A 72,089-nucleotide genomic window follows, 5' to 3' on the forward strand; every position below is an offset into this window, starting at 1 on the left:
CGTGGATGCGGAGAAAAGGGAACACTTCTGCACTGCTGGTGGGAATGCAAATTAATACATTCCTTTTGGAGGGATATATGGAGAACACTCAGAGATCTAAAAATAGATCTGCCATTCAATCCTGTAATTCCTCTGCTGGGCATATACCCAGAAGACCAAAAATCACAACATAACAAAGATATTTGTACCAGAATGTTTATTGCAGCCCAATTCATAATTGCTAAGTCATGGAAAAAGCCGAAGTGCCCATCGATCCACGAATGGATTAATAAATTGTGGTATATGTATACCATGGAATACTATGCAGCCTTAAAGAAAGATGGAGACTTTACCTCTTTCATGTTTACATGGATGGAGCTGGAACATATTCTTCTTAGTAAAGTATCCCAAGAATGGAAGAAAAAATATCCAATGTACACAGCCCTACTATGAAACTAATTTGGGACTCTCACATGAAAGCTATAACCCAGCTACAACTTAACAATAGGGGGAAGTGGGAAAGGGGGGGGTGGGTAGAGGGAGGGGAATCGGTGGGATCACACCTGTGGTGCATATTACAGGGGTATTTGCGAAACTTGGTAAATGTAGAATATAAATGTTTTGGCACAGTAACTGAGATAACGCCGGAAAGGCTATGTTAACCACTGGGATAAAAATGTGTCAAATGGTTTATGAAGTGAGTGTATGATGCCCCATAATCATATCATTGTATACACTTATGATTTAATAAAAAAATTAAAAAAAAAAAAAAAAAAAGAATCTGAAACCATACTAGTGAAAGAACTTGTTTTTGTTACATTAAAATCCACTGGTCTGTTGTGTACCAATGTACAATTTAAAAAAAAAAAAAAAAAAAAAAAGAAACAAAATCTGACCTTCAGGAAGCTTATATTGTATTCAATAAAATTTGTAGGAGGCCAATTTGCAAGAGGTTCCTAGAGTGGGCCCGGCAGACCAAACCAATATGTAGTCAGTCATTCATGCTAAATGAAACTGATTAGCCTAAGCGCATACTCACATAACAAATAGCTGAGTTTCAGTCAGTGGTTGGCTATCAGCTGATTCAAGTGAGACAAACTGCTGTGCTGTAACTAATTAAATTGGTCTTTTTTGCCCCACTTTCATGTTCTGTCCATTAATGCTGCCTGACCATATAGCTAGTGCATAGATGCTCCGGCTGCTCTGATTCTGAGGACAGCCAGACTAGCTTCACAAGTCTCTCTCTTTTTTTCCCCGAAATAAATAATGATAAATTTAAACTTGCTTAATGTTTTCCCTTTCTAACCATTCTAATAGGAGGAGACAAGCAAGAGACAAATGCATTAAGGAGATCAGATACACTACACACATCATTCAGTCTTGGGAACTGTCTGTGTGGTATCCTGTGGAGGCAGGCTCTGCCAGGTGGTATCTGGCTCAGTCCTCCCAGAATCAGAAGAGTCACTTTCCTCTCTAGCAAAATGAGGGGTCCTCAGCAGCTCAGTGAAAGAGTCAGCTGGCATGTGCTGCCCCTGCTGCCACTGCAGCCCTCTATCCTCAGAAACTTATCTAAGATCCCATGGAGTGTGAGAACCACCCTACCTTTGAGGAGTGCCCAGGTCTTACTTTCTGTATGACAGAAGGAGGATCCTCTGCTAATGAGGAGGCCACCCTTAAGATGTCTCCACTTCCCCAAGACTACTTGGCTTTTAAACAGTTTTGGAGCGTCCAGAAACCCATTCTTGAGAGGTGGGCACTGCAACAGAACTCATTGCTTTGCTTCTGCAGCCTCAGACATCCAAGCTACTGTATGTCCAGTATTCAGCCTGGAGAAAGGATTCCTGAACCTGTTATCTTGTAAATTCTATATTTGTCTGGATAAATATCCACAAACAATGACAGTGTGATGGGGTATACTGATCTAGACCGTAGTCTGATTTCAAAGCTAGAGGTAGGTGCTAATGTAGAGAATGTCCATCTATAATCTGACTAAAGAATATATAAGACAAATGTACAATAAGCATTTGAATGCTCGTATCTGTGCACGAATGTCAAAGGTAGTTTAAACTCCATGGAAACGATCTGTTCTCCTAAATCTTGGTTTCTCCTTAATATCCTTTTGTAACCTCAGCAAAAAGGGCTCCTATCTGCTATGGATATAATCACACATTTCAAATGAATAAAGTAAAAATTAATGAGTTTTCTTTTTCTTTAAAGGGCTATACAAAAGCTTCAAACAGTCCTCCCTCGTTAAATCATTCCATCAGGAATTTCAAGCACATAACTTTCATCCCACTGGGTTCATCTCCCAGAGTAAAACACTCGTTTATAAAACAGCATTTATTATTTTCTTCTCTCACTGAAAAATGTGTATAATTAAAGCACAAAGAAATAACTTAAAATCCCTCAGAAATTCCTAGCTAGAAATACAAAGATCAATAATTTGAAGTCTTTTCTTTCAGTCTTACATATGGCACAGCACTTTTAGACAACTAACAATTTTTGCTAAGAACCTGAACTACTTCAGATCAGGTCAGAGTTCCATAATTAGTGGCCAGAACAAAGACAGAGGACACTCTCTAGCTACTGAATTGGCAAGATCAGGAATGAATAGGACCATAAAGATTTCTTGTCTTTCATTAATGCTTAAAGCCGAGATTTTATTTATAAGGAGATTCTGAATTCCAGGCCAGTCTTACAGACTGCCCTTGATAGAGGTAGCCTGTGTCATATTAATGAAGAAAGAAGTTCTATGTTCCAGAAAGTCTTTTCTCCTCCCACCCACTCCTAGCTGAAGGGGGAAACAGATATGAGCAGCTCAGGAGCAGAACTGAAGTGAGCCCTGAAAACACTCTTCCTTTGGGGACAGCTGGCCTAAAGTCAGGAGAGGGGCAGTTCCGGCTCAACCAGAGGTGACTGCATATCAGAGGCCATGCTCAGAGGCAAAGCCACAGCCTTTGGCAGGCTAGACTATTATCTATACCAGCAATACTCGAATGTGAGCAGCATCAGAACCCTACGTAAAGATTTTAAAAATATACATTGCTCAGTCCCACCCCAGGATTTCTCAAATTCTCAGGGCCTGACAATTTGCATTTTAACAAAACACTGGAAGATGCCAATACTGGGAGTCCCAGGACTGACTCTGAGAACCACTGGTCTTTCCTAACGCTTGCATCATTTAACAAACAGGTTCAGAACTCAGGCTCCCGAGTCAGACCTGGTTTTTATTTTTAGCTGCATCAGTTTATAACTATGTGAACTTGGGCCAGTAACTTAATTAATCTGAGCCTCTATTTCCTCACAAATAGAATAGAAATAATTACAAGGTTGTTCCAGAAATGGATCATATAATGCATAAGTGCTAAACACACTGACTGCTTCCTAATAAACACTGAATACATTATTACATTCTTTCTATTCCAGTCCCACATCAACACCCTTCTGGAATCTTTCTGCACCTGCTAGTATTGATCTCCTGGTCCTCTAAAATGTTGGTGCACTCTCTTTTATTCTGCAACCTGCCCTGTGGTTAGGAAACTCCATCTCCCTACTCCCAGCTCCACTGGCTTGTAGCCTCCAACCAGTCTAGTCCTCTGCTACCACCTTGTGGCCTTCACTCACCTAACACCTTGCAGACTAACCTTGCCAAGGTGGCGCTTCTGCAGCTGTTGCCTACTGAGCATAAGCAAAGGAGCCAGATGCAGCGTCCACTCAGGCGGCCTAGTGGGCATGAGGACCATGGGGGAAAATTCCCAAGCAGGACAAAACAAATCCTGAGGTCTATAAAAGAAAAGAGCTGTAGCACGATCAGAGGACCAGGAGAGCTACCTGGCTGCTAATCTTGTTAGGAGTCTGGAAACTCCTGCTCACCTTGCGCATAGCCTGGCCAGCTCCTTTGGGTACAGCACCCTGATACGCCTGCGCATAGACACTCCTGAGAACTCCTGGGACCTCAGAGCTTAGCCCTTCAGATACACCTGTCTCCTGAGGCAGCCAAAGTCATGTCAGGGACAAAACTACTATTAGGACCCCAAGGTCCCCTATTGAAACCACCAGCCCCATTTCTAACAGACTGCTCATTGTAGCCAGTGTTTGGGACAGAAAGCTCACGCTTTAGCAGGAAAAGCAGCAGGCCACAGAGACCTGGACGATGAAATGAATACCTGAGTTGCTCTTGTCTTTTATTTCCACTACTCCCTTTCCCTAGCCTAAATAGTTTGCTGGGGAGGGCCTGGGCCACAGCTCAACTGGGGGTGTGGATGAACATCATGCTATTTTTTTCAACTACTATATCCCTCCCCCCAGGAGAGCAGCAAACCATATGAATGCATCCATGATGCCTACTCTCATCCCTCACTCACAAGGCCCAGAGCAGGTCAGCAATGAGCATCCCTCTAAGGAATGAAATACCATCTGCCCCCTCTGGCAAGCACCTGACGTCTTCACAAGGGTGCACTTGGAGATCCCCACCCTCTCCACTAGGCTTGAGGTAGGAATCAGGAGGTAAAGGATGAAACTGATTGCCCGGCACAGCAACCATCGACCAGGAACCCTGGGCTGAGAACAGGGGGTGTTTTCTGGCTTCTCTCTTTAGAATGTGGATTATTTTGGTGCCTTTTCACCCTCATTTTGGAGCCCCTAACATTATAGGACAGGTGCATTCAACATCTCCTCCCCAGACAGTGCACTCACACAGCCCCCGAAAGGAATGAAAGGCAAAGCTTTCTGACTCTTCCCCAGCAGCTGCCACATGTCCTGCTTCTGTAGCTCATTTAAGACTTGCTTCTCCACGGCTCCATCTCTATGTTAGGATGCAGGAAAAGGTTAGGTCACCAGGGACACATCCCCTCCCCTATCTGGAAAAAGAAAGATAAGGAAGGAATAAAACAAAAGAGCAGGGCAAAATTTAGGCATGAGCAGAGAAATTCAGAGTCTACATGGTGAATCTGGGTGCCCAGAATTAGCCATCAACAATTATCTGCCCTGAATCCGTCATAAGCCCTGAAGATTGACTTCTTTAAATTAAGACATTCAGTACTGCCCCCTTTATAAAGCATGATTTATAAAAAGAATTCATTCATTCACATGAGTTTTAAATCTTGCAATAATCCTCATGCGTTAGTAGAACAAACATCACTTATTCGCCAATAAGAAGATGGAAGCTTCCAGATATTAAATGGCTTGTCCAAAAATCACAGAACATTAGTCTCTCTCCTAGGGAAAGCACTTATATCCAAAATTACAAATTTGTAAGGCATCTAGCTACTTCACCGGCTTCAACCACTTATAAGCAAGGCCTTCAAGGAATGAGAAGTAAGGGAGCAGGTGAACTTGGTGAGAGGAGGGAGTTCCAAGACCAGACTCCACACTTATAAGAGGCCTGGGCAGAGCGTGAGTTCTGGGCGCTGGGGCAGAGGTGAACGGAAGCTTCATAGATTTACTGTCAACCAGCACAAGGCAGGCTCACTTACTTCATGATTATTTCCTTCCTCATATAGATCCAAACCTGCCCTGATCCACTATGGGGAAATCTCTTCCCAGTGCCAAAACTATCTGGAGTGGGAGGGATCCTAAACTAGTTTTAATCCTTTTTTTTTTTTTTTTTGTATTGCTCTAACTTGCCTTAGTAGCAAAGAAACTTTGCTTTGTGAACTTGGGGGGCTTCAAAGCAGCTTTGTTTTCATGCCTGGTATTGATCTGGATGTCTCTTGACATCTCTCCACACCTTGCCTGATTAATACAGCAAGTCTAACAGGCCCCTCACTCACTGACAGGGAGAGGGAGGTACAGAGAAATTCAAAGCCTTGTCTGAGATAACAAGGTCTCTTCCGAGCAGAGTGAGGAGCTGAATGCCAAATCTCCAACCAGAGCTGTGTGTCTCTTCCAAAAGCAGAGTTTTTCTAGCTTTGAAAAGGGAGACTGATGAAGGGACCACAGGATTTTTGTGTTCTGTGCTTCCTAATTGACAGAACGTTTTGGAAAAAAGCCTCCCTGGAAGTCTGGACCCGCTGTCAAAAATCCAGCCTGGCCCTGCCCTTCACACACCAGATTTCCTGCCTCTTCCCCTCTCCAGCCTCAGCATCCACATCTGTCCAACAAGGGGCTGGGTGGAAGATTTCAAAAGTCATCCTTAGCTGTTTTTTCTCTCTGGTGCTACAATTAGTTGAATCCCTCTCTTCTTTCACACCTGCCTTTGACAGTGTTCAGGTCTCTAGACATTAAGCCCAGACATATCTGCAGGAGAAAAAAGGAGAGATTGCCAGAAGGCTTAGACAAAAATGCCTCGTGCCCTTGATAAATATTTATCAGCCAAAATGGTATAAACGTATTCCACCCATGAGTCTGATGTTTTCACAATTTGGTACTCAACCACGGCTTTTGAGGGGTAGATTCGGACATCTGACAGGCAGAGCTCAGAAGAAACGTGAGCTCCCGGGTACTCTGTTTGGCCATGGGAAATGGGAATTATGGTGCATTATGTGATGAATCAGAGGAAATTTTTACTTCATATCAGAAACATTTGTAGCAGTCTCAGAGACACCAAGTGACAGAAGAAAGAAGAATAAAAATAAAAAGAATTGTTGTCAGCCGGTTTCCCCTTGTTTCACCTAGAAAAGCAGCTGCCTGTGCCCTGTGACAGTGGTCGTTTAGCAGGATTTGCCAAGCATGTTTACTGAAGACCAGACCCCTGACCTTGACTCCAGCCCCTCAAAACCCTGGATCTTAGTGCCAGGCTGCTTCTCCCCCTCACTGAGATCTCAAGAGGAAAGGGAGGTGACTATAGCCCTCTGGGCTGCCTCTCTGGGGCGTAAGATATGCTTACCCTGGGATTTCAAGATTGGGAATGGAAAGGGCAAGCCTGTGGGAGCAAAGAGGGCCTAGGGCAGAGGATACAACAATGAATCCCTGGACGGTTACCAGGGTTTTAAAACCAACCAAAGCAAAGCGCTTATTTTACTTTTTATTTTGGGGCTAAATAATGTTTATATTTTTGGATATAAGTAATTTGTCTAGGAGAGAGACTAAAGCTCTATGATTTTTGGACAAGTCATTTAGGATTTTATTTTATTTTTAATTGACAACTAATAACTATATCTAGTTTTTATAGGGTACAATGTGATGGTATACATACACCACACATGCGCACACACACGTGGAATGGTTAAATCAAACTAATTAGCATATCATCTCACATACTTATCATATCTTTCTTTGTGGTACAAGAAAGGTACTTTACCTCAATTTATCATCCATAAAATAGACAAAAATATCTATCACACAGGACTAAGGTGCTTCCTGGCCTTTCCTCACACCCCAAGCAGTGCCTGGCACAGAGAAATAATGTGATAAATATTTACTGAATAAACTTGACCTTTTGTCACAAGCAGTCCTGAGTCCACAGGTAAAATCTCAAGTTATCCTCCCCTCAAGGATCATTCTCATCACTGAGAGACGAATCTGGAGAACTCCCATTGGGATGTTACTGAGGTCTCCAGCTCCCATCTCCTCCTCCCCTCTTTTATAGGTCTCGGCTCTCCCAGCAGAGCCCTGTGTTCTCTAAAACAGAAGACAGATGAAAACACCCATGGGCGACAAGGAGGGCACTGCTGCCCAACTGTGAGAATGACCTCCTCTTCCATCTGAGGGGTAGAACTTGTCTATGTGGTATAAATGTGCCACATCTCACATCTATCACATGATAAACCTGTGCCTTCAAATGCCAGTTTTTATGTAAAGGACAAAAATGAAAAAGAGAAAAGTCCTAACCTCCTCTTTTGTCCAAAGCCTCAGAAATCAGCACATTTTGCCTCTTCCCATTTGATTATAATTGATTTTAAGTCACCACTTAGCAGGGAAAACAGGGCATCACAAACAAACCTTGAACTATCTTTAGCCCTTATCTGGAACTGGGAATGAACTTTATTTCATCCTTACACTCAGCAGTGTGCAGGTACAAGCAAGATCTCCGCTTCAAAGGGACTGAAGGAAAGGCAGGGTGATTCATCAGAAAGCCTTGCACTGCAACAACCAAGCAGGGCTGGATTCAGTAACATACAGGAGGACACAGACGCTGGCTCTCTGGACACATTATCAAGCTTCCTATCTTCCTTAGTTGTCATATGGTTGCTATTAACAAAAAAATAATCATTCTGGCTGCTGCTGTGGCTCACCTCTGTAATCACTCTGAGAGGCAAAGGTGGAGATTCCTTGAGCTCAGTTCCAGACCAGCAGAGCAAGTAGTAGAGACCCTGTCTCTACTAAAAACAGACAAACAATTAGCCGGGCATTGTGGTGGGCACCTGTGTAGTCCCAGCTACTCAGGAGGCTGAGGCTGGCGAATAGCTGGAACCCAGGAGTCTGAGGTTGTTGTGAGCTAGGCTGACACCATAGCACTCTAGCCTCAGCAACAGAGTGAGACTCAGTCTCAAAAAATAATAATAATTAATAATTCTGTTAATTTCTTTTCATTTCAATTTGCCTATTTTCCTGGTCACTAAAGCTATGGACAATCCTGCCCTTTGCCTTCCTTGCCTAGAAAACTTCTATTGCTCCTTCATCCCCTTTGAAGCCTTCCCTGACTCTGATTTCACTATGTTCCAATCGAGTAAGGTAGCACAGACCAATAGAATATAACACTAGCCACACATGTAATTTTAAATTTTCTAATAGCTACATTTTAAAAAGCACATAAAGAATCAAAGTGAACATAATTTTCCTAAGACATTTTATTTCACTTACAACCAGAATAGTATCACTTTAATACATAACCAATAATTTTTTAAATGTTAACATTTTTGCATTTACTGATTCATTCTGGGTCTTTGGAGAATAGTGTGTGTTACTCTTGGAGCACCTCTCAGCTCATACCAGCCACATTCCCAGCTCTTAGTAGCCACTTGTGGCTGCTGAATGGGACGGTGCCACCCTAATATAATGCTTAGCACATTTTGGTGTAATTGTGTGCTTTCACAGCATCTGCCCTGTTGAGAGGAACTCCTCAAGAACAAGACCACTAACAGCCACCAATTCACAACAGCTACATAATCACTCCTCGTAGAATGATAGACCAGATTAATTCATAAATCAGTGTCACCATGGACCACTGACAGAAATAGAGGAGAGAAGGAGAGAAGGGAAAATGATGTGTCTGGAGTTAGGCATTTTGAGTTAGAAGCACCATGAGACTCTTAAGTTATCGTGCTCAGAAATAAGTTACAGGCAGAGAAGGGGGCTCAGGAAAAGGGCAAGATGAAAAATACAAGTTAGGAAGGTTATGGTTTGGGAACATTTTGCATTAAAAATGCTGTAAACCATTTCTAAGGAAAACTCCACCATGCAGAGTCACTAACCACTTACCTCCTGTGGTTAGTTACTTGAGGCAGGTCTCAGACAAGAACAATATGTAGGAGAGATTCATATGCTGCATCCTTCTGTGAAGCGGGATTCTCTCCCTCTGCATAGAAGTTCTCTCTTGCTCTCACTCCACTCCCAGGAAAGGTCAATAAGCTCAGAGAGAAAAAGTAGTCTCTGGCCAGTTCCCTCCCCTTAGGGCAGTGCTTCTCAAACTTTAATGTGCGGCTCTTGTTGAGATGCAAGTTCTAACTGAGTGGAGTCTGGGGAGGAGGCTAAGATTCTACTTCTAAGAAGTTTCAGGAGATGCTCACACTGCTGGCTGGTGGGCCACATTGGGGAGTAGCAAGGTATTATGGTTTAGAGACTTAAGTAAAGCTTTACCCAATTGGGGTGTTAGTTTCTCAAAGAGAATCCCGAAAAGTGAGCACTTCAGCCCACAGGAATATAAGGAATGATGGACTTTCAGTGATCAGATGGAATTGATAAAACATAAAAGATCTCCTGAAGCCTATAAACAATACCACAGAAGCATTTCTGTTCATAGGTAAGGCCATCTAATTAGAAAATGGCACTTGTGGTATATTACAAATCATGCTGTAATTGATGTTGAATTTGAATTCTACCTATATACTTACTAGCTATGTGATTTTATGATTTTTCACTTCAATTCTGTGAACCTAAGTTTCTTATCTACAAAATAAGTATAATATCACAGAGGTTCTTTGAGTATCAAATGAAATAGCACATCTGTCATTACCTGGTATGGTGCCTGACATATATTTGAGGCTGAACAAATGGTTATTAAATCTCAACCAAAATATTTTCCAGTTAGCTCTATAAAGATAGAATTGGAATAAATGTAGTAAGGTGTTAAAATTTTTTTTAAGCTGAGATATGTCTGCTTTGAGGTTGATTAAGGCTCAGAGTTAGGATATTTTTCTCAGACTAAACCTATCCCCCCATATAAAATCAATGCAAATACATTCCAAGCAAATGCCTTCAGGGAGCAGGCATAATTTCATCTTTACCTATTTTTATATTTCTTTACTGTTGCCATGAGAGCATTTAAATAACCTCCATGGAGTTGAAAGTGATGCACGTAATTGCCATAAGTAATTTAAGGGCTATTAAAACTAACAAACCTCTCCCGTGGAATACCTTGTTAAGTAGTGATCAGCAGAAAACATGTAAAGATCGTGTACACTGCAAATTCAAGCTCCTTTTCCAGTTGAGCTGAAGTGAAAATGTAATTACATTACACATAAGAAGGGTGCAGATATTAAAGCCATTTCTGTTCCAATCTTGGGTTGTCTCAAGCTGCAGATGGCCTGGTATCCTGATGAAATCTGCTTTCTCAGAAAAGGCAGCCTCATCCCTGATGAAATTTCCCATCATCTGAACTGGCTGTTAATTTTTCCATGCATACTTCTTAAGATATACATCGGAGCATTTTTTCTCTCAAAGCCCCAGGGATCTGGGTTGCAGCCTTGGCTCAGTCAATCACTAGCTGTGTGACCTTGAGCAATTATTTTCACCTCTTTAGGCATGAACTACTGCAACTGTAAAATGAAAAGAATTTATCGTGTGCCCTTGGAGGTCTCTTCCAGCTCTAAAACCCTTTGATCCTAAACAACTTCTATACTTAGAAGTCTCTTTTCTGACTATTTTAACTATCAAAAATGTAACCATGAATCAAAAGTAGGGCACAAATAAAGGAAATAAAAGAGCCACAAAAAGCATGAGTTAATATTAGAAAGTCCATGCATTATAAGCCTCCCAGAATTTTGTAGGCCCATATTCAAAATTGAGTTATTCTTTCATACCGTGGCCTGATAAAAATGATTTTCTTATTCATTAGTCCCACAACACATTAGAAGAGGCAAATTAGACCAAAAAAAAAAGTCAAGAATATTGACAGTAATAAGTGAAAAAGCCCAAAGGAAAAACAGATGTAAAACTTCAAGAGGAAAGGAACTTTGTTTGGTTCACTGCTGTTTACCTAGTGCCAGGCACATAGTAAATGCACAATAAATGTTGAATGAATGAAAGTAATAAATGTTGAATGAAAGTATTACGTACAGGAAGCAGGTACTATTTTTTAAGTATAGTGATCAGGGCAAGCATCCTAAAGATTGTTTCACATGTTGCAATTAATATCCACGTGGGTGGCCAGTACTCAGTAAGAAAAATTTAAATTATGCTCAATAAGTTCTCATTAAGATGGCAGATGATTACTTCTGTTTAAACATGGTAGATTGAACATATTTTTATCTCTGATCCCTCCAAATACTCTACTAAAAATGAGAGGAAAGTGGCATGTACGTAGATGTGTACCTGTATGGGTGTGTACCTGTATGGGTGTGTCATCTTCACAATGAATAAGAGAAAAGGATCCACCATGGGTAAGAAACGTCAGCCACAATTTGTAGATAAGAAAACATCAAATACAGCTATCAGAATGATAAAGCTGAATAGCCACACCCTGTAGAATACATCCAGTGAGAAGCCAGCCAGGGCAGGCCTCAGACACCCAAATAGACTCGGAAATCAGAGGCAACCTCGCAAGAAGTGTGAGAAGGTATGCTTCAGGAGGATTTGTTTAAAGTCTGATAAGAGAGTTGTTAAATTCTCAAGTTTCTTCTCCCAACTTAGTAGTAAAACTGGAGATTTATTTCATAAAGAAAAGGATTCGGGGAAGGCCTAGTCCCAGCATCACAGCAGATGGTAGGGAGAGCACACATCTAAAATCAGGGCATGGATGAAAGTAAAACAGCGAGGCTCTGGGTACCCTTGTGTCTCCGGACTAAGATTACTGGCATATCCCTCTCAGGGTATCTTTTCTTACCACAACCCTCCCAAGCAGGAAACTGAAGGATTCTTATCTGGGGAAATGGAATAGACACAAAGAATATACCTGTAGAAAACAACTCTCAGGGTTCTCCCACAAACACCTACATCACCATCTGGCCACATTATAATTGACAAGCTCTGCTTGTCCTCACAGAGTGACCAATCAGCTTTAATATAATATCCTCAGGCACAAACAGACAAAAAATACTAAAAGTGAGCCTTTAATAAGAAAAAGCAAGACCAAAACCAATTAACAAAAGAAATGGAAAAATGAAAAAAAAAAAAAAAAAACGTGAGAGGGAAGATGATTTTCAATAGTTGTAACTGATACTTTTAGAGAAATTAAAAAATATTTATCCTTGGCAAAAGAACAGAATGTCATATTTCTTAAGGAATTGAAAACTCCTGAAATGCGCAAATATGATACTTAGAATAAAAGATTCAACAGAAAAATATTCAACAGAAAGTTTGGAATGTAAAGCCAAGAGACTTTCTCAGAACAAAAAGTTTAAAATATGAAACAATAGTAGATGAGAAAAAATTTGAGTATCAGTCAATCCAAGACATCTAGCCACTATGTAACAGGGTTCCAAGCAAAGAGAATAGAGTAAAATAAAGAGAACAAAATTATCATAATATTGATACACAAAAAATTTCTCATAATTGAGAATATGAGTTTTCAGACTGAAGGAGTCTATTGAATGTACAGCAAAATGAATAAAGCGATTGCCCACACCACGTTTTTAGAGCACCAGAGACAAAGAAAAGATATTAAAATTTTCAAGTCACAAATAACTAGTTTGTATTAAAAAGGATTGGAAATATGAATGTTATCAGAGTTCTCAACAACACACTCACAGCTGGGAGTCAAGGAAGCAAAAGTTAAAAATTTAGAATGAAAATTTGTATCCCAGAATTCTACATTCTGCAAAATTATCAATGAAGCATCAAGAGAGAATAATACATATTAAGACATTCAGGGTCCCAAGTAATATTTCTCATCCATGATTTCTCCAGAAGCTACTGATGGAGGTGTTCTACTGAAGTCAGTATATAAATCAAGGAAGAGAAAGCCATGGGAGGCAGGAAACAGATACATCTTGAGAGAGAAACGCAGAGGGAAGGGCCCGGGGACGGCTATACATTGTGGCCAGAGCACACAGTCTGGCCAGATGGGAGTAAGAGGACAGAGAACTGCTAGATCAACATCTCCATGCATGATGAGAAGCTGATGCATTTTTCTGTGTAGGGAATATAAACTAGTCATTGGGAGTTGGGAGTTTGGAAGTAATCAGTCATAGGAACATAGACAAATAAGCAAGTGGGGAACATCAAGGTAATTATTAACTCCAGAAAGCAAAATATTTTGAACAAGAAAGGAAATGTAAGCACAAAATGGTAGGTGGAAAATTAGGCAAACATTTTCATAGTTTTAACCAAAATACATGATATATTTTTATTTGAAAAAAACGGGAAAGGAAACAAGGATGTTGGATTATATACCAGAACCTCCATAGTCTACCATCTCCCGACATTGATCACCTCCTTAAGTTGACCTAATTATCATAGACCAGACATGCACCACATGTATGTATTAGTACAGCAGGCCTAGTTCCTTATGTTGACCACCTCTATATGTTGAGAAGTTTGTTGAAGTCCCTTGAATGGTCAGCTTACAGAGGTTCTACTGTATATGGATGCTAAATCAACATCTTCATAACAAGAAGCCAATGTAGCCAGGAGTGGTGGCTCATACCTATAATCCCAGCACCTTGGGAGGTCAAGACCAGTGGATTTCTTGAGTTCAGGAGTTCAAGACCAGCCTGACCAAGAGCAAGACTAATAAAAAATAGGCCAGTATTATGGTGGGTGCCTATAGTCCTGGCTACTTGGGAGGCTGAGGGAAGAAGATTGCTTGAGTCCAAGAGTTTGAGGTTACAAAGTGAAACTCTATCTGAAAAAGAAAAAAAAGCCAATATAAAGTGAAAAATGATGAAATTTCATAAATCAAGAGCTAGCATTCAGTTCAAAAGAGTTTAGAGAGGAATGGAGCAGGAGACTGCTGTTTCTGGTTTTTGGTTTTGATTATAGTTTTTCTTTAACAACCTTCTAATTTTGTTTGATTTTGGTAAGAATATTACTTTGATAACAATTTTAAATAACTTTAAAAATGAATCAGATTTGATAAAAAAGACTGACCCACGCAAGTGGTTATACTGGAAGTTCTCACTTAAAGAGTCATCAAATTCGTGTGAAGATTAAGAAAAACTGATCATTTCACAAAGCCTGAGCCATCACAAAGTCCTAGGGATCATTTCCAAGGAGATGGGGCAAGGTGCAGTGAAAGTAGTCTGAAGTCTGTGCTTCTTGACATCAGGTAAGGAGAATACAAATCTTTAATTCAAGGGTTCAAAAATATCCAGAATATTAAAGTGGGGCTATATTTTCAGAAAAATGGCCACATTCTGCTAGACAAAGTCAGCCCCTCACATCAGTCTGTGAAGTCTCTAATAGTGTAACAGCAGGCGCTCACAAAAAAAAAAAAAAGAAAGAAAAGAAAAGCTGGTGGGATTACACCTGCAGTGCATCTTACAAGGGTATATGTGAAACTTAGTAAATGTAGAGTGTAGATGTCTTAACACAATAACTAAGAAAATGCCAGGAAGGCTATGTTAACCAGTGTGATGAAAATGTGTCAAACGGTCTATAAAACCAGTGTATGGTGCCCCATGATCTCATTAATGTACACAGCTATGATTTAATAGAAAAAAAAAAAAAAAGAAGAAAGAAAATGCCAGGAAGGTATGCTAACCAGTGTGATGAAAATGGGTCAAATGATCTATAAAACCAGTGTATGGTGCCCCATGATCACATTAATGTACCCAGCTATGATTTAATTAAAAAAAAAAAGCTAATAACATCTGCTACCCATTCCCATAATGACACGAGGCTGCAAAGCCACAGCTCAGTGATGGGGTGATAGTGAAGGGACCTAGGGGCTTAAATCCAGCCGCATTTCAATAAGCTACTGGAGCCGCATACTTCAGATTCCGGTTTCCACAGTAGGGACAGGGCTGCCCATGCACACCTGATCCACATTTTCATGGCCACGAGCCTGGGCAGGGTTGAGTCTGCAGATGGCAGACAACACTGGCAACAGAGAAAATGGGTCTGGCATAGGAAGACACCTACAGAAGAAAAATATCTAACACAAGCCAGAAAGATTCCCTTCAAAATGGTTAAGTTTTATGTTAAGCTTTGGTGCTCAAAGCTTCCATTACATGAAATATTCACTTATGTAGAACAGCTCATTCCCCAGTAATATGAGATTAATGAGGCAGCACTGTGCATAAAAACTACCCAACTGGCTCAGATCTATGGTCTGTCCTGTCCAGTATTTTGCCTTTTAGAGGGCATAAAAGAATATGAAATTTGAGATAGAAGTATCTGGATTTAAGGCCTGGTTCTACCATTTTGAATTTTGTGACTTTGGGCAAGTTATTTATCTGCTCCTCCCAGCCTTAATTAAGGAAAAGTGTAAAATAGTTCCAATAATACTTTGTTGTTGATGTGAAAGTCAATGAAATACTAACTTTAAATGTACCTTTTAAACTGTAATGCTGTCTAAATATATGAATTAATCTAGTTGAATTATGTGGGAAAGCTTGACTTTCTCATGAGTCCTAAAGATGGTTAACTTCTTTTAAGAAATTCAGTTATTGACTTTTCTATGAATGTATGTTTAAAAATTCCTGCATTTGTCAAGAATTTTGAGTCTCTGGCTTTCTAATGAAATATTAGTATATTCAACTTCAAAAGAAAATAAATAGGGAAGTTCACAGAATTTTTTATTGAGCCAAGTAAGTCATATAACTTAATGACTTTCTGTACTTTCTCACCCCTTCACCCTGTATCTAAATCCATACCCCACACCCCTGAACCCAGGCCCTCCATGTTCAGCTATGCTCTTAGCAAAGACCTCCTGGACTGGGGTATTATGAATGGAATGGAGGCTTAATGGGGGATATAAGGAATAGTTGGACTAAGTTACATAGCCACTCTTTTGTATACATTCAGTGAAATACTTCTAGAAGGCCTGATGAAGTTCAGGCTACCTGCAATGTCTATAGGAGGAAGTCTGCCCCAGAGGACCAAACCAGTAGATTTGGCAGCTGGCTGAGCAGTGTGTAGTTGAGGCTCAGCACAGAAGGAGGAGTCTGAAGATATGGGATAAAAAGAAGAGGCACTCAGCAAAACTTTGGCTAAAAGTCCCACCTAAATTTTCATTTTTGTACCTTTCTGAGGACTCCAGGATAGAATGGAAAAGGCACTATGGATGATTGGGAGCTGAGTAAAGTACACGTCCTGAATCTGCCTTTGCCAACCGTGAGACATTAGACAAAATACTTTTCCTCCTTGGACCTCTGTTTGTACAAATGAGAAGTTTGGACTAGTGCACAGATTTTCAAATACACTTTGTAGGATCTATATTTCCCAGTGACACTTTGGATCACATCCAGAAAGGAAGAAAGAATAGTAAGGGCATGGGGCAAAGGGTATCTCAGTTTCTCCCCTAGAACAGATCTACCACTCTCTCCTTTTATCTATATCACATTAAGATTTTTTTTGTTTTTGAGATAGAGTCTCTCTCTGTTGCCCTGGGTATAATACAGTGTCATCATCATAGCTCATAGCAACCTCCAACTCCTGGGCTCCAGCAATCCTCCTGCCTCAGCCTCCTGAATAACTGGGACTGCAGGTGCCCACCACAACCCCCAGCTAACTTTTCTATTTTTAGTAGAGACAGGGTTTTGCTCTTGCTCAGGCTGGTTTCCAACTACTAAGCTCAAGTGATCCTCTCACCTTGGCCTCCCAGATTGCTATGATTACAGACATGAGTCACCGTGCCCAGCCCACATTAAGATTTTTGAAGGCAGGGGCGGCGCCTGTGGCTCAGTCGGTAAGGCGCCGGCCCCATATACCGAGGGTGACGGGTTCAAACCCGGCCCCGGCCAAACTGCAACCAAAAAATAGCCGGGCATTGTGGCGGGCGCATGTAGTCCCAGCTACTCGGGAGGCTGAGGCAAGTTGGAGGTTGCTGTGAGCTGTGTGAGGCCACGGTACTCTACCGAGGGCCATAAAGTGAGACTCTGTCTCTACAAAAAAAAATAATAATAAATTAAAAAATAAATTAAAAAAAAAAAGATTTTTGAAGGCAGCACTCCCTGCATTAGAAAACATTTGAAAACCACTGGATCATATGTCCCCAGTCTCTCTTCCAATCAAATAGTTCTCTGATACGCTAACACTCTCTGGCACCAGAAACATGAAATAAATTCTGGTCTTGGAAGTATAAACTTCAGAGATGTGTCAAAACTATAATAACATGCCTTTGGTAGCCATGCTGGCTGGAGCCATGCCATACATCTCCAAAATAATAAATCTGCACTCATTAAGCACTTGTTGCATAAACCATCACAATGTGCTCATAAAAGTAGGAAAAGACACCATCTGCCCACCCAGAGCTTACACTATTGAGGAGGCAAGACTGAAACACGAAGAGCAATTTCAGCTCAAACACCCCACCCCTCCTCCCCCCCAAAAAGTGTATAATTAGGAGACAATAGAATACACAAACTCTGAATGTGTTTTCAGGAGGGTAAAACATAGGAAGAGATGGTCAATCAGTGAGAAAAACCTTCATGGAGAAGTAAAGTTGACCTTGGCTGTAAATAAACATCTCAAGTCCAAGAACTAAACATTAAAAGACTCAAAAAACTAAAGACTAAAAAATACTGAAGGCTTCAAACTGCAAAGCTTAACTTTAGAAATAATGTTAACTATTCTTGCTGATTTGAAAAACATTCACTTTTAAGACAGAACGGTTTCTTTCTCCCTTAACCCCCAACTTCCTATAAATTTTATTACTAGAAAAGTTAAAGGGATCTATGGTAAAGAAACATAAGCTTTATTAGACCAATTATTCAATGATTCCTGGAAGTTATGCTGCACATTAGTAAAAGGAATATATGTCTTATGTATTTTCATGCCAAGGAATCTAAAGGATTTGATTTGGGGACAAGATAGATTATGATTTCATACAGAACATTTATCCACACCAAAAACAGTGCACAAGTGTTTACTTCACCCACAAGCACTATGTATTGGAAAAGGGTTACACTATCAAGGAGGTGAGATTGAAATACCCAAAACAATTTGAGCATAACACAAAAACAGCTGAAGAGTTGAAGCCATAGGTATATTGGGCTTGGATGAGATTGTGGTCCCCAAAGATGTTGGTAGACAAAAGTTAAGTCCATGGAGTAAAACTGGGGATGGGGTTGCCATCTCCCCCCTGTTACTTAGAGGGACAAGAAGACTGTGAACAGCACTGGGGCTGTGGCTGCAACATGCTGCTGCCTGGGAAGCCAAGAAGAAGCAGGGGCAGCCACCTGTGAACTCAGGAGTCAGATGTAGACCTGCAACATCCTTAGAGGAAAGCTCGAAGCTATCAGTATAAGGCTGGATCTGACCTGCGGGGCCCTTTGAGAAGAAGGGAGGAAGCTATAAGGATGAGTGAAACAAGAGGAAAGTCACACATAAACATCTATACCCTCCCACACCTCAGCTCAAAAACTGAAATCGCACAGCAGGTGAGCAAAACTAAAGCCAGAAAAGATAACCAACAAACTAAATAAATGACAGAATTCCCTTTGACAAGACTGTAAATAACAATGTGTTCTTCTGTAAAAGATGACTTTAAAATAGTATATATCTTCAACGACATAAAGGACTGACTAATATCCATATACCAAAAACAAAATAAATTATGCAAAAAAGCACTTACAAATCAGGGACAGATGAAGATTTTTTTTAAGAACCAATAAGAGATACTAAAATTTAAACCATAATCACTGAAGCTAAGTAATCTTAATAGGAAAAAACAATTAAGTAAATGAGAAGAAATTATTAAGGAACTTGGGAAATATCAGTGTGGAAAATAGATTCTTTAAAAATAAGAATTAGAAGTCATCTAGCTGGGAGAATAGACTACCAGCTACCAGTTACTCACATGGGCCTCAAAAGGTGCTGCAGAAGCAGAGACTAGAAAGAGGTAGAGGGAAGGAGGAGGTAAAGAGCCAGTGGTGGCTTAAAGAGGCCTCTCTGCCCCTCTAAAAACTCTACTAAGTGACCATGCATGACCATGAATTTTTAAGGGTGTAACCCCACAAGATAATGGAAAGACCAACTATATCCATACAATATATACATATGTGCAAACATACACATAAAAGCTGAGAGCAAATAGAAATGTGGAAACCAACTTAACAGACCTAAGAACCCTGAAACCTGGCAGTGGGGAAAGGAAGAGACAAACTCTGAAGAGCCCCAAAAGGCTCGGGAATTGGTAGTACCAGATAGTTCTGAAAGAGGAGGAAAAGGTGGTGCTGAAAGCAGGAAGAGTGTTTGGAAGTCAGTTTAATATGCAGTCAATGATTCCACAAAAGGAAGGGGAGTGGCTGATGTTCTGGAGAGGTTTGACCATCAGGACCAGGGGCTTCTTCAATTACTTGCAGCCATTGGAGCAGAGAGAGGTGTTGGCAAAGGGAGGCCCAACTTCAAAGATGCCACAGGTCTGCTTTTATATATTAGGGTACCATGTAAAATATTGTTTGAAGAAAGGTACTGTCATTGAGGAAAAATATCTCCCTAAGCTATGATCTTACACCATCATAGACAGACGGTATTGAGCAGACGTTCTAAATGGCACTGAAAAATCTTACTAATTAAAAAAATATGCAAAGGTTCTGGCCTTAACATAAAACATCATTAAGGAATCAAAGGAAGAGTATGAGTCTGGGAATGCCAGCCAAAAGCCTAAAGATGAGAATTCCCTATTTTTGTTTTAAAATCAAATACAAGAGTTAATTTTGGAGACAAACCTACCTAGATGTATTCTTTCTACAACCCATGTTCTGGCTCATTCTGTTGCCTAATGATCCTATTCTGAGTGCTTTTAACACAGATGGGGAAGTTTGAAAATGCCTACAAGGAAGGAGAGGATTTCAAGTTTCATTGTAAGCCTACCCTGGGTTTGTTACACGTCATTCACAGTAGTTAATTGCACGAATCAAAGCCAAAGTTTACGCCCAATGTTGTCATTTCCTAGACATGTAAAACTGGGCAATTGTACCTCTCAAGATCTTGGTTTCCTGAATATAAAAAGATGAAAATAGCAATACTTACATCAAAGTTAGGATTAAAGTTAATTAGCAGAAGTTGGATTTAATAAGACAATAAGTGGTAAAAGGGTTTAACATAGTGTCTAGGATGAAGTAAACACCAGTTATCCTTACTAGTGTTCAAAGAGGTACAAACTTTAGCAGGAAAACAAAATTATTAGAATTAAAGAGCATAATGCTTAGGGTTACTGATGGAATAGCAAGAAAAGAGTTGAACATTTAAGACAAAGTTGATTTTTATCTATACTTTAAATGAAAATTGCCTCAATGTTCAGATGTTCAATTTTGTCTTTTTAAAAAAATCTATAAACCTGTACCTTACTGCTAAGTCAACATGGTTTAATCTGCACTAGCTATTTGATTTTTGTCTGAACTCAATTCTTCTGTAAGGGTGGTTCTTTTCATGTGAACAGACAGCTGGAGGTCAGAGCTTGATATTCAGGAGAGGGTTAAATCCCTTTTCTTTTTTTTTTTTCTTTTCTTTTTTTTGGCCAAGATCAGCTCTTTGCAGAGACAATGTGGCCCCTTCACTCATCAGTAAGACATGCTAACCTCTACCACGGTTACAGCTCCATCTCCAAAATGTTGTTTGCCCTGCTCCTGCCATCATCACAGGGCCCCCAGGGAATTGAAGAGTCTTAACTCCCATCCTTATGGAGTTTCTTCAAGAACCCCATGCCTGCCAATATCCTTTCCCTCCCTGGTATTATGTAAACAATTTCCATGAAGACTGAAGCCAGACCTAACTATAGAGAGTAGATAAAAGACTAGCATAAAAAAAATGAGCATAAAAAAGATGAAGTTGCTCCCTTTCATTAAGGACCAGAACTGGTCAAACAGTGGTTCTTGCAGTGTGATGCCTAGAACAGCAGCAGCAGTACCTCCTGGCAGCTTGATAGAGGTTCAAACTCTTGGGCCCCACCCTAGATCTACCCTCTCCACACTCTCAGGGTGGAGCCCAGCAATCTGATTTGCTCTTTTTGGGTTTTTTGTTTTATTTTGTTTTGATTTGATTTTTAATTGACAAAAATTGCACATGTTTATGGTTTATAACACGATGTTTTGAAATATGTCTACATTGTGGAATAGCTAAATTGAGCTAATTAACATATTGTATTGCCTCACATATTTATCATATTTGTTATGAGAACACTAAAGATCTACTATCATGGTGATTTTCAAATATATAACACGTTATTATTAACTACAGTCACCATGTTTTATTCCTCCTGTCTAACTGAAATTCTTTTTTTTTTTTTTTTTTAATTGTTGGGGATTCATTGAGGGTACAATAAGCCAGGTTACACTGATTGCAATTGTTAGGTAAAGTCCCTCTTGCAATCTAACTGAAATTCTTTGACAAACAGCTCTTACTCTGTCCCTCCACCTTCTAACTCCAGTAACTGCCACTCTACTCCTGTTCACCTTTTTTAGATTTCACAAAAAAGTGAGAACATGTAGTATTTTTCTTTCTGTGCCTGGTTTATTTCTCTTAACATAATGTCCTCTAGGGTCATCCATTTATTGCAAATGACATGATTTCCCTTTTTAAGGTTAAATAGTATTCCATTGTGTATGTATACCACATTTTCTGCATTCATTCTATCATTGTTGGATAATTCATCTGATTCCAAATGTTGGCTACTGTGAATAATGCCTTTGTGAATGTGGAAGTGCAACTGTCTCTTCAATATACTGGTTTTATTTCCTTTGGCTACCAGGATTGCTGGATCATATGGTAGTTCTATTTTTTAATTTTTAAAGAATCTCAATACTGTCTTCATAATGGCTACACTAAATTCACATTCACATTCCACAGTATGACAAGGGTTCCTTTTCTCCACATTCTTCTCAACACTTGTTATCTTTCACATTTATTATCAATTGATTTTTGACAGATACCAAGAACACACAACAGGAAAAGGACAATCTCTTGAATAAATGGTGTTGGGAAAACTGAATATCCACATACAGAAAAATGAAATTAGACCCTACCTCACACCATATACAAAAATAAACCCAAAACAGATTATAGACTTTAAAACTACTAGAAAAAAACAAAGGGGAAAAAATCTATAACTTTGGTGGCAGCAAAGATCTTTTGGCAACAACCCCAAAAGCATAGGCAAAAAGCTTGAAAATAAACGAATGGTATTATGGCAAACTGAAAGGCTTCTGAAAAGGCAATAATCAACAGAGTAATCTATCCTACAGAATGAAAGAAAATATTGTCAAACTATATGTCTGACAAAGGGGCTAATATCCGAAATGTATAAAGAACTCAAACAACTTAATAGCAGGAAAACAAATTACTCAAAATTAAAATTAAAACATAACAAAGGATACAAATAGACATTTCTCAAAAGAAAACATACAAATAGGTTTTATATACCAGAAAGTATGTCAAAAATGTTCAACAATACTAATTATCAGAGAAATCTAAATTAGAAACTATGGTAAGATATCATCTCACTCTTGTTAGAATGGTTGTTATCAAAATTGCTGAAAATAGATTTTAAGTATTCTTATCACAAAAAATGATAAGTATGTGAAGGGATGGATATGTTAATTAGCTTGATTTAATCATTCCACAATGTTAATGTGTGTCATAATATCATATTTGACCCCATAAACATATAATTGTTATTTGTCAATTAAAATAAAAAAATTTTTTAAAGCAATGTGTTTGGGGGGGTTTGTTTTGTTTTTTGAGACAGAGTCTCACTTGGTCACCCTAGGTAAAGTGTTGTGGCATCATAGCTCACATCAACCTCAAAATCCTGGGCTTAAGCGATTCGCTTGCCTCAGCCTCTCAAGTAGCTGGGACTGCAGGTGCCCACCACAACGCCTGGCTATTTTTAGAGATGTGGTCTCACTCTGGCTCAGGCTGGTCTTGAACCTTTGAGCTTAGGCAATCCACCGGTCTTGGCCTTTCAAGTGCTGGGATTACAGGCGTGAGCCACCACACCCAGTGCGATCTGTGTTTTAACAAGCCCTCTAGGGGACTTCAATGTATGCTTCTGCTTGACAGCCACTTAAATAAAACTGGGGAGGAGGAAGTGGGATTCGTAAATTCTCACTTAATGGGCACAATGTAAGGGTATATAACACACCACAGAGGAAGGGCTCAGGTACAACTTGAAGTTTACCTAACAAATGCAAACGATGCAACTTAATCATTTGTATCCTCATATTAATCTGAAATTCAAAAAAAGAAAGAAAGAAAAAGAATTTTTTTTAAGTACAAAAAAAAAGGGTTCGTGGGACTTTGAAATGGAAATCTCCCACAGCCACTCAGAATGTGGAACTAGTGTAAAGGAAGAAACTTGAGAACTAGAGATTCATGTTGATTGGAAATTTTCAAGATAGAGTAATAACTCAGAAATATATGTGAGTTTTCTCTAAAGATAGAAGAAAAGAAGATGAAAAAAATCCCCAGGGATATCTCCAGGTTGAGAAAGAAAGAATAGAAACTAATAAGAAAGCTGGAAGAAAAAAAAAAAAGACATAAAAAAGCTGTTGTGAAAGAAAGAAACCCAAGAAGAAAGGCCTTCAGGAAGAGCACAAGGTTACAACAGGAAGCTGGAAGTGATAACACAAGTTTTTTAAAAATCCATTCTATTTGGATAGGAAGAATTTGGGGTGTCCCATAAGGATCAGAATTAATAGAACAATGGAATGGGAGACTCCAAATTTCTAGGGCCATAAAGAGAAAGAAAACTGTCAGTGTGAGCCACAAGATTAAAGTTTTTAGATGTAGAAAGAAAAAAAGAAAAAAAAATGTGTAGGTGGATTGAATGTCAGGCCCAGAATTTCACAATTTTCAAATGTGTAAACGTCTGAATGGAGAACCAGAGGAAGTAGGAGAGACAGTCACACAGAGGATGTGGTGAGTTGCAATGAATGGGGTCCATGCTGCAGGCTGCACTAGACACCAGGTATTTCCTTCATCTGAGATGGGGAAGTGTGAGAGAATCAAAGGAGGGAAATTGCTGATGAGAGATAAAGTCCATGCACTAAGAATGCACAGTTGATGACTGTATTTGCCACAGGCCAAGCCAAAATCAGAAAAATAATATCTTCCCGTATTCAGATGGACTGCTTTATCTGATAGGTCTTTACCAGGGTATCTCCAGAGATTTATCTCTGTGAACCGCTTTTCTTTTCTCAATTGGAAGACTATATACCTGGTTTTGAAAATTGATCATTCCTGTGGCAGATACTGCAATTGGTCACCCAACTTCCAATTTTCCTGTCTTCTTTATTAAATAGCCCACATATTGTCAGAGTGGCAATAACCCACACAAATTCTTGCTTTCCCAACCTCCCTTACCTTTCTAGCCACAGAGACATAGAGACAAGGGATTCATTCCTTAGCTACAAAATGAGGACTTTCCGTGGGAGCCCATATTGGGGTTGGGAACTACAGATCACTACCATGTATGAATTCCATAGAAAGAGTGTCATAATGAGGTGGTGCTCCCTGACTGAACTGACCCAGACGTGCACCTCTCTGTGGACAGCTCTGAGCAGAATCTTGCCAATTACCCAAACTCCCTTCTTCCTTCTTGCTTCTGCAGGAACCATTCTGTGACCAGAAGTGAAAGACCAAGAGAAACAAACATGAGTTTCTCTATCCTAACTACTTCCAGAATGGATGAAATCACAAGGTTCTCAGGAGTTCCAGGAGATGAGCTGTTCTCAAAAGGAGCTTTGTTCTGGAAATATTTCAGACCATAATGGATGAGTGATTCTTTAATACCTTATTTTTCAGCTCTATGAAATTCTCACCCTTGCCATGTGGGTAAACTCTTTGACATCTGAGGAGTTTTTGTACATAAAGATGAATATTCATTGCAATTATTTAATGCCCAATTTGTTAATTGCATACCTTTATTAAAAAATTAACATCTTTTGGAGTAGTAAGCAAGCGCTAGTCTAAATATTCACACAGTACTTTCATAACTAATAAATAAGGGCTTAGAATCTAATAAGTTAGATATCTCCAAAATTATTAATTTGCTTAAAAATGTACTCAACAAGTTGTCCTAAATAATTTGATTAAAATTATTGTCCTAATGCTTCATATTTTCTGAGATATCAAACAAAATATGAAAAACAAAACAATGCTCTAAATAATTATTATACTTTCACTTCAAACAGGTTACAAAAGTACTCAAACCCAGATGAATTTTAATTTTACCATATATTCTTATTCTTATTTTTCCTAGGATTTTTTATGTATTACCAAGGTTTCTCAAGACCCAAGTTGTTTTAGCAGTCACAAGGGGAAAGAATGCCATCTCAGATCAGCTGAAATGACAGGTGGTAGAAATTTGCAACTAGTAAATCTTGGTTGGCCAAGAGTCCTGATTGTGTAGACCACTGTGGTTTAAACCAAAGCCTTGGATCATTGGACTAAGCCCTTTTTTATAATAAAGTTTTACTGGTTACATCATGGGACTTTTAGGTGTCTGTCTTTCCAAATAGGCTTGAAGCTTTGGAAATAAATTGCTTTCCCAGACATATGTTATTTAACCTTGAAACAGCTGACATTTCTTTTTTTTTTTTATTGTTGGGGATTCATTGAGGGTACAATAAACCAGGTTACACTGATTGCATTTGTTAGGTAAAGTCCCTCTTACAATCCTGTCTTGCCCCCAAAAGGTGCGACACACACCAAGCCCACCCCCATCCCTCCTTACCTCTCTCTATCTTCCTTTCCCCACACCTCCCTCCTTCTTTCTCTCTTTACTCTCCCCTTCCCCCACCCCCACTGTGTCATTAATTGTCCTCATATCAAAATTGAGTGCATAGGATTCGTGCTTCTCCATTCTTGTGATGCTTTAGTAAGTATAATGTGTTCCAATTCCATCCAGGTTAATACAAAGGATGTAAAGTCTCCATCTCTTTTAATGGCTGAATAATATTCCATGGTGTATATATACAACAGCTTGTTAATACATTCCTGGGTTGGTAGGCATTTAGGCCGTTTCCACATTTTGGCAATTGGAAATGAGCTACAATAAATAGTCTAGTGCTAGTATCCTTATGATAAAAGGATTTTTTTCTTTCTAGGTAGATGCCCAGCAATGGGATTGCAGGATCAAATGGGAGGTGTAGCTTGAGTGCTTTGAGGGTTCTCCATACTTCCTTCCAAAAATGTTGTATTAGTTTGCAGTCCTACCAGCAGTGTAAAAGTGTTCTCTTCTCTCCACATCCACACCAGCATCTACAGTTTTGAGATTTTGTGATGTGGGCCATTCTCGCTGGGGTTAGATAGTATCTCAGGGTGGTTTTGATTTGCATTGCTCTAATCATTAGGGATGATGAGCATTTTTTCACGTTTGTTAGCCATTTATCTGTCTTCTTTAGAGAAGGTTCTATTCATGTCTCTTGCCCATTGATATATGGGATTGTTGGCTTTTTTCATGTGGATTAATTTGAGTTCTCTATAGATCCTAGTTATCAAGCTTTTGTCTGTTCAAAGTATGCAAATATCCTTTCCCATTTTGTAGGTTGTCATTTTGCTTTGGTTTTTGTCTCTTTAGCCATACAGAAGCTTTTCAGTTTAATTAAGTCTCATTTGTTTAATTTTGTTGTTGCAATTGCCACAGCAGTCTTTGTCTTTCCCCAGGCCAATATCTTCCAGTGTTTTTCCTATGCTTTCTTTGAGGATTTTTGTTTCATGCCTTAAATTTAAGTCTTTTATCCATCTTGAATCAATTTTTCTGAGTGGAGAAAGGTGTAGGTCCAGTTTCAGTCTTTTACATATGGATATCCAGTTCTCCCAGCATCATTTATTGAATAGGGAGTCTTTCCCCCAAGATATGTTCTTGTTTGGTTTATCGAAGATAAGATGGTTGTAAGTTGTTGATTTCATTTCCTGGTTTTCTATTCAATTCCAAATGTCTATGTCTCTATTTTTGTGCCAGTACCATGCTGTCTTGACCACTACAGCTTGGTAGTATAGCCTAAAATCTGGTATGCTGATGCTCCCAGCTTTATTTTTATTACTAAGAACTACCTTAGCTATACGGGGTTTTTTCTGGTTCCATACAAAACACAGAATCATTTTTTCCAAATCTTTAAAGTACGATGTTGGTATTTTAATAGGAATGGCATTGAATAGGAAGATTGCTTTGGGAAGTATAGACATTTTAACAATGTTGATTCTTCCCAGCCATGAGCATGGTATGTTCTTCCATTTGTTAATATCCTCTGCTATTTCCTTTCTGAGGATTTCATAGTTTTCTTTATAGAGGTCCTTCACCTCCTTCGTTAGGTATACTCCTAGGTATTTCATTTTCTTTGAAACTATGGTGAAGGGAGTTGTGTCCTTACTTAGCCTCTCATCTTGATTATTATTGGCATATACAAAGGCAACTGACTTGTGGACATTGATTTTATATCCTGAGACATTACTGTATTTTTTTTTATGACTTCCAGGAGTCTTGTGGTTGAATCTCTGTGTTCTCTAAGTATAAGACCATGTCATCAGCAAAGAGGGAGAGTTTGACCTCCTCTGCTCCCATTTGGATTCCCTTGATTTCCTTGTCTTGCCTAATTGTATTGGCTAGAACTTCCAGCACTATGTTGAATAGTAATGGTGACAGAGGACAACCTTGTCTCGTTCCAGTTCTAAGAGGAAAAGCTTTCAGTTTTACTCCATTCAGTAAAATATTAGCTGTGGGTTTGTCATAGATAGCTTCAATCAGTTTCAGAAATGTGCCCCCTATATGTCTATACTCTTCAGTGTGCTAATTAGAAAAAGATGCTGGATTTTATTGAATGCTTTTTCTGCATCTATTGAGAGGATCATATAGTCTTTATTTTTGCTTCTGTTAATATGTTGGATAACATTTATGGACTTGTGTATGTTAAACAAGCCTTGCATCCTTGGGATGAAACCTACTTGATCATGATGTATGACTTTTTTGATGATAAGTTCTAATCTATTGGATAGGATTTTGTTGAGAATTTTTGCATCTATATTCATGAGTGAAATTGGTCTGAAATTCTCCTTTTTAGATCAGTCTTTTCCTGGTTTTGGTATCAGAGTAATGTTTGCTTCATAGAACGTCTTGGGGAAGATACCTTCCTCCTCAATTTTTTGGAATAATTTCTGTAGTATGGGAGTAAGCTGTTCCTTGAAGGTTTAATAGAATTCTGGTGGGAAGCCATCTGGAACAGGGCATTTTTTTGTTAGAAGCTTTTTTATTGTTTCTTTAATCTCAGTGCTTGAAAATGGTCTGTTCATGAGCTCTATTTCTTCCTGGGTAAGTCTAGGGAGAGGGTGTCATTCCAAATATTGATCCATTTTCTTTACACTGTCAAATTTCTGGGCATAGAGTTTCTGGTAGTATTCCGAGATGATCTTTTGTATCTCTGTGGCATCAGTTGTTATATCCCCTTTATCCTTTCTGATTGAAGTTACTAGAGATTTTACTTTTCTATTTCTAGTTAGACTGGCCAAAGGTTTCTATATTTTATTTATTTTTTCAAAAAACAAACTCCTTGCTTCATTAATTTTCTGAATGACTCTTTTTTTTCAATTTCATTTATCTCTGATTTAATTTTAAATATTTCTTTTCTTCTGCTGGGTTTAGACTTATTCTTCTTTTTCCAATTCTGTAAATGGCTTGTGAGTTTTTTGATACACTCTCTTTCTGTTTTTTTAATATAGGCATCTAAAGTGATAAATTTTCCTCTCCAAACTGCTTTTGCAGTATCCCACAGGTTTTGGTAGCTTGTGTCTTCATTGTTGTTATGCTCCAGGAAGTTAATGATTTCTTGTTTTATTTCTTCCTGCACCCAACTGTCATTCAACAGAAGGTTGTTTAATTTCCATGCCTTTGTGTGTTGGTGAACATTTTTGTTGGAGTTGGTTTCCACCTTTAGTGCCTTGTGGTCTGAGAAAATACAAGGTAAAATTTTAATTCTTTTGATTCTGTTGAGGTTTGTTTGTTTGGTTGGTTGGTTTTGTTTTGTTTGCCTAGGATATGATCAGTTTTGGAGAATGTTCCATGGGGTGATGAGAAGAATGTATATTCTTTATCTGTGGGATGGAGTGTTCTATATGCATCTATCAAGCACAGTTGTTCTAGGGTCTCATTTAAGTCCCTTATATCTTTGTTTAATTTCTGTTTAGAGGACTTGTAAGAGTAGTGTTAAAGTCCCCTGTTATTATGGTATTATAGGATATCATATTGCTCAGATTGAGTAAGGTCTGTTTCAAGAATCTGGAAGCATTTAAATTGGGTGCATAAATATTTAGAATTGAAACTTCTTGTTGTATTTTTCCCTTGACCAATATAAAGTTACTATCTTTGTCTTTTTTGATTTTAGTTGCTTTAAATCCACATGTATCTGAAAATAAGATTGCAATTCCTCTTTTCTTCTGAATTACATTTGTCTGAAAAATTGTCTTCCAACCCTTAACTCGAAGTTTTAATTTGTCTTTTGAAGTTAGATGCGTTTCCTGCAGACATCAAATGGATGGCTTGTGTTTTTTTAATCCAGTTAGACAATCTATGCCTCTTCAGTGGGGAATTCAAGCCATTAACATTTATTGAGATAATTGATGTGCGGTAGTGTTCTATTCATCTTATTTTGTGATAGTCCATTGCTTAGTTTTATCTTTTGCATCAGTGTGAAAGTTAGGTTCTGTCCTTTAATTTCTGAGTTCTAACTTTGCTGCTGATCCATTGTGATGGATAGAGAGAAAGTGAGGAGGGAGGGAAGAGAGAGGAGAAATGGGAGCAAACAAAATGAGAGAAAAGAGGGCAAGAACAAGAGAGAGGTTTTCCTTGCATGTAAAGAGAGGACAGTAATATCTACCTGATTATATTGCAATTAGAATTAAATCAGATGCTGTCTGTAAAGTGCCAGGTATGTGTAAATGCTCAACATGGCAGCTAATATGGTCACCTATCACAGAAAAATTTTGATCATCCACCTAAATAAAGTTACACTTTACCGTTTAGGGTCAATTCCTAGAAACAGGTATTCTAAGCACAAGAGTACATAACTTAGATTGATAAGATTGTCAAAATAGTTCTTCAGAAAAATTGTCAATATTTTTTAGCTTTTCCAAACTGATAGATAAAAACAAGTCATTTTTTCTGAATTTAATCTTTATTTTTGCCTAATTTATTTACAGACATAACTAAAAGAATCAAATAGTTTTCTGAGTCTGTCTTTGGAGTGCGTGTGTGATTTTTTTTTTTTTGAGGGGGGGTTCTTTTTTGTTTGTTTGTTTTTGCTTTCAGACGAGTCTTACTTTGAGGCCCTGGGAAGAGTGCTGTGGCATCACAGCTCACAGCAACCTCAAACTCTTGGACTCAAGTGATCCTCTTGCCTCAGCCTCCTGAGTAGCTGGGATTACAGGTGCCCACCACAATGCCTAGCTATTTTTTAAGAGATGGGGTCTTGCTCTTGTTCAGGCTGGTCTCTAACTTCTGACTTCAATCAATCCACCTACCTAGGCCTCCCAGAGTGCTAGGATTGCATGTGTGAGCCATAGCACCCCGCCCTGGAGTTTTTGGGTTTATTTATATATATGTGTGTGTGTGTATATATATATATATATATATAAATGTATATATATGTGTGTGTATATATATATATGTATATATATATATACAAGTAGGCCTTTGACCTGATGTTGCTACTTTCCCCCCACTCCACCAGTACAAAATACTCATTTGAGTAGTTTGATATCTTCCTCAATTTTACTAAGTAACATGATTATGTTGGGAATTTTTGATATTTCTTCTTCATCATTATTACTGGCTTCCCAACCTTGGAGGTGAAGATTTGGCTGTCTTTCATATCATTGCCTCTTTTCCTAACCAAACATACATATGTTTCCACTTGCCCAATACAGATCTGTGTAATTTTGGTCATATCAATATTCAATGCTAACTTAGTGAATGCCTTTTCCTCTTTTTCTCATGAAAAAAATTAATAACTATTAATAACTTGCTTCTTTTTTCTTAGTTTTCTAGTTTAGTTGTCACTAACGTATCCCCAAACTCTGACCCCATCTATCACCCCACTGTATTTTCAAGTTCATCTGTGGGTGGCGCCTTTGGCTCAAGTTCATCTGCTTAAAGACACCAATCTCCAAGCCTCCTGGCTGCTGCAGCCTAGACTGACTGTTCTCTGGGCCTGCTGCTGCTGTTGTCTGAGGCTTTCTCTTCAGCATTTTCCTGGCATTCCCTTCACCAATTACCTTTCTTGATTAACTCCTTCATTTTTGTTAAACACATCTTCCAGTAGCTTCCTGGAAAAAGTGTGCATGGAAAAAAAATACCTTACATATATCAAAGTTTTTGTTTTATTCTTCTACCTGGTTGATAATTTGACTGAATTTATACTACAGGGTAGAAATGTTTTCCCCTAGAATTTTGGAAGTCTTTGATCCATTGTCATCTAATTTCTAGCATTATCTTCAGAAACTCTGGAGGCATTTTCAATTCTTGATCTATTGTTCATGATGTGTTCCTGGGCTTCAGGTAGAGTAATAGGGCTGGCATTTTTGGAGGGTAACCCTGGATCTCAGTATCTTAAGGTCTTTCCTTTGGAGTTGGTTAGAATTTCCAGAAAAGGCTCTTACAATACACCAGTTGAAAGATACAATCTTAGAAGTCCACATTCTGGTAACTATGTGAGAAAGAAGGTTGTAGGTATACTCGTACTTGTGATCTCCCTGCCCTCAACTGTGACAAATGTATCCTGATAAAAGACTTTCTCTTTTTCCCTCTTTAGAAAATAAACCTCTGGGCAGTGCCTGTGGCTCAAAGGGGTAGGGCATTAGCCCCATATATCAGAGATGGCAGGTTCAAACCCAGCCCCAGCCAAAAACTGCAAAAAAAGAAAGAAAGCAAACCTCCAATTTTCTGCCTTGGAGAAAAGGGTATATTCATCCAAAGGTGGGTGAGCTCTGTGACTAATTACTCCTTCAATAATTTATTAAAATGTTCCCAACAAAACACTCCTCCTTTTAACAAAAGGGCTCTATGAAAAATCCACAGCAAACATCACACTTAATGCTGAAATACTGATCTAAAATAAAACAAGGTTGTCCTCTCTTGCCTTTTCATTCAGCATTGTACTAGAGATACAAACTTGGTCAACTAAGCAAGAAAGTAAATAAAAGGCACCTAGATTTAAAGAGAGTAGCAAAACTATCTCTCTTGCAGATAACATAATCTTGTACATAGAAAATCCTAAGGAATCTATACACACACAAAAAAAGAAAATATATCAGAGCCAATAAACAGGATTGCAAACAATGATGCTGACATAGATGCAGAAAGAAAGGAACATTTATACACTGTTGGACTGAAAATTATTACAACTTCTATGGAAAACAGTATTGAGATTCCTCAAAGAACTAAAAGTAGACCTACCATTTGATCCAGCAGTCCCACTACTGGGTATGTATCCAGAGGAAAATAAAAAGTCATTTTTACCGAAAAGGCACCTGCACTTTCATGTTTATTACAGCATAATTCAAAATTCCAAAGATGTGGAATTAACCCAAGTGTCCATTAATTCATGAGTGGATTAACAAAATGTGTTGTATATGTATATATCATGGAATACTACTCATCCCTCAAAGAAGAATGAACAAATGCTTTTGCAACCATTTGGTTGGAACTGGAGACCATCATCCTAAGTGAAGTATCTAAAGAATGAAAAAAGAAACACCACATGTACTCGTTATTCAATCTAAACTAATCATAGGTACATATGTGTGCAGAGGGAAGTAAAACTCAGTGGAAATCAAGCAAGGGGAAGAGAATAGATGGGTGAAAACATACCTAACAGTACCATGAATACTACCTGGGTGATGAGCACACTTACAACCTTGATTCGAGCATTACAAAAATGATCCATGTGACCAAAAACATTTGTTCCCCTGTAATATTTAAAAAAAAAAAAAGAACAAATGCCAAAGCTTAAATGTCCAAACACATTCCACCAAAATACTAAAGAAATGCTTTACTGCACCCATAGAAATCTCCTTAATGCCATAGTCCCCAAAAACTCAAGAGGATTCACACATAAAAAGCTTTTGTCTGAAATTCCCTTCACCATCTATTCCTTCCACAACTATTTACATCTTACATGTCTTCTAAAGCTCAAACCTACTGCTTTCAGAAAGCTTTTCCTGATATATTTATTTTTTCCTTAAATATTATCCCCTTTAGTAGCTTTGCTATTTACCGTGATGCTTATTCATGTCCTTGTTGTCTCTGTAATTTCTCAAGGTTAGGAACGGAACTGGTGATCTGGCTCTGGAACTAAAGTAAACACTTGGATATGTCTAGCACATAGGCTTCCCTGCAGGGTGGTCAGCCAAACCTTAATTTTTTAAGATACTGAGGAAACTTCCATGAAAAGGCAAAACTAGGAGGCGGAGACAAGATGGCTGACTGAAGCCAGCTTTCCACAGAGGCTCCCATACAGAAGGAGAGTTAAAGGACAGAAATTTAGCAAGTATCCTGGTAGATTAGAGCTGCACCAAGAGAGAAGGTTGAAGAATTCACATCAACCCCGCTGAGGAGAGCGGCAACTCCAAGGATACAAACAAAAGGTACAAAATCCATCACCAAGTGGACGGGAGTCCCCTCCCCCATGAGAATGGCTCAGAGTGCCCCACAAACATAGGCTGAGAGGGAACCACACCAAGAGGTGGTGCCCCAAGGCACAGAGCAGCAGCCTTCTTTTGGCAACAATAGGGCTCACTCCCGGATATTCCAAAGACACACCCCCGTCTCCCTGGGCAACCAGAGGAGGCCAGGCATCTACTCAGGTGGCAACCACCATGGAACAGATCTGGGACAGAAACGTAGGCCCCATGAGTAAGGGGTTTGCCTGAGGCAGTACCAGCCTGGGTGGAGCGCAGGGACTAAAAATGCACGCGCAAAGCCGGGAAGTTCCCAGGGTGGGGCTGACCCAGAGGACTGCTTTACTGAGCCTAAGATGCACCTGGCCCTCAGGGGATTGTCAGCCTATAGACAAAGGAAGAGAGGAGGCTAGAACTGACAGATAACCGAATACAAACCTGCAGGAGCAAAGACAGGGCCTGAGGCACAGGCTCTGGGAACTCAAAATAGCTTCTCTTCTGCAGGGGAATTTAGCAGGGACAGAAACAAATTCCCGCAAAGTTTTTGTGTTCTGTTCTGTCAGTAACATCAATCAGGGGCAGGGCTGGAACTGAGTGAACACACCCCAGCCTCCATCAAGGGCCCGAGGTTATCAGACCTCACCTCCCCCTGCTACATGGAGGCAGAGCACAGTGGCCTGGCTGAGCACAAATAGATTTCCTTGTGATTCAGGCAGGTGCAAGCTCCTGGAGTATCTATTCACTAGAGGCAACTGGGTCACAGCCTTGCGGGGCTATCAGTGACTGGGTGTGACAGAGGTGCAAGGTGGCATCAACCTTCCCAGACTGATATATTTGCTGGGTGGGTCCTCCTGACTCCACAGAGCACCAGAGCAAGCCATATCTGAGTTGTCACCAGACCCCTGCTATCCAGTTGCCAGAGACCTTTTAAACTCTCCCACCTGAGACAGGTGCTGACTGAGACAATTGATTTGGACCTTTTGAACTGAGCCAATTGCCCAAGGACTATTCAGGTGGTGCCCTGGGTGTGTGGTTGTAGGAAGGTTTGATTATTCTTTTCCAATTGTTGCCTGTGGGGGGCGGGATGACTTAATCGCTGGTATTTCTCCACAGCTGAGACTTCAACCCAGAGTAACTGTTTCACTAGGGTCGAACAGAGACCAACTGAAAACAAGACAGAACCACTTAGCCCCACCACACCAAACAGGGCCACAGTTTCTCAGGCCACAGCACTGTATGGGTCCTCAACAAAGCTCCAGGGGAAAAATCAAACGGTGTAAAATAATCATGGGGCAGAAACAGTGGAAAAACTCTGGTAACATGAATAACCAGAATAGATCAACCCCCCTCAAGGAAAGATATGGCAGATGTAACTGAAAATCCCATTCACGAACCAATGGCTGAGATGTCAGAAATCAAATTCAAAATTTGGAATGCAAACAAGATTAATAAAATGGAGGAAAATTTGGAAATAGAAATTTGAGGAAGCTATTAAAAAGTCGGAATTAGAAATTCGAGGAAAATTCAAAAGTTGTTTCAAGAATTTAACGAATTTAAAGACAAAACCACCAAAGATATTGATGCACTGAAGCAAGATTTTGCAGCCCTCAAAGATCTGAAAAATACAGTAGAATCCCTCAGTAACAGAGTGGAGCAAGCAGAAGAAAAGATTTCTGACATTGAAGACAAAGCCTTTGAACACTCCCGAACTCTCAAAGAGGAAGAGAAATGGAAAGCAAAAATGGATTATTCTCTCAGAGAGTGCTGGTATAATTCGAAGAAGGCTAATATCAGCCTCATTAGAATCCCTGAAAGTGATGAAGTGGCCTTGCAAGGCACAGAGACCCTTCTCAATGAAATTATGACAGAGAATTTTCCAGACATGCCAAGAGATTCTGAAATTCAGATAGCAGACAGTTTCAGAACCCCAGCATGACTCAGTTCGAATTAGATATCTCCCAGGCATATCATACTTAACTTCACTAAAGTGAATATGAAGGAGAAAAATCTGAAAGCTGCCAGACGTAAGAAATCCATTGCATCTTCTCGGACCACCATGGAATAAAAGTTGAACTCAGTAACAATAGGAATCTGCATACTCATACAAAAACAGGGAAGCTAAATAACCTTATGCTGAATGATAGCTGGGTCAGAGATGAGATTAAGAAGGAAATTAACAAATTTCTGGAACAAAATGACAATGAAGACATGAATTATCAGAACCCCTGGGATACCTGCTAAGGCAGTCCTAAGAGGGAAATTTATAGCACTGCAAGCATTCCTCAAGAGAACGGAAGGAGAGGAAGTTAACAACTTAATGGGACATCTCAAGCAACTGGAAAAGAAAGAACATTCCAACCCCAAACCCAGTAGAAGAAAATAAATGATCAAAATTAGACAGAATTAAATGAAATTGAAAACAAAAGAATTATACAACAGATCAATAAATCGAAAAGTTGTTTTTTTTGAAAAGGTCAATAAAATAGATAAACTTTTGGCTAACCTAGCCAGGAAAAAAAGAGTAAAATCTCTATCTCATCAATCAGAAACGACAAAGACAAAATAATAACAGATTTCTCAGAAATTCAAAAAATCCTTAATGAATATTACACAAAACTTTACTCTCAGAAATATGAAAATCTGAAGAAAATTGACCAATACTTGGAAGCACATCACCTTCCAAGTCTTAGCCAGAATCAAGTGGAAATGTTGAACAGGCCCATATCAAGTTCGGAAATAGCATCAACCATACAAAATCTCCATAAAAAGAAAAGCCTGGGACCAGATGGCTTCACATCAGAATTCTACCAAACCTTTAAAGAGAAGCTAGTACCTATATTACACAACCTGTTCCAAAATGTAGGGAAAAAAGGAAGACTACCCAACACATTCTATGAAGCAAACATCACCCTGATCCCCAAACCAGGAAAAGACCCAACAAGAAAAGAAAATTATAGACCAATATCACTAATGAATATAGATGCAAAAACATTCAACAAGATCCTAACGAACAGAATCCAGCAACACATCAAAGAAACTATACGTCATTACCAAGTCAGTTTTATCTCAGGGTCTCAAGGCTGGTTCAATATACATAAATTTATAAGTATAATTCAGCACATAAACAAATTAAAAAACAAAGACAATATGATTCTCTCCATCGATGCAGAAAAAGCTTTTGATAATATCCAGCATGCCCTCATGATCAGAACACTTAAGAAAACTGGTATAGAAGGGACATTTCTTAAACTGATAGAGGCCATCTACAGCAAACCCACAGCCAATATCGTATTGAATGGAGTTAAATTGAAATCATTTCCACTCAGATCAGGAACCAGACAAGGCTGCCCATTGTCTCCATTGCTCTTTAACATTGTAATGGAAGTTTTAGCCACTGCAATTAGGGAAGAAAAGGCAATCAGGGGTATCCATATAGGGTCAGAAGAGATCAAACTTTCGCTCTTCACAGATGATATGATTGTATATCTGGAAAACACCAGGAATTCTACTACAAAACTCTTAGAAGTGATCAAGGAATACAGCAGCATCTCAGGTTACAAAATCAACATTCATAAATTGGTAGCCTTTATATATACCAACAGTCAAGCTGAAAAAACAGTTAAGGACTCTATTCCATTCACAGTAGTGCCAAAGAAGATGAAATATTTGGGAGTTTATCTAACAAAGGACGTGAAAGAGCTCTATAAAGAGAACTATGAAACTCTAAGAAAAGAAATAGCTGAAAATGTTAACAAATGGAAAAACATACCATGCTCCTGGCTGGAAAGAATCAACATTGTTAAAATGTCCGTACTACCCAAAGCAATATACAATTTTAATGCAATCTCTATTAAAGCTCCACTGTCATACTTTAAAGATCTTGAAGAAATAATACTTTGTTTTATATGGAATCAGAAAAAAACTCGAATAGCCAAGACATTACTCAGAAATAAAAACAAAGCAGGAGGAATCACGCTACCAGACACAGACGATACTATAAATCGATAGTGATCAAAACAGCATGGTACTGGCACAAAAACAGAGAAGTGGATGTCTCGAACAGGATAGAGACTCCAGAGATGAATCCAGCTTCTTACCGTTATTTGATCTTTGACATGCCAATTAAAAACATTCAGTGGGGAAAAGATTCCCTATTTAACAAATGGTGCTGGGTGAACTGACTGGCAACCTGTAGAAGACCGAAACTGGACCCACACCTTTCACCATTAACTAAGATAGACTCTCACTGGATTAAAGATTTAAACTTAAGACATGAAACTATAAAAATACTAGAAGAGAGTGCAAGGAAAACCCTTGAAGAAATTGGGCTGGGTGAGTATTTTATGAGGAGGACACCCCGCCCCCCCAAGGGAATTGAGGCAGCTTCAAAAATTCACTACTGGGATCTGATCAAACTAAAAAGCTTCTGCACAGCCAAGAACACTGTAAGTAAAGCAAGCAAACAGCTCTCAGAATGGGAGAAGATATTTGCAGTTTATGTCTCCAACAAATGTTTAATAACCAGAATCCACAGAGAACTCAAACATATAAGCAAGAAAAGAATAAGTGATCCCATCTCAGGGTGGGCAAGGGACTTGAAGAGAACCTTCTCTGAAGAAGACAGGCACACGGCCTACAGACATATGAAAAAATGCTCATCATCCTTAATCATCAGAGAAATGCAAACCAAAACTACTTTGAGATATCATCTAACTCCAGTAAGATTAGGTCATATCACAAAATCCCAAAACCAGAGATGTTGGCATGGATGTGGAGAAAAGGGAACACTTCTACACTGCTGGTGGGAATGCAAATTAATACATTCCTTTGGGAAAGATGTTTGGAAAACACTTAAGTTTTTTAAGTGGATGGTAAGTGCCCATCCAATCCACGAATGAATTAATAAATTGTGGTATATGTACACCATGGAATATTATGCAGCCTTAAAGAAAGATGGAGACTTTACCTCTTTCATGTTTACATGGATGGAGCTGGAACATATTCTTCTTAGTAAAGTATCTCAAGAATGGAAGAAAAAGTATCCAATGTACTCAGCCTTACTGTGAAACTAATTTATGGCTTTCACATGAAAGCTATAACCAAGTTATAACCTAAGAATAGGGGGAAGGGGGAAAGGGAATGGAGGGGGCAGGATGGGCAGAAGGAGGGTGATTGGTGGGATTATACCTGCGGTGCATCTTACGAGAGTACATGTGAAACTTGGTAGATGTAGAATGTAAATGTCTTAACACAATAACTAAGAAAATGCCAGGAAGGCTATGTTAACCAGTGTGATGAAAATGTGTCAAACGGTCTATAAAACCAGTGTATGGTGCCCCATGATCACATCAATGTACACAGCTATGATTTAATAATTTAAAAAAAAGACAAAAAAAAAACTACTTTATTCCTGTTCATGACTGGAGTTCAGAGAAGTACAGATTATTATGATTATCTATAGGGTAAACTATGGAGCAATTGGAGACAGACTTCATTATGGGATAATCTGTGTCCCCTTTCCCTCCAAATTCAGATGCTGAAATCCTAATCTCCAGTATCTCAGGATGTGATCTTATTTGGAAAAGGATACCTATAGAGGTAATCAAGTTAAAGTGAGGTCATATAAAAGGGAGAAGTTTAAACCCAGGGATACACACAGAGGAAGACAAAATAAAAACACGTGGAGACAGGGGAAGGAAACAGCCTTCTACAAGTCAGAGAGAAAGGCCTGAAACAGATTCTCCCTTCACAGCTCTGAGAAGGAACCAACCCTGCTGACACCTGGATTTCAGACTTCCAGCCTCCAGAACTGTTTCTGAAGCTACCATTTGCAGTACTTTGTTACAGTGGCCCTAGCAACTAACACAGACCCAACACCTGCTGTCTACTCTGTAATGGCTACTGTTTTCTTCCAAATCCCTTCAACCTTCTTTAACAGTTTTTTGTTCGTTAGTTTGTTTGGTGATTAAAACAGAAGATAATAATACACTGTCCCTAAAACTAATATCTTTTAGCCAAGTTAGAAGGCAGTTTTGATCATATCCACATTCTTCCTTAGGAATCTTACTTAATATCTTTAATTTAGTACAGAGCCTGAATCTATATGACTTTGGGTTTTTTCTTACCAGTCCAAATAAGAGCTCCACCGAGTCTCAGAGGCTAGACTAGAGAGACTGTCTGTGCATCTGGAAGAGGCTCTCCTGGGGGTACCATGTATTGTCCTGTCTGAGATACCATTTCCTTTCTTAAGGAACCCAGTGCTGTGACCCTGATGAGAATATCTGAAACTGCTCAACACGTGCTTTTTTTTTTTTTTTTTTGGTGAAGCAAGCACTTTTCTTTAACCCTTTCCCCCACAAACCTCAGTATTCAAATTTCTGCAGAAATGGATCACAAACTCCTTGAGCACAAGGTTTCTCCACAACCTTTCCATCTCTGGCCAGGCCCAGCAGCGGTATGATCCCTAACCCCCTGACACTGGGTGAGTCTAGTTTTGAAAAACTGTGGCTGGCTATAAAGTATGTGATATGGTAAGCTCCAGGGATAAGATAAGAGCACCCTGAACATGAAAAGTGGGTGATGTTTACATCCTGAATCCACTAGAAGTTAAGCCCATGCCCTGACATAGAAGCACCTGAAAGAAGTATAGTCAGGCTGCAGGATCTGTCAGGGCCCAATATCTGCCTGATGCTGGAGCCAGGACAACATTCAGGATCCAGAGCACCTTCCAGCCTTTAGACCCAGCTAAGGCAGCACTTATTGGAGTTTATAAAAAAAAAAAAAAAAAGAGAAGGGCACACTCAGACTAGGCAGCTACAAGGCCCCTGTTACCTACAGACAACCTCCCCCAAGTCTATAATCTCTAGAGCTGCTATTCTCAACACTGGTGATACAATACTATCAACTGAGAGCCTTTTGAAACTTCTGAAGACACCCCAGTCCTCCTAAAAAATCTTTTTAAAATATAACGAACAGTGCTAAAAGAGAGAGGAAATTAAAAAAAAAAAAGGCCATATCCACCATCAATTAAATTAGAATAACTTGGGGTGAGAAAATGTTTACAGTACCCCAGGTTGCTCTAAGTTGTGATCAAGGCTGATAATCCATCTCCCCGGGCAACTGTTCAACCCTGGCATTCATGAGTTCTTCAATAAAACTATAGATGTGGAGCTCTACCTCAGGCTAATTGAATATGACCCTTTAGATGATTATTTTGCACAGCCAGAATTGAGAATCACTGCCTGACTATAAGGAAAAACTCATTCAAGATAATTGGCCAGCACTGGTGATGATCCCAAGGAGACCTTGGTGATACTGCCTTAGTCTACAAACAGATTTAGACTCTGAAACCTCAACTCAAAAAGAACAACTGGGCATTGTGAGTGCTCCTCAGATCAAATTCCTGACTGTGTACAAACCAATCGGCACCTGTGTTTTATCCTCCAGAGCCAGGTCACCTTTAGGTGGACAGCCAGGTTGCTGCCTGAGCCTGAGACAAACAGCCATTTCCACTTAACCTAGACATAATTAGAGGTTGATTCTAGGACTGGAGACTTATTTAGAATTAAAATAATAAGCAAAGTGTCATATACTGATGTCACATTTAACTACTTTTCTTACCAAGGGTGTGAGTATAGCTGCATTAATGCCCATGATTGCATTAATGTACACAGCTATGATTTAATTTTAAAAATTCCCATTTGTTAATTTTTGTAGTTGTTGGAATGGCCACTGAAGTCTTCTTCATAAAATCTTTCCCCAGCCCAACATTATAAAGAGATTTTCCCACACTGTCTTCTAAGATTTTTACCATTTTCATGCATTAGATTTAAGTCTCTTGTCCATCTTGAGTCAATTTTTATAAGGGGTCAAATGTGTGGGTCGAGTTTTAGTCTTTTACATGTGGTTATCCAGTTCTTCCAGCACCATTTGTTGAGTAGGGATTCTTTTCCCCACTATATGCTTTTGCTTCAGTTATCAAAGATCAGATGACAAGTAGACACTGGTTTCATCTCTTGGTTTTCTATTCCATTCCATATAGCTATGTCTCTATTTTTGTGCCAATACCATGCTGTTTTGATTACTGTGAACTTGTAATATATCCTGAAGTCTGGTAGGGTCATGCCTCCAACTTTGTTTTTATTACTAAGAATAGCCTTAGCAATAAGAGATTTTTTTTCTGGTTCCATACAATATGAAGTACTGTTTTCCAGTTCTTCAAAATATGATGTTGGTATTTTAATGGAAATTGCACTGAATCTGTAGATTGCTTTGGGCAGAATAGACATTATGACAATGTTGATTCTTCCCAGCCAAGAGCATGGTATGTTCCTCCATTTGTTAGTGTCTTCTGCAATTTCTTTTCTTAGGATGTCATAATTATCTTTGAAAAGATCTTTCACCTCTTTTGTTAGGTATGTTCCTAAGTATTTGATTTTCTTTGAAGCTACTGTGAAGGGAACTATGTTTTTGATTTGCTTCTCAACTTGGTTACTATTGGCATATACAAAGTTTTGGGTTCTGATTTGGGTTCACTGATTTTATACCCTGAGCCATTATTGTATTTCTTGATGACTTCTACCCTGAGATATCACCTAACCCCAGTGAGAATAGCCCACATCACAAAGTCTCAAAACTGCAAGATGCTGGTATAGATGTGGAAAGAAGGGAACACTTTTACACTGCTGGTGGAACTGCAAACTAATATAAACTTTTTGGAAGGAAGTATGGAGAATCCTCAGAGAACTCAAATTAGGCTTCCCATTTGATCCTGTAACCCCATTACTAGGCATCTACCAAGAAGAAAAAAAAATCCTTTTATCATAAGAACATTTGCACTAGACTGTTATCGCAGCTCAATTTACAATTGCCAACATGTGGAAACAACCTAAATGCCCACCAACCCAGGAATGGATTAACAAGCTGTGGTGTATGTATACCATGGAATACTATTCAGACATTAAAAAAAGATGGAGACTTTACATCTTTTATATTAACCTGAATGGAGGTAGAACACATTCTTTTTAGTAAAGCATCACAAGAATGGAGAAGAAGAATCCAATGTACTCAGTTCTAATATGAAGCCAGTAGATCTAATTCAAGGGGTAGGGGAGAGGGGAAGCGGAAGGGGGCTGGAGAGTCATGGTGTATGGCACACCTCTTGGGGGCAGGACACAATTACAAAGGAACTTTACCTAACAACTGCAATCAGTGTAACCTAACTCTATGTACCCTCAGTGGATCCCAAACAATAAAAAAAAAAAGAGAGAGAGAATGAAGCTTGCCATTGCGTTTGGTTTAGCTTTGCAAGGGACACAATATAGTGTTAAGTACAAGCATTTGCAGTGAGAGACTCCTGCTTTGAACCCCCCCACCCCCCACCCCCCAGTGAATTCAGTAACTTCTTTGTAACAAACAAGACATACTGGCCATACAGTATAGATAACAAAGCCAGAACATTCCATTTCAGTATCTTCAAGAGGAACTACATGTATCCATGGATCAGCCTGGTGGGGCTTACTGCAGGAAGAGCACTAGCTAACTGTTACTAAATATGTAGGAGACACCCTTGAGAAAGGATTTATTTCAGGTCCTTTATTAAGGAAGTGAGAAGACAATAAAATTTGACCATTTATATGACCTAATTTTGTACTCAAAACTTAGTAAAGTCTAGGGAATCTTGGGTTTCACATATTATGGCAGTATCAGTTGGAACTGCAAAGGAGGGCTCATTACTCCAAACATGATGTCTTGTTCCTAAGTTAGAATCTCATGCTACTTGCTAGAAATTAGAGTTTAGCCCTTACATTCCAATAAGAATTAGTGGTTCGGGCGGCGCCTGTGGCTCAAGGAGTAGGGCGCTGGTCCCATATGCCAGAGGTGGCGGGTTCAAACCTACCCCTGGCCAAAAACCAAAAAAAAAAAAAAAAAAAGAATTAGTGGTTCACCCTCTGAATTCTAAAGAACTCGCTGTACAGTCTAACCAGATAAGATGGCCCAGGTTGTAACATCTTGAGAGACATAGAAATAGTTCATCTATACCAGAAAATTCCTGCAGAATAACTTTATTATTTATCATCAGAAATTCATGTTGGAGAAGAAAAAAATGAGGATATAAAGAAAGTGCAGCACATATAAATCGCTGTACATTCAAGTAGGAATGGCGTATGTGTATCTGGCGCTACAGATATAAACAGATACAGACACACAGGTACACGTTTGCCAATTTTATCACAGGAAATATTTTAATGTAATAAACTCATTTTACATGCTAATAAATTTTTAGAAGGAAATAAATTTTACTAATTAGAATTTTCACTTAAGTTTTATTATAATGAAGATGTCTTGGCCTACATATGATGGCTCACCCCTGTAATCCTAACACCCTGGGAGGCCAAGGCATGAAGATTGCATGAGCTCAGGAGTTCAAGACCAGCCTGAGCAAGAGCAAGACTGGTTCTCTACTAAAAACATAAAAATTAGCTGGGCATATGTGGCAAGTGCCTGTAGGCCCAGCTACTCAGGAGGATCATTGGAACCAAGGAGGTTGAGATTGCTGTGAGCTAGGTGTATAGCACTCCAGCCTATCTCAAAAAAAAAGACAGAGTCTCACTATGTCACCCCCAGTAGAGTGCTGTGGTGTCACAGCTCACAACAACCTCAAACACTTGGGCTTATGCAATTCTCTTGCCTCAGCCTCCCAAGTAGGTGGAACTACATGTGCCTGCCACAATGCCCAGCTAGTTTTTTCTTGCAGTTGTCATTCTTGTTTAGCAAGCCCAGGCTGAGTTCAAACCTGCCAGCACAGGTGTACGTGGCTGGCACCCTAACCACTGACCTACAGGCACCAAGCCAAAAGTCTTAGTTTTTCCATGAGTATAAGATGATGTAAAGAATCAGATAATAGTAAGTCTGACTACAATGATACCTGACAACAATGCCTGTTATGCTGTGCAATACATGTGCATGTGGCATGCCTCATCTAAGCGTAATACTAATGTTTTAGTCTGTTAACTATGTTATAATAAAGCATCATAGACTGGATGGCTTATAAACAACAGAAACTATTTGCATGGTTCTGGAGGCTGGGAAGTCTAAGATCAAGCCACCAACCAACAGATTTGTTGTCTAGTGGGGGCCCACTTTCTGATTCATAAATGATGCCTTCTCTTTGTTCACATGACAGAAAAAGAAGTGGAGCTCTTTGGAACCTCTTTTATGTGAGTACTAATCTCATTTATGAGGGCTGCACCCTTATGACCTAATCATCCCCCACAGGCCCCACCTCCTAATACTATTACATTGGGAATTAGGATTTAGCATATGAATTTGGGGGAGATGTAGTATTCCATCTCTTGCACCTAGCAACTCAATACACAGCTGAATGTTTAATTTGTTTGGAAAACTTACTCAGTGTAGTTCTCTAATCCATCACGTCTTAGCCTATTGTTCCATGCCAAACGACTTTTAAAACCCAACTCAAAGACTTTGCATTTGGTTTGAGGGCTATAATTTAATTTTGAATTTGAGTCATGGATATTTTATTTAATAGAATGATTTTATCATCATCCTAAAATTCTGTTGACAGAAACTAAAATGAACTTCATTCAAATTTTTTCTAATTACACAGACTGTCAAGTTGAATTTTAAAATTCAGTATCTAAAAAATAGAAAAGGAAAGATATACATGGTTGAAATAATTGTGGTTTGCAACTAGTATATCTTATAAAACAGAGATAAATCTTTCTATGTTATATAACTTAAATCAACTCTTTCTATATTATTTTCTGCAAAAAAAGACATTTTAAATCAAATCATAGGCCTATCAAGAAAATATGGGGGAAAGGGCCAAGGAAAGGGAAGGGAGGGGGGAGGTTGTGGGTAATGGGTGGGGCCACACCTACGGTGCATCTTAAAATAGGTACAGGCAAAACTTACTAAAGGCAGAATACAAATGTCTACATACGATAACTAAGAAAATGTCATGAAGGCTACGTTGAACAGTTTGATGAGAATATTTCAGATTGTATATGAAACCAGCACATTGTACCCCTTGATTGCACTAATATACACAGCTATGATTTAACAATAAAAAAACTGTAAAAAAGAAAAGAAAAGAAAATATGGATAAATCTGAGACATTATTTTCCAATATTAAAAAACATACAAAACAGATAAATTATTAAAATTTGTAAGCACTTCAGTTGGGCACAGTGGCTCACACCTATATTACTAGAATTTTGGGAGGCTGAGGCAGGAGGATCACTTGAGGCCAGAAGTTTAAGACCAGCTGAATAATATTGTTTGACCATGTTTGTACAAAAAAAAATTTTTTTTAATTAGCTGGGCATGATGTCACATACCTGTAGCCCTAGTTACTGGGGAGGCTGAGGCAGGAGTGAGCTTGTTAAAGGCATTATTGTGTACCTACTATGTATCAGACTGCAGGCCAAACATTGGATACATCCAGGTGAGATTATAGTGAGCTGTGATTGTACCACTGCACTTCAGCCTGGGCAACAGAGTAGACTGTGTTCATAATAAATAAATACATACACACATACATACATACATAAAATTTGTAAGCAGTACAAATTACATAATAAAGATTTGCTTCATATCTTTATATCTAAACCTAAAATAATTCTGTAGCCTTTACAAAGTCTTGGCCTTATTGATTCCCATCACCTGTGTGTACTCAAAGTTTGGCCTGCAGTCTGACTATGTTTCATGTTTATACATACATGAATGTTTGAATACTAAATTTATTTTTAAAGCCATCAATAAGTTGTTATATTTTTCCAAATTTTGAAAAGTAAACACCAAAATAGCATTTGTATGCAATCATGAATTTGAGCTGAGTTGAAATGCAGTTAAAATTTTGAAATAACCCCATAATGTTACGTATTAATTGCTGAGTATCATCAGTAGAAGTAATTGCTGGCATTATCTGCAGGTTGTAGTTGCAGTATCTGCACCTTCCAAAATTAAAACCTAATAGTTTTCATGGCTTTTAAAGAATGTAATTTTTTATTTGATCACTTTTTCCAATAGCTAATTTTTCTGAATGTCTTTTCTCTACTACAAATTGCATTCAGTCAAAAATAATTCTGCTATGTTCCTGAAAGATGAGAACAATTTCACACAGTAAAACAAATTAAAAATGATATCATCAATATTGATCAAACCTTTGTATTATTTTTATTAGAATCAGTGATGAAAATGCACTTCTATTAAATATTTTATAGTAAATCATATTGATTCATTTCTTTTCCGTTCAGGGCACATAGAATAGTTAATGAGGACTATTTTTTTAGTTTGGCAGGCAACATGAAATCATTTGCCATCTCTGATTAGGAAATTAGTCCAGGAGAAGTTCTATGCATGTGTTGAATGTGGGGAGGCTTGCCAACCAATCCATGCTATCCCTCACTTCACTTGGTTTACAGAGCTTTTCATATATCAGAAAAGGCACCCCTCCCCTCAAAAAAGCTTTTTAAATCTAGAGTATGTGGGAATCTTTCCAAAAAAGGCAGTCTCTTCTACATCCCTTGCCTGTACAAATGACATTTCAAACATCACATCTACAACTAAATCTTGATTGGCCCCCAGACCAGCTCCTCCTCCTGTTGCTAAAGACACCACCATTTGCCAAGTTGCTCAGGCACCAAAATTGAGGATAATCCTGGACTCTCCTCTTTGTCTTAACCCCTACATACAATCCAACTGCAAATATCATTTTCTCCACCCTCTAAATACATTTCAAATTCAATTACTTATTTCTTCCATAGCCAATGCCTAGTCCTTTCTTCTCCCACCTGACATCACTCGCCTGACCTACTGCAATAGCCTGCTGATGCCAACCCACACTGATATCAAAGATTCAATCCCTAATCCAGTTTCCAACTTCTTCCTCCACCATCTTTGGTCTGCCTGAGTCTCAGTAAGACAGGGGCCCTCACTATTAGCATGTTCACTAATTGCTGCCTTACTTATCTATTTTTCTTCCCACTGTCTCTATGTTCTCCGGCACCCCCAGAACCACTACCAGTGACACAGAGGACACATAAAGAAGCTCTCAAGTGATCCCCAAGAGACCAAAAGATTTAATCGAACAGCCTCCAGCTAAAAACACAAGCAGCTGGCTTAGTTTTCATTTTTTTCCCACCCATGTGCCCCTAATAGAAATAAACTCCAGAGAAACAGAAAATCTGAAGAAGGAAGACAATTTTGACAACAGTCATTAAAGGAAAATAAATATATAATGATTTCAAGTAGTAATAGTTTCTCAAAATACAATAAAATAGAATACAGCAATAAAGAGTAATTCAGTGGGAAGGTAGGCAATTGTATCAACCAAAAAACCAAGTGCAGATTAAAAAGAGAGAAAAATGTGAGGACTTGTTTTTAGTCAGGCTTGATGGGCACTATCAGAAGTCTGAGACAGATTTAAAAAGGTAGGAGATGATAGTGAAGTTTGCTATTCTCCCAGAAAAGAAAATTTGGGAAGATTGCCAAGGAGATTTGCTGTCATGCTGTGTTTGGGCAGGGGAGATTAGGAACCAGATTTCAGAAGTTAAGAAGAAATGTTAATTGGATTTAGTTATAAGCTATGCTTTCAGTATAATTTAGCAGGAAAAAGAACAAGCACGTATAGAAGATAGATAAAAGGAACAGCAGAATCAGGCAGTTTTCCTATTTTTAATAGACTCCAATAAATTTCTGAATGGGTAAGAAACTAAATTTATAAATATATAAGCCTAGGGATAATATGAAGTATGAAGAAATTCAGGACAGTGGAAGTTTTAGTGAGATATGGAGGAAAGGGAGCCAGAGCCCTGAAGGAAAGACTCTAAACAGAAAAGAAAGGAATTACTTTTTCTGATATTGGAGAGGAGGGCGAGATTATAAATTTGGGGGAAGTATCCTGTGGATAGAGACAATGACAAATGGTTTGGGTCATGTGCAAAACAGAGAGCTTTTTAAAAAACAAAACAAAACAATGGAACTGAAATAGTAATTGCCTTGTAGGGTAGTTGTGATGATTAATAAGTTAATGTAACAGATGCAAAGCAATCTCTGTTCATATTAGCTATTATTATTCAATTTCATAGTTTTCCACAACGGCAAAATAATTATTTTTGTCATAATAATGCATAATTTAAAAAATAATGCATACATAAATTATGTTAGTGAAAATTGTATTACTTGTTTTCCTCCACAATCATTTTTTACACAATTCACATAAACTCCAAGAAACATTATTTTCATATTACACAGATGAGGAAACTAAAGTTCAAAGAGATTAGTGGCTTGTCCAATTTCACATGGTTGTTAAATGATAGAGTCATGGCCCAAACTCAGGCATTCTTGATCCAAATTCTATTGTCCTGATATTAAACTGAAATAAAGGAGAGCATCTTTAAAAGAGAACTTCTAAACAGATCTTCACAGGTCCCCAAAAAACTGAAGATCTTTTTAAAAACCGCTCAATTTCAACTAATTGGTCATTCTGTGCTCCTTTGCCTCTTGCTGACAAATGAATGCAAAAGGATAATTCTTCATCTGATCACAATATGATAGTCCAAACTCTAAGAATTATGTCCACATTCAAGGCAGGAATAAAGGGGGAAACGATACCACCTCCATCTGTTCTTTTTAACAGTAAAACAGCTGGTCATGATGGCTCATACATGTAATCCCAACACTCTGGGAGGCTGAGGTGGGAAGATCACTAGAGCCAAGGAGACTGAAGTTACTATGAGCTCTGATGACACCACTGCACTCCACCCAGGGCAACAGAGCAAGACTCCATCTCAAAAAATACACAAATAGGGCAGCACCTGTGGCTCAGTGGGTAGGGGGCCAGCCCAATATACCGAGGGTGGTGGGTTCAAACCTGGCCCCAGCCAAACTGCAACAAAAAAATAGCCAGGGTGTTGTGGCGGGCGCCTGTAGTCCCAGTTATTCAAGAGGCTGAGGCAAGAGAATTGCCTAAGCCCAGGAGCTCTGTGACACCACGGCACTTTACCGAGAGTAATAAAGTGAGACTCTGTCTACACACACACACACACACACACACACAAAATACACAAATAAACATTTGTTTTTTATTATTTGTTTTCCAAAAGCTCTCACAGCACTCTTCCTTTACATCAGAATTAGGTGGCATGACCTTGTCTCACTGTGAAGCCAGCTAAGCACGGGGAGCACAGGAACACCTGGGGCTGGGCACATGGTCACCATAAACAAAATCAGAGCCACACTGGCAAGTAAGAAGGGGGATTCATTACTGGGCAAGCAAGTCACAGTTCCAGACACAAATCCCATGGGACTCCCCAAGCTGACAGGAGGAAAGCCGGGTTCAACAGAGCAAGGTGCAAGATAACCAAAACTGAGGTCATCACAGCCTGAGAGCCAGGCCTGGTTCCCAATGTCCAGGCACAGACCTGACAATGGTGGCAGGGCTGTCTCCATTGATACTGGACTTCTCACTGACACAGGCACAGAGCTAAACTAAATTTTAGTCATAAAATTGACCAATGTATTCATTTTTTTCTCTCATACCCCAAGTATGTGAAACAATTTACCAACTACTTTTGTCTTCTGAGTTCTCTCCTCCTCCACATCCTTCTAGAAACATTAGCACTTTAAAGTCACCTTCCATAGAACACAAGAGAAGTGACTTATGTGAATTGTCAAGCTTTGTGGGGGTACCAGCAGAGGGGTCATTTTTTAGTGTAGATGGTTTCTCAGGTAATGGAGGAAATTGAATATTACCTAAAAATCTGGCCCTTGGGCTGTGTACCAAACTCTCTCTATAGGGACAACTGTATGATTCTGGGAGACTGCTTCATATGCACATTTAGGTAGAACTAAAAAGTTTCTCTCTTCCATTTGGTCCACTCTTGAGGATGGAATGTTATAAGAGGCTCCTTTGTTCATACACTAGCATCCAATCTGGTACATGGAGCCTGGCTGCTTCCGCACATATGTGTAATTGCCCCCATCACATCCTCCATTCACCTTGATTCACCACCATGCCCTGGGCTAGATTGCAAGCCCCTTTGATGGTAAGGATGATCTTTTATTTAGTTCCACACCTCCAAGAAACTAACTAAAAAATGTATATACACATATAAAAACATGTAAAATGTAGCTAAGGCTTAATTTTTTTAGTTCAAAATACTAAGGGGATACAAATGTTTTTGTTACATGGCTTGAGTCGGGGTATAAATGTGCCCATCATCCAAATAGCCTAATTGTACCCGTTAGGTAAATTTTTGCCCCTCCCCTTCTTCCCCCTCTCCTCTGCTTGATTTCCAATGACTGTTTACTTCCCTCTGTGCAAATTTGTGCCCCTCAGTTAGTTCCAATTTATTAGAGACTACATGTGGTGCTTGATTTTCCATTCTCAGGATACTTCATTTAGGATAATTGTCCCCAGTTCTATCCAAATTTGTAGCTAAGGCTTTAGAGATGAATTATTATTTATCAGATAAAACAATTGACTCTTATTTATCAACTTATTTTGACTGATCCCCTCTGCTCAAGCCAGGTCCACAGGTCCCAGGCATGTCCCTCCCTCCCTCCCTGCCCAACTTCCATCTCACAGTGATGCAAATAGAAAACAAGTGCCTATTGTTGTCCTGACTCCTTGGGCTCTGTAAACAGCCTTCACCATTTATTCCCAGTGTCTACTATCTTTTTGCACTGTTCTTTAAATTTTTTCATCTATGTTTTCACTCTCACTGAAGAGAATTAAGGGAAGGGGAAAGCTGTTGAGACAAAAGCAAAGCAACACTGGAAGGGAGCTCCTCCAGAGACTCTGAAGGCAGAGAGTGAGAGAGCAGGGCTTTGGGAGGAGCAGAGGAAGAAGCTTCAGAGGCAGAGCACCCCACAAAGCAGCAAGTCATAACTCAAATCTAAAGTATGGTGAGCATTCCCTAGAGAATCTCCAAACTAACCAGAGGGGAAAACCTTGTTTGAAACAAAAAATGAAAAGAAAGCACAGGGTGGGGTGCGGGGGGAAGCTAAACTTCCTATAGTTAAAAAAAAAAAGAAGACATCTATGCATTGGATTTCAGTTATGAAAAGTGAAAGTGGAGCGTCCCAGTCTTTCAATGGCAGAGTAAAGACATGTCTATATTTTCTCCCTCTCAAACGTGCCCCTAAGCACCAAGTGAATAGAAAAAAATAGAAAGGTCAAGGGGGGAGCAATATGGCTGCCGAGTAATCTCAACCAGGTGCAGTGAGATTGGCAAGAGAAGACTCGAGGCATTTCTTGCTTGTGGGCTCTGCCCAGAAACATCCCTTTGGGAATGCGGGGAGACAGCAAGAAACTTATAGAGCCCAGGAGGAGGGCAAAAGCAGTGGAGAAATGGCAAGTGTTTGCATTCAGTCTGACACTGCCACAGCTAAAGCTACAATAGCAGCAAGATTGCAGACAGGGAAGGCCTTCCCTGTAGGTATTTTTGTTTTTGTGGACTTGGGTACTCAGTTGAATTAGCTTGGGAGAACTTGGGCAAGAGTGTGGGTGACTTTAAGCATTATCCAGGTTTTGGAACTGAGCCACTGGGCCAGCACAGAGCTATCATTGTTCGGCTATCGGCCACAGTCATTGTGGAAGAGCCACCCTCAGGGTCACAGAGTGAGGCCCAGGCTAAGAGACCTTGAGCAAGTGATCTAGTGACTGTGAGCAGCACCAAAGGCCAGGACTTAGACGCTTGGGAAGAGGTGTGCTTTCAGTGTTCAGCAGCAGGAGAGCTGCCTTGCAGCCTCGGCCCTCAGAGTCATAGATTGAGGCCAGTGTGGGTACACCTGATAAGCAGGCAGCGACTTCAGGAGAGATCCCAGAGACAAGTGCTTTCCTTGGAAACCTCTGCTTAACCAAGGTTAACATTTTAAAGTGTCTTTTAAGTGGGCTGAGGAGAGATTCAGGATCTCAACCCTGTGGGGTTTGAGGGCAAAGAAATCAGCAGAGGCCTCCAGTTTCCATCTTATACAGCTGTATTAGCATTGTGATTAGCATCTCATACCCCAGAAGATCACCTGTTGCCCAGACAACATTCAGCAAGATATATATATACTGCTTTGTTTTTGGTTTCAGTTTTTTGTTTTGTTTGTTTGTTTGTTTTACCTTTTCTGTTTTCAACTTTTGCCCCTATATTTTTCTTTCCTTTTTTTTCATTTTTTCATTTTTCTAGTGTAAATATAGTTTTTCATTGTTGTCTTCCTTAATAATAATAACTTCATTTTTGCTACTGTTTCTGCCCCTGTTATTTGGTTTTACCCCCAATTTTATCCTGTATGGTTTTTTGTTTGTTTTAGTTTGATTTATAGTAATATTGTTTTTCCTCTCTATTTGCAGGAAACACACCTAGCCTCAAAAGACAAATTAAAACTCACAGTTAAGGGTTGGAAGACAATTTTTCAGGCAAACAGAATTCAGAAGAAAAGAGGTGTTGCAATCTTATTTTCAGATACATGTGGATTTAAAGCAACTAAAGTCAAAAAAGACAAAGATGGACACTTCATATTGGTCAAGGGAAAAATATAACAAAAAAAAATTTCAATTCTAAATATTTCTGCACCCAATTTAAATGCTCCCTGCTTCTTGAAACAGGCCCTAATTAGTCTGAGCAATATGATATCCAACTACATTATTATAACACAGGACTTCAACACTTCTCTTACAGAGCTGGACAGATCCTCTAAACAGAAATTTAACAAAAATATAAGGGACTTAAATAAGAACCTAGAACAACTGTGCTTGATAGATGTATATAGAACACTCCATCCCAATGGTAAACAATGTACATTCTTCTCATCGGCCCATGCAACATTCTCCAAAATTGATCATATCCCAGGACACAAAACAAACCTCAACAGAATCAAAAGAATTGAAATTTTACTTTATATCTTCTCAGACCACAAGGCATTAAGGATGGAACTCAACTCCAAGAAAAATGTTCAACCACACACAAACGCTTGAGAATTAAACATTATGCTGAATGATAGTTGGGTACAGGAACAAATAAAAGAGGAAATCATTAACTTCTTTCAGCATAACAACAATGAAGACACAAGCTAACAAAAACTTTGGGATACAGAAAAAGCAGTCCTGAGAGAAAAATTTATTGCTTTAGGTGCTTACATCTGAAAAGCAGAAAGAGAATACATAAGCAAACCTACAAGCCATCTTATGGAATTGGAAAAAGGAGAACAATATCAGCCTAAACCCAACGGAAAAGAAATATCCAAAATGAAATCAGAGATTAATGAAATTGAAAACAAAAGAATCATTCAGAAAATTAATGAAAACAAGGAGTTGGGTTTTTTTTGAAAAAAATAAGTAAAATAGATAAACCTTTGGCCAGACTAATTAGAAATAAAAAAGTAGGGGGAGACAAGATGGCGGACTGAAGCCAGCTTTCAACAAAGGCTCCCGTCCAGAAGGAGAGTTAAGGGACAGGAATTTAGTAAGTATCCTGGTGGACTTGAGCCTCACCAAGAGAGAAGGCTGAAGAACGCACATCAACACCGCTGAGGCAAGTTGTGATCACAAGGACGCAAACAAAAGGTACAAAATCCACCACCAAGCGGACGGGAGTCCCCCTCCCCCATGAGACCGGCTCTGGAGCCCCACAATTGAACAAGTGGGCAGAAATTAAAGCCCCTCCCACTACACTCCACGGGAGAGACCTTCTAAAAACTGGACCTACCTCCCCTACTGGGGTGCCGTGGCGTTCTCCTGCCGGACATAGGGCTGAATAAAACTTTGGGAATCCTTTGCCGGCAACCCTGAATCCCCGGCGCTCCCCTCCCGCCCACTGAGGTCCAGAGGCCTGTCCCCCAGGACTTCGGATCCTTGGGTGATTTCTCAAGGGGAGTGGACAGTCCCCGAGTTGCGACTGGTCAGCATTGACTCTGAGGCGCGCCGAGTGAGGAGAGGGCACCGGGCTGAGGGGGAGTCACGCACCGCGGCACTTCCCTGCGGTGCAGTGCACCAACCCTCCCCGGGCATACGGGGCCCAAGACTGAATAAGACTCTGGCCTCCCCGCTGAGAGCTGAGAACCCCTACTCTCACTCGGGGTCTGAGGGCCTATCCCCCAGGAGTTCGGCTCCTTGGGTGATTTCTCAAGGGGAGTGCACAGTGCCTGAGCTGCGTCAGGTCAGCGCTGACTCTGGGACACGTGAGCGAGGAGAGGGCACTCCGCTGAGGGGAAATCAAGCCTTGGCGGCACTTCCCTGCAGTGCAGTGCAGGAGCCCTCCCCGGGCACAAGACTGAATAAGACTCTGGCCTCCCCGCTGAGAGCTGAGAGCCCCTACTCTCACTAGGGGTCTGAGGGCCTATCCCTCCGGAGTTCGGCTCCTTGGGTGATTTCTCGAGGGGAGTGCACAGTGCCTGAGCTGCGTCAGGTCAGCGCTGACTCTGGGATACGTGAGCGAGGAGAGGGCACTCTGCTGAGGGAAAATCAAGCCTTGGCGGCACTTCCCTGCGGTGCAGTGCAGGAGCCCTCCCCGGACCGTAGTATTGCGTGAAACTGAATGAAACTCTAGCTTCCCCCCGCCCCACTCCCAATCCGGGTCTGGGGGCCCATCCCCCAAGAGTTCTGATTCTTGAGGGACCTCTTAAGGGGTGTGGACCCAGCACAAACTGCGGCCGCTCAGTGCTGACTCTGGGGCGCGGGACAGAGGAGAAAAGGGTCGCCTGAGTGCCCACACCAGAGCAGCAGTTCCCTGGAGGTAGATCAACAGCCGTTTTTTCTTTAACGGCAGAACGCTCACTTCTGGATATTCTGAGGCCACACCCCCTGTCTCCCTGGGCAACCAGAGGAGGCCACCGGTGTCACGGCTCACAAACCCAGAAGCCTCCAGGGCGGGGCCGACCCAGAGAGGTGTTCAGACGCAATTCTCCAGCAGCAAAGACGTTTGAACTCAAAACAGCCCATCTCCTGTAGGCGACGACAGGAACAGAGACAGAACCTCACAAAGTTGTCTGTTCTGTTCTGTTCTGTTAGCAGCATGCATCAGAGACGGGGCTAAGCCTGAGTGAACACCTCCTTCCCATCACCTGCATCAAACACTCAAAGATGTCAGGCCCCATCTCCTCCTGCTAGATAGCGGCAGTCTGCGGGGGCCTGGCAGACTTCCTCGCGATTCAGGCAGGTGCAAACCCCTGGAGTGTCTGTTCACTGCAGGCAACTGGGTTAGCCATCTGCAGAGATACCAGTGACTGGGTCCGATGGAGGGACAAAGTGGGGAAGGAGACGTCAACCTTCCCAGACTGCTCTGTTTGCGGGGTGGCTCCTCCTGACTCCACGCTGCACTGGAGTGAGCTGTCTCAGAGGAGTCACCAGGCCCCTGTGATCCAGTTCCCAGAGACCTCTTGAACCCTTCCACCTGAGACAAGTGCCGATTGAGACAGTTGATTCGGACCTTTTGAACTGGGCTAATAGACTGAGGACTTTTCAGGTGGTGCCCTGGGTGTGCGATTGTAGGAAGGTTTGATTCTCCTTTTCCAACTGGGGCCAGAGGTGGGCAGGCGGGGTGACTTAATTGCTGATTTTTCCACACAGCTGAGACTTCAAGCCAGAGTAGAAGTTGCAATAGGATCGAACAGAAACCAGCTGAAAACAAGACAGAACCACTTTGCTCCACCACACCAGACAGGGCCCCAGTTTCTCAGGCCACAACACTGTACGGGCCCTTGATAAAACCCCAGGGGAAAAACCAAAGGGAGTAAACCATGGGGCGGAATCAGCGGAAAAACTCTGGTAACATGAACAACCAGAATAGATCAACCCCCCCAAGAAAAGATACGGCAGATGTGATTGAAGATCCCATTCATAAACAACTGGCTGAGATGTCAGAAGTCGAATTCAGAATTTGGTTTGCAGACAAGATTAATAAAATGGAATTAGGAATTCGAGGAGAAATTCAAAAACTGTCTCAAGAATTTAACGAATTTAAAGACAAAACCACCAAAGACTTAGACACACTGAAACAAGAACTTACAGCCCTCAAAGATATGAAAAATACAGTAGAATCCCTCAGTAACAGAATGGAGCAAGCAGAAGAAAGGATTTCTGACATTGAAGATAAAGTCTTCGAACGCTCCCAATCTCTCAAAGAGGAAGAGAAATGGAGAGCAAAAACGGATCACTCACTCAGAGAGCTCTCAGATAATTCGAAAAAAAATAACATAAGGGTTATAGGAATTTCGGAGGCTGATGACGTGGCAGCCAAGGGCACAGAGGCCCTTCTACATGAAATTATGAAAGAAAATTTTCCAGACATGCCTAGAGAATCTGAAATTCAGATAGCAGACAGCTTCAGAACCCCAGCACGATTCAACCCCAAAAAGCCATCTCCCAGACATATCATAATTAGCTTCACTAAAGTTAACATGAAAGAGAAGATTCTCAAAGCAGCCCGGCGAAAGAAAACTATAACGTACAAAGGTAAGAATATTAGAATAACTGCAGATCTCTCTGCTGAAACTTTTCAAGCAAGAAGAGGCTGGTCATCAACTTTTAATCTCCTAAAGCAAAAAAACTTTCAACCCAGGATCTTGTATCCAGCTAAACTGAGTTTCATCTATGATGGAGAAATTAAATACTTCAATGACATTCATATGTTGAAAAAATTTGCCATAAGTAAACCAGCTCTTCAGGATGTTCTCAGACCTATCCTCCACAATGACCAACCCAATCCTATACCACAAAAGTAAACTCACTCAGAAACTTCGGATCAAACTCCAACTTCCACACTGGCGAAAGGATTAAAAATGTCCACTGGACCTTTGAAAAACTCGATACCCAAAATTCCACCAGACTTATCCTTACTCTCCATCAATGTGAATGGCTTAAACTGTCCTCTAAAGAGGCATAGGTTAGCTGACTGGATACAAAAACTTAAGCCAGATATTTGTTGCATACAAGAGTCACATCTCAACTTAAAAGACAAATACAGACTCAGGGTGAAAGGATGGTCATCCATATTTCAGGCAAATGGTAATCAGAAAAAAGCAGGTGTTGCAATTTTATTTGCAGATACAGTAGGCTTTAAACCATCAAAAGTAAGGAAGGACAAGAATGGTCACTTCATATTTGTTAAGGGTAATACTCAATATGACGAGATCTCAATTATTAATATCTATGCACCCAACCAGAATGCACCTCAATTTATAAGAGAAACTCTAACAGACATGAGTAACTTGATTTCCTCCAGCTCCATAATCGTTGGAGATTTCAACACTCCCTTGGCAGTGTTGGATCGATCCTCCAGAAAGAAGCTGAGCAAAGAAATCTTAGATTTAAACCTAACCATCCAGTATTTAGATTTAGCAGACATCTACAGAACATTTCATCCCAACAAAACTGAATACACATACTTCTCATCAGCCCACGGAACTTACTCCAAAATTGATCACATTTTAGGTCACAAGTCTAACCTCAGTCAATTTAAAGGAATAGAAATTATTCCATGCATCTTCTCGGACCATCATGGAATAAAACTTGAATTGAGTAACAACAGGAATCTGCATACCCATCCAAAAACATGGAAGTTAAATAACCTTATGCTGAATGATAGCTGGGTCAGAAATGAGATTAAGAAAGAAATCACCAATTTTTTGGAACAAAATGACAATGAAGACACAAGCTATCAGAACCTCTGGGACACTGCAAAGGCAGTTCTAAGAGGGAAATTTATAGCACTGCAAGCCTTCCTCAAGAGAACGGAAAGAGAGGAAGTTAACAACTTAATGGGACATCTCACGCAACTGGAAAAGGAAGAACATTCCAACCCCAAACCCAGTAGAAGAAAAGAAATAACCAAAATTAGAGCAGAATTAAATGAAATTGAAAACAAAAGAATAATACAACAGATCAATAAATCAAAAAGCTGGTTTTTTGAAAAGGTCAATAAAATAGATAAACCTCTGGCCAACCTAATCAGGAAAAAAAGAGTAAAATCTCTAATATCATCAATCAGAAACAACAAAGACGAAATAACCACAGACTCATCAGAAATCCAAAAAATCCTTAATGAATATTACAAGAAACTTTATTCTCAGAAATATGAAAATCTGAAGGAAATAGACCGATACTTGGAAGCACGCCACCTTCCAAGACTTAACCAGAATCAAGTGGAAATGTTGAACAGACCCATATCAAGTTCAGAAATAGCATCAACTATACAAAACCTCCCTAAAAAGAAAAGCCCGGGACCAGATGGTTTCACGTCAGAATTCTACCAAACCTTTAAAGAGGAATTAGTACCTATATTACTCAACCTGTTCCAAAATGTAGAAAAAGAAGGAAGACTACCCAACACGTTCTATGAAGCAAATATCACCCTGATCCCCAAACCAGGAAAAGACCCAACAAGAAAAGAAAATTATAGACCAATATCACTAATGAATATAGATGCAAAAATATTCAACAAGATCCTAACAAACAGAATCCAGCAACACATCAAACAAATTATACATCATGACCAAGTTGGTTTTATCCCAGGGTCTCATGGCTGGTTCAATATACGTAAATCTATAAATGTAATTCAGCACATAAACAAATTAAAAAACAAAGACCATATGATTCTCTCAATTGATGCAGAAAAAGCTTTTGATAATATCCAGCATCCCTTCATGATCAGAACACTCAAGAAAATTGGTCTAGAAGGGACTTTTCTTAAACTGATAGAGGCTATCTACAGCAAACCCACAGCCAATATCATATTGAATGGAGTTAAATTGGAATCATTTCCACTCAGATCAGGAACCAGACAAGGCTGCCCATTGTCTCCATTGCTTTTCAACATTGTAATGGAAGTTTTAGCCACCGCAATTAGGGAAGAAAAGGCGATCAAGGGTATCCATATAGGGTCAGAAGAGATCAAACTCTCGCTCTTCGCAGATGATATGATTGTGTATCTGGAAAACACTAGGGACTCTACTACAAAACTCCTAGAAGTGATCAAGGAATACAGCAGCGTCTCAGGTTACAAAATCAACATTCATAAATCGGTAGCCTTTATATACACCAACAACAGTCAAATTGAAAAAGCAGTTAAGGACTCTATCCCATTCACAGTAGTGCCAAAGAAGATGAAATATTTGGGAATTTACCTAACAAAAGACGTGAAAGATCTCTATAAAGAGAACTATGAAACTCTAAGAAAAGAAATAGCTGAAAATGTTAACAAATGGAAAAACATACCATGCTCATGGCTAGGAAGAATCAACATTATCAAAATGTCCATACTACCCAAAGCAATATATACTTTCAACGCACTCCCTATTAAAGCTCCACTGTCATATTTTAAAGATCTTGAAAAAACATTACTTCGTTTTATATGGAATCAGAAAAAACCTCGAATAGCCAAGACATTACTCAGAAATAAAAACAAAACAGGAGGAATCACACTACCAGAGCTCAGACTTTACTACAAATCGATAGTGATCAAAACAGCATGGTATTGGCACAAAAACAGAGAAGTAGATATCTGGAATAGAATAGAGAACCAAGAGATGAATCCAGCTACTTACCGCTATTTGATTTTTGACAAGCCAATTAAAAACATTCAGTGGGGAAAAGATTCCCTATTTAACAAATGGTGCTGGGTGAACTGGCTGGCAACCTGCAGAAGACTGAAATTAGACCCACACCTTTCACCATTAACTAAGATAGACTCTCACTGGATTAAAGATTTAAACTTAAGACATGAAACTATAAAAATACTAGAGGAGAATGCAGGGAAAACCCTTGAAGAAATTGGTCTGGGTGAGTATTTCATGAGGAGAACCCCCCGGGCAATTGAAGCAGCTTCAAAAATACACTACTGGGACTTGATCAAACTAAGAAGCTTCTGCACAGCTAAGAACACAGTAAGCAGAGCAAGCAGACAGCCCTCAGAATGGGAGAAGATATTTGCAGGGTATATTTCTGACAAAGGTTTAATAACCAGAATCCACAGAGAACTCAAACGCATCAGCAAGAAAAAAACAAGGGATCCCATCGCAGGCTGGGCAAGGGATTTGAAGAGAAACTTCTCTGAAGAAGACAGGCGCACGGCCTTCAGACATATGAAAAAATGCTCATCATCTTTAATCATCAGAGAAATGCAAATCAAAACTACTTTGAGATATCATCTAACTCCAATGAGACTAGCCTATATCACAAAATCTCAAGACCAGAGATGTTGGCGTGGATGCGGAGAAAAGGGAACACTTCTGCACTGCTGGTGGGAATGCAAATTAATACATTCCTTTTGGAGGGATATATGGAGAACACTCAGAGATCTAAAAATAGATCTGCCATTCAATCCTGTAATTCCTCTGCTGGGCATATACCCAGAAGACCAAAAATCACAACATAACAAAGATACTTGTACCAGAATGTTTATTGCAGCCCAATTCATAATTGCTAAGTCATGGAAAAAGCCGAAGTGCCCATCGATCCACGAATGGATTAATAAATTGTGGTATATGTATACCATGGAATACTATGCAGCCTTAAAGAAAGATGGAGACTTTACCTCTTTCATGTTTACATGGATGGAGCTGGAACATATTCTTCTTAGTAAAGTATCCCAAGAATGGAAGAAAAAATATCCAATGTACACAGCCCTACTATGAAACTAATTTGGGACTCTCACATGAAAGCTATAACCCAGCTACAACTTAACAATAGGGGGAAGTGGGAAAGGGGGGGTTGGGTAGAGGGAGGGGAATCGGTGGGATCACACCTGTGGTGCATATTACAGGGGTATTTGCGAAACTTGGTAAATGTAGAATATAAATGTTTTGGCACAGTAACTGAGATAACGCCGGAAAGGCTATGTTAACCACTGGGATAAAAATGTGTCAAATGGTTTATGAAGTGAGTGTATGATGCCCCATAATCATATCATTGTATACACTTATGATTTAATAAAAAAATTAAAAAAAAAAAAAAAAAAGAAATAAAAAAGTAAAATCTCTAGTAACCTCAATCAGAAATGATAAAGGAGAGAGGAGGAGACAAGATGGCTGACTGAAGCCAGCTTTCAACCAGAGGCTCCCGTCCAGTAGGAGAATTAAAGGACAAAAATTCAGCAAGTAACCTGGTGGATTTGAGCTACACTAAGAGAGAAGGTTGAAGAATGCACGTCAACCCCGCTGAGGTGAGCTGCGACCACAAGGATACAAACAAAAGCTAAGACTTCAATCTAGAGTATCTGTTTCACTAGGGTGGAACAGAAACCAGCTGAAAACAAGACAGAACCACTTAGCCCCATCACACCAGACAGGGCCCCAGTTTCTCAGGCCACAACACTGTACAGGCCCTCAAAAGCCCCAGGGGAAAAAAAATCAGAAGGAGTAAAACAACCATGGGGCGGAATCAGCGGAAAAACTCTGGTAACATGAACAACCAGAATAGATCAACCCGCCCAGGGAAGATATGGCAGACGCAATTGAAGATCCCATTCATAAACAACTGGCTGAGATGTCAGAAATCGAATTCAGAATTTGGATTGCAGACAAGATTAACAAAATGGAAATAGGAATTCGAGGAGAAATTCAAAAGTTGTCTCAAGAATTTAATGAATTTAAAGACAAAACCACCAAAGACTTAGACACACTGAACCAAGGATTTACAGCACTCAAAGATATGAAAAATACAGTAGAATCCCTCAGCAACAGAATGGAGCAAGCAGAAGAAAGGATTTCTGACATCAAAGATAAAGCCTTTGAACACTCCCAAACTCTCAAAGAGGAAGAGAAATGGAGAGCAAAAATGGATCATTCTCTCCGAGAGCTCTGGGATAATTCAAAGAAGGCGAATATCCGAATCATAGGAGTTCCAGAAACAGATGAAGTGGCCTCGCTGGGCACAGAGGCCCTTCTGCATGAAATTATGAAAGAGAATTTTCCAGACATGCCTAGAGATTCTGAAATTCAGATAACGGACAGCTTCAGAACACCAGCATGACTCAACCCCAATAAGACATCCCCCAGGCATATCATAATTAACTTCACTAAAGTTAATATGAAGGAGAAAATCCTCAAAGCTGCCAGGAGAAAGAAAACCATTACTTTCAAAGGGAAGAATATTAGAATGACTGCAGATCTCTCTGCTGAAACTTTTCAAGCCAGAAGAGTGTGGTCACCAACTTTTAATCTCCTCAAGCAAAATAACTTTCAACCCCGGATCTTGTATCCAGCTAAACTGAGTTTCATTTATGATGGACATTAAATACTTTAATGACATTCATGTGTTGAAGAAATTTGCCACAACCAAACCAGCTCTTCAGGATATTCTCAGACCTATCCTCCATAATGTCCAACCCAATCCTATACCACAAAAGTAAACTCACTCAGAAACTTTCACTCTTCGCAGATGATATGATTGTATATCTGGAAAACACTAGGGATTCTACTACAAAACTCTTAGAAGTGATCAAAGAATACAGAAGCATCTCAGGTTACAAAATCAACATTCATAAATCGGTAGCCTTTATATATACCAACAATAGTCAAGTTGAAAAAACAGTTAAGGACTCTATCCCATTCATAGTAGTGCCACAGAAGATGAAATATTTGGGAATTTATCTAACAAAGGACGTGAAAGATCTCTACAAAGAGAACTATGAAACTCTAAGAAAAGAAATAGCTGAAAATATTAACAAATGGAAAAACATACCATGCTCATGGCTGGGAAGAATCAACATTGTTATACATTGTCTATACTACCCAAAGCAATATATAATTTCAATGCAATCCCTATTAAAGCTCCACTGTTATACTTTAAAGATCTTGAAGAAATAATACTTCGTTTTATATGGAATCAGAAAAAACCTCGAATAGCCAAGACATTACTCAGAAATAAAAACAAAGCAGGAGGAATTATGCTACCAGACCTCAGACTATACTACAAATCGATAGTGATCAAAACAGCATGGTATTGGCACAAAAACAGAGAAGTAGATGTCTGGAACAGAATAGAGAACCAAGAGATGAGCCCAGCTACTTACCGTTATTTAATCTTTGACAAGCCAATTAAAAATATTCAGTGGGGAAAAGATTCCCTATTTAACAAATGGTGCTGGGTGAACTGGCTGGCAACCTATAGAAGACTGAAACTGGACCCACACCTTTCACCATTAACTAAGATAGACTCACTGGATCAAAGATTTAAACTTAAGACATGAAACTATAAAGATACTAGAGGAGAGTGCAGGGAAAACCTTCAAGAAATCAGTCTGGGCGAGTATTTTATGAGGAGGACCCCCCTGGGCAATTGAAGCAGCTTCAAAAATACACTACTGGGACTTGATCAAACTAAAAAGCTTCTGCACAGCCAAGAACACAGTAAGTAAAGCAAGCAAACAGTCCTCAGAATGGGAGAAGATATTTGCAGGTCATGTCTCTGACAAAGGTTTAATAACCAGAATCCACAGAGAACTCAAATGCATTAGCAAGAATAGAACAAGGGATCCCATCACAGGGATTTGAAGAGAAACTTCTCTGAAGAAGACAGGCGTGTAGCCTTCAGATATATGAAAAAATGCTCATCATCTTTAATCATCAGAGAAATGCAAATCAAAACTACTTTGAGATACCATCTAACTCCAGTAAGACTAGCCTATATCACAAAATCCCAAGACCAGAGATGTTGGCGCGGATGTGGAGAAAAGGGAACACTTTTGCACTACTGATGGGAATGCAAATTAATACATTCCTTTTGGAAAGAGATATGGAGAACACTCAGAGATCTAAAAATAGATCTGCCATTCAATCCTGTAATCCCTCTACTGGGCATGTACCCAGAAGACCAAAAATCACATCATAACAAAGATATTTGTACCAGAATGTTTATTGCAGCCCAATTCATAATTGCTAAATCATGGAAGAAGCCCAAGTGCCCATCAATCCACGAATGGATTAATAAATCGTTGTATATGTACACCATGAAATATTATGCAGCCTTAAAGAAAGATGGAGACTTCACCTCTTTCATGTTTACATGGATGGAGCTGGAACATATTCTTCTTAGTAAAGTATCTCAAGAATGGAAGAGGGCGGCGCCTGTGGCTCAAGGAGTAGGGTGCCGGTCCCATATGCCGGAGGTGGCGGTTTCAAACCCAGCCCCAGCCAAAAACCACAAAAAAAAAAAAACCAAACTCAAGAATGGAAGAAAAAGTACCCAATGTACTCAGCCCTACTATGAAACTAATTTAGGGTTTTCACATGAAAGCTATAACCCAGTTACAACCTAAGAATAGGGGGAAGGGGGAAAAGGAGGGGAGGGAGGGGGGAAGTGGGTAGAGGGAAGGGGATTTGTGGGATTACACCAGCCGTGCGTCTTACAAGGGTATATGTGAAACTTGGTAAACGGTCTGTGAAGCTAGTGAATGATACCCCATGAATATATCAATGTACACAGCTATGATTTAATAAAAAAAAAAGAAATGATAAAGGGGAAATAAGAACTGATCCCACAGAGATACAAGAGATTATCTCTAAATGCTACAAGAAAGTCTATGCCCAGAAATTTAACAATGTGAAGGAAATGGATCAATATTTGGATTCACACCCTCTCCCTGGACTTAGCCAGGAAAAAAATAGATCTCCCAAACAGACCAATTTCAAGCACTGAGATCAAAGAAAAAATAAATACTCTCCCAACAAAAAATGCCCTGGTCCAGATGGCTTCACGCTAGAATTCTATCAAACCTTCAAAGAACAGCTTACTTATTCCCATACTGCAGAAATTATTCCAAAATATTGAGGAGAAAGGAATCTTCCCCCAACACGTTCTACAAAGCAAACATCACCCTGATACCAAAACCAGGAAAATACCAATCTAAAAAGGAGAATTTCAGACCAATTTCACTAATGAATAGAGATAGAAAAATTCTTAACAAAATCCTATCCAATAGATTGCAGCTTATCATCAAAAAAGTCATACATCATGATCAAGTAGGTTTCATCCCAGGGATTGTAGCTTATCATCAAAAAAGTCATACATCAGGATCAAGTAGGTTTCATCTGAAGGCTGGTTCAACATATGCAAGTCCATTAATATTATTCACCATATCAACAAAAACAAAAACAAATACCGTACGATTCTCTCACTAGATGCAGAAAAAGCATTTGATAAAATTCAGCATCCTTTCCTAATTAGAACACTGAAGAGTATAAGCATAGGTGGCACATTTCTTAAACTGATCAAAACTATCTATGACAAACCCATGGCTAATATTTTATTGAATGGAGTAAAACTGAAAGCTTTTCCGCTTAGAACTGGAACCAGACAAGGTTGTCCTCTGTCGCCATTACTATTCAAAATAATGCTAGAAGTTCTAGCCAGTACAATTAGGCAAGAGAAGGAAACAAAGGGCATACAAATGGGGACAGAGGAGGTACGACACAATCTTATACTTAGAGAACCCCAAAGACTCAACCACAAGATTCTTGGAAGTCATCAAAATATACAGTAATGTCTCAGAATATAAAATCAATGTCCACAAGTCAGTAACCTTTGTATACGCCAATAACAGCCAAGATGAGAGGCTAATTAAGGATACGACCCTCTTCATCATAGTTTCAAAGAAAATTAAATACCTAGGAATATACCTAACAATAGAGGTGAAGGACCTCTATAAAGAAAATTATGAAACCCTAAGAAAATAAATAGCAAAGGATATTAACAAATGGAAGAACATACCATGCTCATGGCTGAGATGAATCAACATTGCTAAAATGTCTATACTTCCCAAAGAAATCTACAGATTCAATGCCATCCCTATTAAAATACCAACATCATACTTTCAAGACTTGGAAAAACTAATTCTTTCTTTTGTATGGAATCAGGAATTTCTTAGTAATAAAAACAAAGCTGGGGGCTAAACAAACTTTAGGCTGTACTACTAGTGGTCAAAACAGCATGGTACTAGCACAAAAATAGAAACAGAGACCTTTGGAATTGAATAGAAAACCAGGAAATGAAACTAAGATCTTACAGCCACCTAATGTTCGATGAACCAAACAAGAACATACACTGGGGGAAAGAATTCCTATTCAATAAATGGTGCTGGGAGAACTGGATATCCACATGTAAAAGACTGAAACTAGACATTTCTCCACTCACAAAACTTGATTCAAGATGGATAAAAGACCTAAATTTAAGGCATGAAATAATGAAAGTCCTCAAAGAAAGCATAGGAAAAACACTGGAAGGTATCAGTTTGGGAAAGACTTTATGAAGAAGACTGCCATGTCAATTACAACAACAAAAATAAACAAATGGGACTTAATTAAACTAAGAAGCTTCTGTTCAGATAAGGAGACAACCTACACAATGGAAAAGGGTATGTGCATGTTTTGAATCAGACAAAAGTTTGATAACTAGGATCTACAGAGAACTCAAATTATCCACATGAAAAAAAGCCAACAATCTCATATATCAATAGGCAAGAGAGATGAATGGAACCTTCTCTAAAGACAGATGAATGGCTAGCAAACATGAAAAAATGCTCATCATCCCTAATTATTAGAGAAATGCAAATCAAAACCACCCTGAGATACCATCTAACCCCAGCAAGAATGGCCCACATCACAAAATCTTAAAACTGCAGATGCTGGTGTGGATGTGGAGAAAAAGGAACACTTTTACACTGCTGTTGGGACTGCAAACTAATACAACCTTTTGGAAGGAAGTATGGAGAACCCTCAGAGAACTCAAGATAGACCTCCCATTTGATCCTGCAATCCCATTACTAGGCATCTACTCAGAAGGAAAAAAATCCTTTTATCATAAGGACACTTGCACTAGACTGTTTATTGTAGCTCAATTTACAATCGCCAAAATGTGGAAACAGCCTAAATACCAACCAACACAGGAATGGATTAACAAGCTGTGGCATATGTATACCATGGAATACTATTCAGCCACTAAAAAAGATGGAGACTTTACATCCTTTGTATTAACCTGGAAGTGGAACACATTGTTCTTAGTAAAGCATCACAAGAATGGAGAAGCAAAAATCCTATGTACAGAATTCTGACAGGAGGATAATTAATGACCTAGTACACAGTGGGAGGTGGGGAAGAGCAGAGACAGGGAAGAGCAGAGACAGGGAAGGAGGAAGCAGGGAAGGGGGGTCACTGTGTGTGACATACCTTTTGGGGATGGGACACAATTCTAAGAAGGACTCTACCTAACAAATGCAATCAGTGTAACCTGGTTCTTTGTACCCTCAATGAATCCCCAACAATAAAAAAATTATATATATAGAAGTAAAAATCTGATGGCCTGGTATTAATTTTCATCAAGAACCAGTATGTGAAGACAGAAAGAAGACGAATGGATATGCCATGATGTAGGACATCCAGAGCAGATAGTCAAGTCTAAGTGTCTAGGGGATGGAGAGAGGAGGATGCTAAGGAGAGGCCCCAATTTGATCCAAGGTACCATGGAAAGGGTTGGGAATCCGAGGAACCAATCCAAAGTGGACAGTATGAAGAAGTAAGAAACTAAAAACAGATTGATTAGTTAAGAGTTTTTGTTGGGTTGAACTATTTGAAAGTACCTATTGTTATGGATAGAACTGTATCCTACCAAAAATTCATACACTGAAATCCTAACCTCCAGTACCTCAGAATGCGACCTTACTTGCAAATTGGTCATACCGTCTGAGACATTCAGTGAACATAATTGCAGGGCAAGATGATGCCTGAAAATGTCATAGGGTCTGTGACATAATTCTAAGCATCACTTCTTAGAGTCTCACAGGCCTGGACTGTGCTGGGGTGGCTTAAAGGGGAACTCAAGAATCAGATTCTATGAAAACACAAGCTTTAGGCTATAACAAAAGATTTCCAAACCTCATATAAGGACTTGTGTCTGAGAATACATAAACTGTCAAAACACAAAACACAGTAAGAAAACAACTTCATTTTTAAAAGGATTGTCAAAAGATTTGAATATCTGTTCCATCAAAGATAAATGAACTGCAAACACAGGAAAAGATGTTCACCATCATTAGTCATCAGGAAAGTACAGACCAGAACTGAAAGATACCACATAGCTATCAGAATGGCTGAAGTACTAATCGTACCAAGTATTAGTGAGGATGTGAAGCAACTAGAACTCTCACATGCTGCTGATAGGAATGTACAACCACTTGGTAAAACATTTTGGCAGTGTCTTCAAAAGCTAACTATGCACTTACCATGCAACCCAGCCACTGGATTTTTCCAACTCTTAGTTATTTACTCAAGATGAATGAAAACTTGTGTCCAAACAGACAAGTGCATGAATGTTTATCACAGCTTTATTGGGAATAGCTAAAACCTGAAAGCAGTCTAAATGTCTGAGCAGATGAATAAACAGTAGAAAACTACTCTGCAATAAAAATAAACTATTAGTACATGCAGCAGGATGGATGAACCTCAAAATAATTATGCTGAAAGAAGTCAGACCCAAAGTGTACATACTGCATGATTCTGTTTGTCTAAAATACCAGAAAAGACAAACTAATCTGAAGGGACAGAAAGCAGATCCGTAGCTGTCCAGGGATGGGGAAGGTTTAGGGAAGGGTGAGAGGAAAGGCGTGAGGAAATTTGAGGTGGGGAGTAGATATGTTTATTATCTAAATTGTGGTGGTGGTTTTTGGTTTCAGGGTAACTGAAAGTGGAAAAACAATACAAACTGTTCTTTCTCTGCTCTCACTCCAGAACAATCAACATAGAAGACTTCTGTGACCAAATGAGTTCTTTCCCCACAAGTAAAACAAGCAAGCAAGCAATCAGGAAAGATTCACTATTGATTTCTGAAAGGAATTCATCACGCAGGACTTTATGAGGGCCACTGAATTATATAATAAACAATTCCTTTAACAGCAATAACCTAGCAACAGCCAAAATCTTCTTTGTGAAGCCATTTCCTCACATCAGACAAAAGGTATACCATTAAAATGTAACCATTCTTCAGAACTAAACCAAGGTGGTGAGAAAGGTAACAATCTGATTTTCTTTTTCTTTTTTTTTAGAGACAGTCTTACTTTATTGCCTTCAGTAGAGTGCGTGGAGTCACAGCTCACAGCAACCTCCAGCTCTTGGGCTTAGGCGATTCTCTTGCCTCAACCTCCCGAGTCACTGGGACTACAGGCAGCCGCCACAATGCCCAGCTAAGCAATCTGATTTTCTAATCTGATATACTACCATTCCATAATTGCATCCTCAGTTATACATACAGACTGTGACCTGAGTCTCAGCCTCAGCTGGGATACAGACCTGGTGTCTAAGTAGATTTTCTCTTATTACCTGACCATGTAAATGATCACAGCACCTTGACAAATCTGCCACCTCGCAGTGTATCTGCCACATATAACCTCACTCCTGAAGACCCCAAACACCCACACCACTCCTCCTATGCTTCGCACAGTTATACGGGGCTCTGCAGTCAGCTGTGGAGGCTGCTGTGGCTCACTGGCCACATGCACTGCTGCCCTCCAGCCTCTGAGAGGCCTGATTTGCCCCATGGTCTGCAGCAAAGCAGGGACAAATCACTGACTCCTATTATGTCACACTCGTGGCCGAGGAGTGGTCACAATCTGCTAGGACCCAATGCTTTGAGCTTCTGCTGGAAAACACTTTCCATTTCTGCTCATGGCCCTCTCTCTCCCTAGTTCTGAGATTTGCAATCATGACACTAGGCAGGGGACAGAGAGAAGTGAACACACCCAGAAGCCGATTTCCTGGACTTTGTGCCTGGCTCCTTCTTCACCCGGGATGGATTCTCTCCTAAGAAGCCACTCTCCCCCCTCCCCTAGGAAGACTCAGTGGAGTCTTCTGACTCATTCTCCATAAATGGCTGGCCATCTTCACATCCATGTAATTGGCACAACATATACCACTGACTCGGAAACTTTGCTGCATGTTATAGTCACCTGAATATGTTTGAAAAGTTCTAATTTTCCGGTCACCCAGACCAGAAGATCTTAGATGGATCCTAGGCATCAGTATTTTTTAATAGTCTCCAGGTGATTACAAGATACAGCCATTTGAGGACCTGTAGTTTTGACAGAAGCTGAAGTAGCACAAAGACATACTACAAATACACCTGACAGTTCTCTTTCATCTCTTAAGACAAACAAAATTGAGAGTTAACTCATAGCTGTCTCCTCATCTTCAGCTCTGTGACTTTGACGGTAAATTCATTATCTAGATGTAAGGAAGCTGAGGAATATTTAATAGAAAGAGAAAGGCAAATTAAAAAGTTGAAACCAGAGACTGAAAAGTCTCAGTACAATCAGAAAAATAACTTTTATGCTCAAATAAAACATATACCAGGAATCGCCTACTCCCACCTTTGCTTTCTGCCATTTGTTTGTTTTGTGCTGAAAATGATAAGTTTTGTAATGAAGGTATATTTCAGACTCAGCCTTCACAGGAAGGTGTCTACATTTTCTGTTTAAATGACAGCACTTATGATGATGTATGAATTTCAAAGAGACAACGTCCAAGCTCACCTCGAGTTTATTTGGGCATTATTATTCATGAAGTCCTCTCTGAGATCTATTTGAGGATATTTGTAAGCTATTTCCAAAGACCAGGGACCCCTACTGTAATAAACAAGTCATTTACATGGGAAAAATGAAAAACCTGCCATGTCTGCCAAATGAAGGCAGACAAACCAGAGCAGGGAAGAATTGATACAGGGAGATTAGAGAAAGCTAAAGGCTAGGCTAAAATACATCAAATCCGCCAAGTGATGGAGAATATACCAACAACCAACAGGAATGAATGTTAGTGCCTAGATAATGCTGCAATTGATTTTTTTTTTTTTTTTAAGAAAGCAATACATAGGAAAGCTCTGAGACCTAAGATTTAGCCAAATCACAGCCCAAGGATCTCAGACACCTGCCACAGGCTGACAAAGCATAAATGCATTTCTTACCGCTTTCTCCTCCAGCAATCAAAACAGCACAGGTGTCCATCCTACTTAGATAGATGAAGGTTTCCTG

Source organism: Nycticebus coucang, chromosome 4 (genome assembly GCF_027406575.1).
Source record: "Nycticebus coucang isolate mNycCou1 chromosome 4, mNycCou1.pri, whole genome shotgun sequence".
In the NCBI taxonomy this organism is placed as follows: Eukaryota; Metazoa; Chordata; class Mammalia; order Primates; family Lorisidae; genus Nycticebus; species Nycticebus coucang.